The sequence below is a fragment of the Notamacropus eugenii genome, chromosome 3 (assembly GCF_028372415.1).
Source record: "Notamacropus eugenii isolate mMacEug1 chromosome 3, mMacEug1.pri_v2, whole genome shotgun sequence".
Lineage (NCBI taxonomy): Eukaryota > Metazoa > Chordata > Mammalia > Diprotodontia > Macropodidae > Notamacropus > Notamacropus eugenii.
Window position 1 is genome coordinate 369,509,901 of NC_092874.1, and position 61,105 is coordinate 369,571,005.

The 61,105-nt window shown below is 35.7% G+C and overlaps 1 protein-coding gene across 2 annotated transcripts; it reads left to right on the forward strand.

The window, feature by feature from the left end:
- The first annotated feature begins 6,008 nt into the window (after positions 1–6,008).
- S1PR3 (sphingosine-1-phosphate receptor 3) lies at positions 6,009–46,104 on the forward strand. 2 transcript variants are annotated; one of them, XR_011964482.1, is made up of 4 exons: positions 6,009–6,276; positions 38,324–40,653; positions 43,052–43,174; positions 45,876–46,104. XR_011964482.1 is itself a non-coding variant. In XM_072597397.1 (2 exons), the coding sequence occupies exon 2, from the start codon at positions 38,482–38,484 to the stop codon at positions 39,613–39,615; it is 1,134 nt and encodes a 377-aa protein (XP_072453498.1). In that variant the 5' UTR covers positions 6,009–6,276; positions 38,324–38,481; the 3' UTR covers positions 39,616–41,714. The 2 variants fall into 2 exon arrangements, 1 of the variants encoding a protein (XP_072453498.1); XM_072597397.1 differs by lacking the exons at positions 43,052–43,174; positions 45,876–46,104 and having other exon boundaries at positions 38,324–41,714.
- The last annotated feature ends 15,001 nt before the right edge of the window (positions 46,105–61,105 follow it).

Sequence of the window (61,105 nt, forward strand, 5' to 3'; positions counted from 1 at the left end):
AGCTCTGCAAGTTCCTTTGCTGGGTTTCCTTCTGTGCAATAGTAGATTGTTGCTAGACTCTACCTCTCTCAGCCAGCTAGAAAGCTGTGTTGGTTCAGAATGGCAGAAGTGTTGACTCCTGCTTGATCTGGGATTCCTGCCTTGGTTAGTAGTCTGCAGACTGGGCTAGATACTGAATGTGGGCCCTAGTCTAGGATCTGAACCACATCATTGCCGCTACTGCTATATTTTGAACTTTCTTCTTTCTCTGAACTTAGTCCATTAAATGTCTACCTAGGGCACCACTCCCTTCTGCAGTTCCCCTTCTTAATCTTCCCTGTAACTGGAACTTAGTCTTTAAGTGTTACTGGGTAGTGAGAGATAACATGGGTAATACACACCTTCTTTACAGTATGTACCCCAGTTTAGGTATCAGGGTGCCTTGCACATTTCCTTGTTTATCCTGTTACACAGCCTTTTCCTGAGAACTGGAGTGCTCCCCATTTGGTATGCTCCTGCCCAAAAGTCATTCCCAGTGTACACAGACCTCCTTGTCTGGGTACATGGACTGAACAAATGACTCACTACGATTTTTTTTTCTGGATTTCCCCAAAAGGATTTGTATCAGTATGCTCTCCAAAATGCACAGGCGGGGCCTGCTATCACAGGTTCTTAGATCTGTATTCATAAAAGGAAAGGCAACTTTTGAGGGGTTAACAATCACTTTAATGAAGCACATGTATCATTCCTTTAACCAAGCATATGCATCATTCACCTAGTTCAGTGGGGTCATCACCCTGAATTTCAAAGAAAATACAGAGAAATGAAAAGTCAACAGACATGCTTCCAAAATGTCTGACCATTAACATACATACATCTTTACATTTAGAGGGCACGTCTAGGTTTTCAAAGCTGGGGGGCTCCTTAGCAGCTTCCAGAGTCCTCCTTTGGCCAAACAAACACTTCTAGTCATTAAGTCCCAAAGAAAAACCTCATCCTCCGAGTATTTATACACTTTTTAGAGCCATAGGTCATAACACTGACTCAGTGTCTCAATAGAAAAAACAAAAGGTACTTGAGACCCTCTTACAAACAACTCCCCTAATAAAGCTTCCCACAATGGGCAGGCCCATCAATGAGTGGGAAAGATCCTCTTCAGTCACATTCAAATAGGGGCATTATACTTCTTGATTATACTAAAACTAAAACACCAAAGATCCTATTTTATTTGCCACTACAAGATTCAGTCTGATGCACTTCATAAATCTCTTTAGAAGAGTTTGTGGACGGTAGCTCACCACAAGGCTTCCTATCATTCTGCCATCTTTTCTCTACCCCTATCCTAAATTCACCTTGTCAGCTTTTGTATATGTGTCGTACACAGCTAAGAAATATATATAATCCTTTTTATTTTCTTTCAGTAACTGCCAGAGGATTATATATAAATTTTCTAAAATTCTGTTTTGGCTGAGTGTGGTGGTACAGTCTAGCTACTGTGAAAGCTGGGGCTGGTGGATCTTTTGAGTTTCAAAGTTCTGAACTACAGGGGTATTCACACTAAGTTCAGCATTAATATGGTCTGCCTCTAGCAGTGGGCAGCCATCATGTTGTCTAAGAAGGGACAAACTGGCCCTGACTCTGAAAGGGGATAGTTCAAAAGTCTTATGCTATTCAGAGCAAGACCAGACCCTACTCACTGTATTTACAGCTTGAGCAATACAGGAAGACTTGGGCAATAGATAGATAGATAGATAGATAGATAGATAGATAGATAGATAGATAGATAGATAGACAGACAGACAGACAGATAGATATCACAAATAAGTGATAGATATTTATCACAAATAAGTGATAAATAGATGAATGAATGAGCAAATTTACATTCTGTTCCTTGATCTTTTCGTCTTTGTTTTGATTATGTTTCAATCTGAAAGGGGTACATTAAGGTCCATTACCATTGTAGGTTTGTTCTCTATTGCTCTGTGTAGCTCAAACCTTTTCTTTAATTACACAAATGTTATGTCTTTCAGAGTCATATATATTGATGTAACACCCTTTGACTCCACTCTTACATTAAATATTGGCATTGTTTAATTGTATATTTTTAAGCAAAATATAGTTTCCATATTTATCTCTCTTAATCATATCTATTTTTATTCTTGCCTTATCTGAGATCATTATTGCTACACCAGCTCTTTTGTTAATAATAATTTGGTCCCAGACACTCGTTTTAACTCTAAGGAAATTTTTGTTTCTTTTTTTTAATTCTTGGACTTTTTTTCAAGCTTTAATTATAACAGTAATAGCTAGTTAATAAGTCTTTAGACTTGAAAAATTGTTGAGAAGTCCTACATCATCACTGGCATTTCCTTTACTTTCTATTTTTTTCTTTTTGTTTATTTTTACAAGCATTTATTTTGTTTGCCTCCTACCACCATCCTCAATTAAATGATAAGAAAATAAAAATAAAACCCTCACAAGACATAACCATAATTCAGCAAAACAAATTTCTACATAATCTACGTCCAAAAATGTATTTCTCAATTCTGTTTTTAAGCCTATCACCTCACTGGCAGAAGTTGCATATCCTGTTTTATTTTCAGTCTTTTGGACTGATGATTTTTCATTACATTGGTCAGAGTTCTAAAATCTTTCAAAGCTGGTTTTTCTATATAATTTTGTTGTCATTTCATATTGTTCTTCTTATTATAATCACTTCACTCTGCATTGGTTCATCCATTACCCCAGTTTCCTTAAATACTGTCCATTTCATATGGCACAACAATTTTTCATTAAATTCACTTGCCACAATTTTTTTAGTCGTTCCCAAATTGGTGAACACATCATTAGTTTTCAGTTTGGGGCACAGAGATATTATAAGCAAATATAAAAAAGACAGAAATAGTGAACATCCTTTATAGAATATAATGTAATAAAAAAAAAAAGTATGAAGTTCAGGGAGCACAAACGAGAGACCCAAAAATAATTTATCCTACAAGACTGAATGTAATCCTGAGGGGGATGGGAATGGATCTTTAATGCAAAAGAGGACTTCTAAGCATCTTGAAGGAACAGAGCAGAGCTGAGTATAAATTGTGAAATGTAAACAAAAGAGTTAAGAGAAAGCTAGAGAGGTAAATACATTTGAATAAGTAAAGGAGGCTAAATGATGAAGTGCTTATAATCCAATAGAGAGAATAGATAGAAGTTACTATTCTAACCTAATGGCTTCAAAGGTAACGGAGGACACAGATGGAAAGCCTGAAGGTGGTTTTGTTATGTTTTGAAGGTCTTGAGAGAGGAAAAAATGATGGAAAAAATACATTAGGCAAGAAATCAATCAATCAATGGGTATTTATTAAGTGCCTCCTATCTGCAGCCACTATGCTAGAAGTTGGAGATACAAGTACAAAGGTTTTAAAATATTTACAAAGCAAGTAAATGTAAGATAGTTTAGGAGAGAGAGAATTCGTAGTTGGAGGCATCAGGGAAGACTTCTGAGCTGCATCTTAAGGGAAGAAAAGAAAATGGGAAAGAATCAATGAATCAATACGCATTTATTAAGTACTTGCTCTTTGTGAGACACTACTAAGTCCTGGAGATATACTCTCCTCCTTTCTGATGTGGGACAGCCACAAGTATGGTACCTTGTACATAATTATGAGCATTTTTCAATGTATTGATTAGTTCTATTTAGCTTTTCCCTTTTTGCCTTTAAAAAATATTGTTTGTTATATGGGTTGGGGCTCTATAAGGGAGTAGGGGGTGAAAAGAAAGAGATGCCAGGGAAAATTTTGAGGATATATTTTTAAAAGGCAACAGGAAACTATACGGCGCAGTAGATACAGCGCCAGGCCTGGAGTCAGGAAAACCTGAATTTAAGCTGATCAGGAAGACCTGAGTTCAAGTTCAGATTCAGACACTTGCAAGCTGTGTGATCCTGGATAAGTCACTTAACCCTGTTTGCCTCAGTTTCCTCATATGTAAAATAAGCTGGAGAAGCAAACAGCAAACCACTCCAGTATCTTTGCCAAGAAAACTAGAAATGAGATCATAACAAAAATGCAACAGTAAATGTTTAATATTTTTTAAAGAGAGAAAATGCAATTTCCTTTTCTTTCTGCTGATCACAAGATGTTAGGATAACTTCCTGACTTCCAGATAGGCAGTTGGGGGTGGATGACCACTTAGACAATCTTATGTATGGGATTATACTGTCTCCCATTTCTATTTTCTTTCTTTTTTTGTTAAAGGAACTTTCAAGATTTCAAAAGGTCAGAACTAGCAGAGGTTCAGTGGCTGAGTCCATAAAGGAGCCAGCCCTGAGGAGTGACCTGCTTGAGTCATCCTAGCAATGAATTGACTCAACAGATGAGATGCCATGTTTTATGTAAGGGAGAATCTTGTCCATTGGCTCTGTTGCACCAGGAAGTGAACTCAGTGGGAATAATGTTAAACTTGAGCCTTGTCCCCACAGGGATTAAGATAATAGAAGGGAGAATGAGCTTTAGTTTGGAAGATGTTTTTGTACTTTGATTCCTGCTATATCTTTTCAGTCAATATCCCTTTTTAAAAGTCATTAAAATAGTCATTGGTTAATTGATGAATGGGGGATAGAGCTGAAAGCATTAGAAAGACACCTAACCCTTTAGTCATCCTCTGTGGCCCTGACCTGACAATGTGGATGGGAGTTGAATTAAGGAGCATAAATTTATATAAATTTCAGTAGAAAGGAACCAGATCATGAAAAGCTTTATTTGCCAACAAGCGGAATTTCTTTGGTCCTGGGGGCAGTAGGGAACCTCTACAGATCTTTGACCTATACTATAAGAAAATAACTTTAGCAGCTGATTGAAGACTCAATTAAAATGGGGAGAGACTTAAGACTTAAAACGATTAAGTAGTCTTCTAAGTGGCCAACACATATCTAGCAATTAATAAATATTTGTTGTATGAATTTTGGAAAACAACTGGACCCTATTTTGTTACTGGAGAAAGTTTAGATATTGTGATAAAAGAGTCTCTGTGATTTAGATTTTCCAAGGATCAGCAAAGGAAGAGGGAGAAAGGATTGTCATTGTCCCAAGAACAAAGTATAAGCCCTCCTATATGAAAAAAATATTTTGAAAAGACTCCCACTAACAATCCATTTTAATTTTGAATAAAAGTGCTCCAGAGCCCTGTGGAAAAGCAGAATCAGCACATCTTTGTTATTTTTTCCCTCAGGGTTTTTATACATGGACCCAATCCCCATCCAGACAGAACTAGCCAATGTAAAAATAATAGTAATTAAAAGTGATCTCTGATTTGATCAATCCAAAGTGCTGCTCTCCACTTCCTCCTCCCACCCCACTGTTAATAGCCTGTGCATATGCCCAGGCACTCCTCCTAGTCACTTGAACATGTTTGGCACCTTTTTAAAACTGTAACTTGTAGCAGCTACTAGAACCAGGTTACAAAGAAAAAGCATGCAACCCAAAGTAACAACAGCAAGATCTTGAGGCAAGAAGGGAGAAAAAGTTTGGAAGTTACTGGAAGAGGACTTGGGGAGAAGCAAAATTACAGACAATAGGACAAAAGGTGGGAGGGAGGCACGGAACAAGGTTCAGGAAAGAGAAATGGATTGAGGAATCTCAAAAGGAGAAGAAAAAAGAGACAAGAGGGAGGTCAGGAAAGCAGGAGGGGGGATGGAATGGGAAAGGAGAGAGAGAGAGAGAGAGAGAGAGAGAGAGAGAGAGAGAGAGAGAGAGAGAGAGAGAGAGAGAGAGAGAGAGAGAGAGAGAGAGAGAGAGAGAAAGAGAAGAGTTTGGATTGAAAGATGACTACAGTGGGAGATGGAAATGGGAGGGAGCTTAATGAGAGAGGTAAATAAAATAGTACGAAAAATGGAAAGGAGACAAGAAGAGTCCATACCCCGGGAGAAAAGGAGGAGAAGGAGAAGGAGGAGGAGGAGGAAGAGGAGGAGAGCATGCTGTGCAGCCAGGGAGGTGCTTGAAAGAGCTTTTGTGACTCCTCCCCTGGAAAGGCTTGGCTCCCAGCCTTGCAGACGCAATCAGTCCCATTGACTCCTACTGGTTTTGAGACTGCTTCACCCACTGGACACGACTTCGAAAAGCAGGGACAAAAGCAAAGGGTTTAACTTCTCGCCCGCCTGTGTTCCGCTATTGTGGTCATTTCAGAAATTCCCGGGACTGTTCTCTACTTACCTACTACCCATTTTGAATCTTCTGACCCAGAAGAAGAACGTGGAGCCCTCTTCCCAGGATGGCTGCAGTCAAAGTGCTTCCCAAAGCAGAGGTGAGTCTGAGAGAGACAGCACAGTAAGGTGTGGGGTGCTGGTTGTGATTCCTAGTGAAAGCATGAAGCACAAGTGCTCACTTGGAGATCAGGAACTTTTCTGAACTCCAAACTGAAGAGACAAACCCCAAAGTCACAAAGAAGCGTGAACTTCCCTATAGTCATGTAATTTCCCGGGGCCTCTCCATAGCACACCATTGCTCCATCGGCTTGTACCGAGTCTCTTAATTCATTTTTAAAAAATCATTAATTAGTTGTCCATGTTCATGGATAGCTCAGCCTGAATGGAAGCGAGAGGGCATCCTCTGTCAGACCGAGAGCCTGCTCCAATAGACATTTGGTTTTGACACTTTTAAAAGTTGCTAGCCCTCTTTGAAGCACTTATTGTTACGTTGTTTTCCTAAAATCGTTATCCCTTTAATGAAATTTGCCTCAAAATCTCTTTTAACGTTTTTGTTCTGAATAAGAGGAACTGTATTCACTTGGCCGAGAAAGAGGTTTGGGGACTCACTATGAGTTAATAAGGTCCCAAAAGAAAATATGTAAGGAAGGTGATTGTGCATTTAGATTTCTTTTTTGCCCCTTATTAATTTGGCTTTCAATGGTTCTTTAAGGACCGCTGAGCTGCTTTGCATGAGTAATTACTGGTCTCTCTCTTTTTTTTTAACTTGTAGATGGAAAGGGGTCTAAACTGAATTTGAAAGTGACTTTTTTTTCAATAAGACTTTTAAAAAAATGAATGGGGTTTTTCCAGGGTTGGGTGACATTCTCATAAGTACTGCTATGGCAGTCTAACTTTAGAAGTGAATTAGCACAGTTAATCTGAATTCTTCTATGATTCTTACAGTAGAAAGTGCAAGTAGAATGTTAAAATGAATTTTTAAAAAGAAATTGCATTGCTTTTTGTGATTCTTTTATCCATAGTCAAAGATTAAAATCTTGAAGATGTGGATGAAGGATTTAATTTCTAGGAATAAATGGTATATCCTTTAGGCATGCATTTCCAATTTAGGTTAGCAGGGTTTGGTTTGGTTTTGGACTTAGTGACATTCCTGTTCTTGACATAGAAACCAACACTAGCATTAACATTTGAATTTGTGACATAGAAGAACTATAAATTATGATTTTCCCCCTTGTTCTTGGTTTTTAATGTTCATTTTTTTCTTTTTTAAAAACAGAATACAAAATTTAGATGAACCCACTTAAGATCTGAAGAATAGATAAAATGTTTCTTTGAGATGGTTTTATTGCATGTACACATTACTTTGTCTTCATATAGTTTGGTAAAAAAAAATATGTCTTAAAATTTCACAAACTGAATACTTTATTTCCATAACATAATAAGCACATCTTAATGTAGGAGGAGACTCAAGTATGGGGCTATGGTCTGGATTTTATTTTTATTTTTTTGTAACTCAGTGTAGTGATTCTCAATCTTTTATAGGATGTGCCATCCTCTTACTTTATTTAGTAACATTTGTCATTTAGGTGGGATACATTTATCATTAGTAGTATTTTTCATTTAATTAAAATGAATTTTGTTGAGAATATTTGAAAAGATGTAGGATGCCTTCTGATATGGCTGAAGATACTGGAGTTGCCTCACATAAGGAATTGGATTCATCATCTTTGGTGACACCTTTAATCCTCTAGGTAAAACTGGAATTTTGGAAACTAATGCAAATATTAGGCTGAAATGGTACAAGTATCAGGTAACCAGTCTGCTTTCTGCATTACTGGGAAATGTGTAATTTCCATTTCCTCTCATGACATCTGAACTTTCCTTACATTTGATCTTATCAATTCAGAAACCAGTCATCCATCAGCCAAAAAATATTGTTTTCAGGGCTATTTCATCTGGTTTTGGAGTCCCCGAGATGTTGTCCCAATAAAAAGTCATGTAGGATGAAGTTATAATATAATGTGATTAGACTTCTATGCATTGATAAGTAATACATTTTTCTACATTATTGACCATCACTACCCTGTACATAATTTTTTTTCAGCATGATACAAGGGGGAAAACTCATAACATAGAATCAAAAGAACTGGGTCAAAATCCTCAGTTCTCACTTTTATTTGACTTTAGGCAAACCCTTTATACCTCTGAGCCTCAGTTTCTTTATTAGTAAAAAAAAATCATGCTTCTACTACCTCTCTTAGATGCTTGCTATGAGTCTAAAATGAGGTCGTGTACAATTTTTAATTGGAGGATAGACTGAACTTGTGATTTCATTGATTTATATACTTCCTGTTGTGGAAATTCCCTCTGCTGATATAGTCCAGCAACCAGCCTGCAATTTATAGTCTTGGAGAATTATCTGGGGCCACTGAAAGGTTATGATTTGTCTATGGTCACATAGTTAATATGTGTCAGAACCCAAGTCTTCCTTACTCTAAGGCTAGACCTCTGTGTACTAAATCACACTGTAATGATTGGCGCTTTAAAACTGTAATGCACTGTGAAAATGTAAGCTATTATTTTCCTGTTTCAAAAGAAGATGCGTAGAGATTAAAGCTCTTATGACACCAAAGTAAATTTGGAGGGAGAGGTACAGGAAAAGGCCAATGATAATCATTATGTCTGGTATTTATATAGTGTTTTAAGGTTTATGGAGTCTTTTATATACATTAATTTATACTTTTTTTCTTTTTTTATTATGGATTTAACAAGTATGAATAAAAGTGACCATTTCAATGTAAATGGGAAAAAGAAAACTGTAGTAAAAAGCTGAATTTTTATTGCATGACTTTTAAGCATGCATTAAATGCAGCATAATGGTAGCAAATCTGTCATATATATTTGTCTTCTTCTGAACTTCCTAGTGTCGTTTCTGTGCATTTTAATATTTCATTTATACTCTTTTCTTTCTTTTTTCTTCTTCTTTCTTTTTTCCCATAACTATTGTTCCTCAACCCTGCTAGTGTCCTCCTGAAAATAAAAGCATACCCTTGTAACAGATAAATATAGTCATGTGCAGCCTGGATGGGCCTAGCATGGGCCTTACTCCTGATCTGAGGGCTGCTCATTCACCCAAACTTGAACTCAACCTGACAAGTCTGGATAGGGTACAACACAGAACGAAAACATACAATTCTCTCTAAGGGTATTAGGAGTGATCTTGATAGGGGGGAAGGGATAGATACCATTCCACTACTCACCTCTGAAGCTCCTGAACCTCTACTGGTATGCTTCCCATTTATGTGAAATCAGTCACCATGACATCATTAATTCTTAATCACTTTCAAAAAAAGACAAAAGCACAAAAAAACACCCGTAACTTTTGCTCAATAGAAGGCCAAATCGAAATTAATCCAAATGTGACACAACAGAAAGCAAATACAAAAATCATGAAAACACAACATTCCACCCATAAACCTGGATAGTATTCTCTCATCCAGTGTACATAGTGCTTCTGGGAGGAATTGGAGACAGTATTATAGAAACTTATAGAGGAGGCATATGCATGGGGAAACTTGTGTCTGTGGCAATCCACAATGCTCGACTACTGTCTTTAATGTCCTTTATTTATTCTTTGCTTGGGAACAAACTGCACTAGAGAATGCCGTGACTGCCAATTTGTCTCCTTCAAGTCCTCACTATTCTCAGGAAGCAGTGATAAGCCCTTTTCATTCACAGCCCCCAACTACATGCTGGGGGGAAAAAATGCTCTGCTCTTTCAGTGATATCAGGTGATATCAAAATCCTTGATCTTACCACTACTCACAAACTCTGAAATCCCCTCATATGATCACAATCTGTTGTCATTCTACCTTTCCCTCACTCTTTCAACCCCCAAACCCTGTTCTTCATCCTCACAGTAATCTCTGATACCTTAACCCTTGGTTCTTTCAATCCCAGAGTAGGGGTTATTCAAGTCATAACCTCTGCAGTGGCTACACTCTTCTTCCTTCGCCATCTTGATCTCTTAGTGAAGTAGTCCAGCTCTATTCTGTCCTCTTCTCTTGAACTGCTTTCTTTATTGTCATGTCACTGATCTTGCCCAACCAAGCTTCAGCCTTGGATTACTACTACCATCATGTGGGGAAAAAAATCATGAAACCATGCTGGCTTGATTCCCTACAAATTTATGTTAAATAATTTTATTTGCCCTTAACAAGGCAATTATTTTATACTTCCATAATCAATTCACTATCCTACCCACCATTTTATCTCTTCTAGACCTTCTCCTCCTTTCTCAAGTCTCCCAGGCCTTTCTGTTTTCCCACTGTCTCAACTAAGAATCTTGCCTTTCACTGAAAAAAAAAAAAAACCTGCATATATTCACCAAGAGCTCCCTCTTCTTCCATCTTTCTCATCTCATATCAACCAGATACCACCATTTTCTCATTTGCCCTTCTCATGTGACAAGATGGCCCTTTCCCTTGACAAACCCAACTCCTCTAATGTACGAGTCATCCCATACCTTTCTGTCTTCTCCAATGGACTATTCCCTCTATCATCCCTACTCTCACAAATATCTCCAATCTCCTCCATATCTACTGGCAACTTCCCTTTTGCTTACAAATATACCAGGTCTCCTCAATCCTCACAAATAATCTCACTTGATTTGTCCATCCCTGGTAGCTATTGTCTCATATATCTCCTAGGGCTAAATATCTAAAGAAGGCCATCTGTAAGAAGTGCCTCCATTTCCTCTTCACTCACTCTCTTTTTAACCCTCCAAAATCTGGCTTCCAACCTCACTTCCATAAAATTGGCCTCTCCAAAGCTACCAGTAATCATCTAATTGCCAAAGCCAATGATCTTTTCTCAATTCTTGTTCTTGACTTCTCTGCACTCTTTGTCACTGTTGATCACCCACTCTTCCTTGATACTCTCTTCTCTCTAGGTTTTGGGAACACCACTTTCTCTGTTGGTTGTCCTCTGACCAATCAGACTGCTCTTTCTCAGTATCCTTTGCAGGATTCTCCTCCAGGTTATGCCCCTTAATAGTAGGTGTCCAACAGATCCTATCTGGGTTTCTCTTCTCTTTTCCCTCTGCTATTTCAGTTAGTGATCTTACCAACCTATCTATCAACTCTCATGGAGCTGATCCCAATCTCTGTACTGTTGATTCTTGGCTATATTGTCTTAACCTCTCTCCTAACTACTAGATTCACATCTCCAACAGCCTATTGGATAGCTCTAACTGGATCAACTATTGACGATTTAAATTCAACATTACCAAAACTGAACTAATTCTCTTTCCCCAAAATCCTTTCTTCTGCTGAATTTTCTCATTATTATTTTAAAATTTTATTTATTTTTTCAAAACTTGATAAACAAAACAAGCATTGCCATAATAGTATAACAAAAAAAAAAGATGATTGTAACTGAAACTGCAATCTATTATGTACGATTTGCTATTCCTTTTAAATATGTAATGAAGTTATCATGTAATTTTTTCCCCTTTCTTTATTAGCTCCTCCCACTCTGCCCAAGAGATGGTGTATATATATATATATATATATATGTGTGTGTATATATATATATATATATACATATATATGTGTGTGTATGTGTGTGTATGTAATGTATATGTATATACACATACATGTAAAACCATTCTATACATACTTCTATCAGTTAAAGAACAGTTAAAGATACAGAGAGTGTCTTCCTTCATGTGTACTCTGTAGCTAATTTAGGTATTTTTGATGGTCAAAATTACTTAGTTGTTCAGAGTTGTTCTTAAAACAATATTGCTGTTACTGTATATAATGTTCTCTTGATTCTGCTCATTTCACTTCATTATTTCATGCAAGTCTTTCCATGTTTTTTCTACAATCATTGAGCTTATCATTTCTTATAGCATAGTAGTATTCCATCATGATCATATATCACAACTTGTTCGGTCATTTTCCAATTGATGGTCATCCCCACAATTTCTAGTTCCTTCCTGCCACAAAGAGGGTTGCTATGACTATTTTAGAACATATAGATTCTTTTCCTTTTTCCTTAATCACCTTGGAAAACAGAACTAGGAATGATATTGCTGGGTCAAAAGGCATAGGCAGTTTAATAACATTTTGTGCATAATTCCAGATCTTTCTCCAAAATGATCGAATCAACTCATAGTTCCACCAATAATGAATCAGTGTCCTAATTTTTCCACATCCTCTCCAACATTTGTTACTTTCCCCTTCTATCATTTTAGCCAATCTGATAGGTGTAAAATGATATCTCAAGGTTGTTTTGATTTGCATTTTGTTGAGGCTCTCCACTTGCCACCAATGTTTAGTCTTTTCCCCTATTCCTAATTTGGTGCTAATTGCTGTTGATGTTACCTCAACATCTCTCATATATACTCCTCTCCTTTGACAATGCTACTACCCTGGTACATTATCATCTCATTTCTACATTATATATCACTATGTGTTCATCTCCTTGTCTATAGCTTCTCCCCATTCCCTTCTATCCTCTATTTTGTTATCAAATTAAACTTTTTAGAGCACTGTTCTGACCACATCACCTACCTATTCAATAAATTTCAGTGGTTCTCCTTCACCTCCAGAATCAAATATAAAATCACTTCTATGACATTCAAAGCCCTTCATAACTTGGCCCCCTCCTGCCTTTTCAGTGTTCTTACACCTTACCCACATACTCTGCATTCCATTAACACTGGCTTTCTTGCAATTCCTTGAATAAGACATTCCATCCAACTCCAGCATTTTCATTGGCTGGCTCTCATGCCTGGAATCAGTGCTCTTCTTCCTCAACCCAGCCAACTGACTTCCCTGGCTTTCTTTAAGACTCAGCTAAAATTCCCCTCTTATAGGAAGTCATTACAGTTTTAGATAGATGTTACTTATTGGGAAAGCTTCACTGATTCCTATGCTCTCTAGTGTTTTTAATAGGAATCGGTGTTGTATTTTGTCAAAAGGCTTTTCTGCATCTATTGAAGTAATCACATGATTTCTATAAATTTTGTAATTGATGTGGTTAATTATGTTGTTGGTTCTCCTAATCTTGAACCATCCCTATATTCCTGGTATAAATCCCACCTGGTCATAGTGTATTAATCTCATGATAAATTGCTGTAATCTCTTTGCAAATGTTTTATTTAAAATTTTTGCATCTATATTCAATTAGGGAAGTTGGTCTATAAGTTTCTTTCTCTGTTTTGGCTCTTCCTAATTTGGGTATCAGCACCATATTTGTATCCTAAAAAGAATTTTGTAGGGCTCTTTCTTTGCCTATTTTTCCAAATGGTTTATATAGTGTTGGAATTAATTGTTCTTTAAATGTTTGACAGAATTCACTTGTAAATTTATCTGGCCCTGGAGATTTTTTTTCTTAGGGAGTTCTTTGATTGCTTGTTCAATTTCTTTTTCTGAAAGGGGGTTATTTAAATATTTTATTTCCTCTTCTGTTAACCTGGGCGATTTATATTTTTTTGTAAATATTCATCCATTTCACTTAAATTGTCAAATGAATTGGCACATGGTAGGGCAAAATAGTTCCCAATTGTTAGGAGCTGTTTTAATTTCCTCTTCACTGGTAATTCACTCTCTTTATTTTTGATGCTGGTAATTTGGTTTTCTTCTTTCTTTTTTTAAACCAAATTAACCAAATGTTTATCTATTTTATTTTTTTATAAAACCAGTTCTTAGCTTTATTCATTCGTTCAATAAGTGTCTCCTTTGATTTTCAGAATTTCTAATTTGCCATTTAATTGAGGGGTTTTAATTTGTTCTTTTTCTAGCTTTTTTAGTTGCATGCCCAATTCACTAATCTATCTTTTTTTGTTCATGTACACATTTTCCTAAGAACCACATTTGCTGCATCATGTAAATTTGGTATGTTGTCTTATTATTGTCATTCTCTTAGATGAAGTTATTAATTGTTTCTATGATTTGTTGTTTGACCCACTCATTCTTTAGAATTAGATTATTTGGTCTCCAATTAAATTTTAATCTGTCATTCTGTGGTCCTTTATTACATGGAATTTTTATTGCATCATGATTTGAAAAGGATACATTAAATATTTCTGCCTTTTTGCATTGGATTGTGAGGTTTTTATGAATGTACATGATCAATTTTTGTGTAGGTGTCATGTACCACTGAGTATATTCATTTCTATCCCCATTCAATTTTCTTCAGAGATCTACCATATCTAACTTTTCTAAAATTCTATTCTCCTCCTTAACTTCTCCCTTGTTTATTTTGTGATTAGATTTATTTAGTTCTGAGAGGGGGAGGTTGAGGGACCCCACTAGTATAGTTTTGTAGTCTGTTTGTTATAGGAAGTCATTCTGTACGCCTCTTAATTCTAGTCCATTTCCTCTGGTAATTATTTCCTATCTGTCCTATAGATAGCTTGCTTTGTATGTTTTTATTTTCATGTTGCCTCTCCCATTAGATTGTAAATTCCTTGAAGGCAGATATCATTTTTGCCTCTTTGTCTCCTCTATAATGTTTATTGATTTATTATACATTTGTTTGCATGTTTCCTGCCCCATGAGACTAGAAGTTTTTTCAGAGCAGACACTGTCTTTTTTCTTTCCCTTTTTTTCTATCAACAGCACTTAACAAAGTGACTAGAACATAACAAGTGCTTAATAAATGTTTGTTGACTGACTGGACTGGGGAACTACTAAATTTCTGAGATCTGCTAATAGAAGGGCACTCTACTTTATCCAATCAACTCCAGTTCTTTTCTCCCAGCAAAGCATAGCTTTTCTGTTACTCCCTCTCAAACCATAGAAAACAATGGAATACAACCAGAGACCCCCTTTCTAAGACTATAGCTGACTCTAGAGAATAGTAAACTAAGGAGCTTTACACATAGTAACAAATTACAGCTTCTAACAACAGGTTATAGCTTCTATCTGAAATATATGTACATATATATATATGTGTGTGTATACTATACATATACATATATGTATTCCAAAGGAGGAGAATGTATGTGCATATATATCCCATCAATCAATAAATGTTTATTAAGCACCTACTATGTGCTAGGCACTATTCTATGAGCTGGGGATACAAAAAAAAGGCAAAAAATCTTTCTCTGGAAGAGTTTACAACCTAATGGGGGAGAGAAAATGGAAAAAAATTTATACAAAGCAAACTATATACAGGATAAATATGAAATAATTAAAAGATGGAGAGCATGGGGATTATGAGGAGTTGGGGAAGGCTTCCAATAAAAGGAAAGATTTTAGTTGAGATGTAAAGGAAGCCAGGGAGGTCAGTAGTCTGATCAGAAGAGCAAGAATGTTTCAGGCGTAGGGGACAACCACAGAAAATGCCCGGAAATGAAGTGTCTTGTTTGTGGAACAACCAGAAGCTCATTGTTATGATCAAAAAGCATATGTTGGAGAGTAAGGCATAACAATACTAGAAAAGTAGGAGGGGATAGGTTATGAAAAGCTTCACGTCAAAGTCTACTGGCAGTTAATGACTCATAGTCATTTACCTATGCCATAAAATGTAAAATATTCTCCTTTCTTTCAGACATGAACTCAATAGTCCTTATATAATCTTAGTGCTCAAACAGATATATGATTTATAATATTCTCAGTTATAAACTTTATAACTCTAAAAATTAATCACATCCAAATGAGCTGTTGGGCCATAAATCTTTGATGCCATTTTAACATGTCCTGTTAGTGCATTTATCTTAAGGGAAATTATCTATCTGGTCCTCAAAACAATCTGTATCTCTCCTCAAAATTTTTCACATTTATTTTTATGAGTTTTATCTTATACAAATGTTATTCATTGTACCTTTCAGTAATCAAATTATATATACATATATATATATATATATATATGAAAGGGGAAGTGAAACACAGCCCAGAACAAAACAGAGGACAAACCTGTCTTTGACCCTCTATTTGTCCCTCTCAAATCATAAAGAACAAAAGAAAAGAAGTTCACACATTGACAGAGTCTGAAAACATCCTTCATTGTGTACCTACAGTCTATCAACTCTGTACCAAAGTGGGGGAAGCATGTATAATGGAGGCTTGGTGAATGTCCAGACCACTAAAGATGGAGACGTCCACTTGAGATGTGCTTAGAAACTGCTCCTGGGACACAGTAGGAGTGTCACGGGCATGAACCTTCTGGGTTGGCTTACCACATGATTAGGAAAGACTCCGTCCTTTGGCTGCAGTTGCCTTTGTCTTTAAAGACTGGGGCATAGTCTCTCTCTGTTTCCAGCATGTCCAGTTGTGAATGACTCTTTCACTCATAGTAGGGAGGAAGATTTAAGGGCCTTCCTCTAGACCAAGTGGACTTATGAAATGGTTTAGGTGAAGGGAATAGAATTCCTAACTGGAGTCATGGCTGCTGGTTGCAACACATGGCCAGAATCCTAAGCCCAAGATTCCCATGTCTAAAGTATAAATGTTTGAAGAGACGTAGCTTCTAGGTAAGTAATCATTTAATCATGCCAACATTTAATTAATAAAACAGGTTGGTGACACTCTTGAATGTCAAAGACTCCTCATGGAACCCACTCAGTGTTCATATAGCCTTCAAAGAACAGCTGTTCTGGAGGGTGGTAATCACTCTGCATCAGTCTTCCCAGCTTTTTTAAAATCCATGCCTTTTTTCATGTCTTACATTTCAATAATATTCTTTTATATTTGAATTATAAAAGTTGCTCAAACATTCCCAAATTTGTTGAGCATTCACTATGTTTCCAGCTCTTTCCTACAATAAAAAGTACAAATTATCATTCAGTCATTATTATTAATTGTTTAAGTACTTATTCAAAGTAATTATTACTATTATCATTTTCCATTTTTATCTTCTTTACCTATATGATGGGTGTGAGGTGAAGCCCTGAGTTGTTTTAATTTGTGTTTATCTTTTTATTAATAATTTGTAGCACTTTTAATATGGCTGTTGATATTTTACTTTTGTACTTTTGCCCATTTACCTGTTGGGGAATAGCTCTTATTTTTATCAAACCCTCTTTGTGCATCTATTGATATAAGCATGTAATTTTTATTGTTCCCATTATCAATAGGGCCTGTCATGGTTATAGTTTTCCACATATTAAACCAACCACAAACTCTTGGTCTAAATCAAACCTGATCAAACTGAATGATATTAAGATATTGCCTTTTGCTAATGTTATTCAACAGTCATATAGCAATATGCATCAGAAATATTGATTTACACATTTATTTCTCTACTTTATAGATGTTTATCTATCTATCTATTTACTTATAGATATATTTATCTATCTTATTTAAGCCATGCGAGGACTTTTGTAGCATGTCTTCATTCTTGTTTTGCAACAAAAACAAAAAGTTATGTTAGAGTTTCCTTTTTCTTGAAATTTTTGATATAATGAAAATTGATTTATATTGATTATATGTTGAATTTTTTCAAATGTTTATTTCATTTCTGCTATTAGTTTTGGTAGCTTATATATTATTAGCCGAAATTATTTCAGATAATTCCTTTATCTTTATCTGTTATGAATTCTCATATTTCATTTTTATGCATGGTAATTTGGCTTCCTGTTGATTTTTCTTCTAATTAGCTAATACTTTAAAAATTGTTTCATCCTTAAATACCCTTTGCTCTCTTTCTGGACATTCTGCCAAGGTTAACACAGTTGGTCCTCAGAAAACAAATTTAATCTGTTACTAGCAGGGATGTGCTGATAAATGTTTTACAGATGGGGATTCATCATTGTCCAATGACAATAAGAAATACTTTCACAAGGGGTAGTTGGTCATCCCATATTGCAGAATTAATTACAAGTATTTTCAAAATGACAACAATGAAGATAATTACAGTTTATTTGTCAACAATGGTTGCTGAAAGATAAAATGATAGAAAAATTCCATGATGAACTTTATGTCTGTCCAAATCAAAACAACCTACATTCTGATAATTGTTGACTTCAGTTCAAAGTGGGGAGAAGGTAAGAGTAGAAAAGCATAATTCAGGAAGAAGTTATGTGAAAGACTAATGACTTGTAGATTACACAGAAGCCTCATGTTCCTATATTAACATATACATTGTTTAAGAAAATAATTGTTAGCCACTGGAAAAATCAACCACCAAACAACAATAGGAATAATGAAATAGACTATATTTTGACAGGAAAAGGTTCTTATTGATATGAAGGTTATCCCTGATTTAGCTTTCTGTGGACAGTCAGACTATCAGGATTAATTTCAGAATTACTTTATAAAAAGAAAGAAAAGATGTAACTGGGAAAAATAAAATACTAAATAAAAGCTTAACATGAAAGAAAAAATAATAAAAATATGTGATGCATAATTGAAATTCTCTTTGATAAAATCCACTGTTTCTCTGATCAGTTACATTACTCAAATATTGTTGAGAGCACAGTTGTCAATCATGCAACTGGGCCACATGTGGCCCCTAATACTCTTGAGTGCGGTCTGAACAAGATTAAAATGCAATTGAAAAATGTATTTAAAAATAAAGTAAAACATAGATAAGGTCAATATGTGCTCTTCTACATCAATATGTCCCTTTAGGGATACTTAAGTACAGTTTAGTGGCCCCCATTTCTATTTGAGGTTCACACCACTGGCCTGATGCTATTTTGCGTGCATTTAAATTTGAAAGCTATTTATTGATTATATTTTTATTATATTGTGATCAGTTAAGAAGGCATTTAATATTATTTTTCACATTTTTATGAGGTTTTGTGCTTTTAGTTCATGACTATTTTTGTAATGGGGCCACTGGGTGGCATAGTAGGTAGAGCACCAGGCTTGGAGTCATGAAGACTGAAGTTCAAATTCAAACTTAGATACTTAGTAGCTGTGTGATCCTGGACAATTCACTTAACCCTGCTTACCTCAGTTCTTTATCTCTAAATTGAATTGAAGAAGGAAATGGCAAACTACTACAGTATCTTTGCCAAGAAACCCCCAAATGGGATCACAAAAAATATGATTGAATAACAGCAATTTTTGTAAAGTTTCATTTTCTGCTGATGAATATGTATACTCCTTTTTAATTCTTATTCAGAATTAGCAGAAATCTAGCATATCCAACTTTTTAAAATTCTTTAGCTCCTTCCTGAGGTTTTTTGTTGTCGTTAGATTTTGCTAGCCTTGAAAGAGACAAATTGAGTTCCCTATTACAATTGTCTACGTCTTCCCATAGCAATGTTAGCTTTTAAGTATTTAGATATTGTTAGATTTTTATTTTCCAATCTATTCTGTTATGTTTCTCTTTTATGGGTGAATTCATAGTATTAATGTTCATTAATTGTGGGGGTTTTTCTTTTACCATTTCCTCTTATAATTTTTCCTCTCTTTGTTCTCCTTACTCCCTCTTTAAAACGGAAGGTAAAGAAAGAAAAAGAGTAGATTGGACAGGGTGGGGGACCTGTGGTGTTGAGGCCACATGTGGCTCTCTAGGTCCTCAAGTGCAGCCCTTTGACTGAATCCAAACCTCATAGAACATGTGAGGGTCTCACTTGAGGACCTAGAGGGCCACATATATCCACAAGACAACAGATTGCCCATCCCTGAGTTAGACACTTCCTCTCTTTATCTGGCACAATCCCCAATCAGTAATTCTTATGTAGCTTTTTCTCTTCTTTTAATTCCCCAATTATGATACGTACTCCATAGCTGAAATTTGTTTTGTTTGTGCCTGTTCCTTCCCCAGTCTTAGCTTCCTTCATGCCCCACTCCACTTTTCCTCGCCTCTAGAGGCAGTTGGTGACCCAATGGATAGAGCACAGGGTCTGGAGTTAGGAAGACACAAGTTCAAATACAACCTCAGAGATGTACCAACTACGTGAACCTGGGCAAGTCACATAACCTCTGTCTCAGTTTCCTTGGCTGTCAAATGTACATAATAATCATATTTACCTTCCAGGATTGTTGTGTGGACAAAATGAGATATTTGTAAAGCACTTAGCACATTGCTAAGTACCATATAAATGTTTATTCCCTCTACCTGTTTCCTTATTGAATTTAATGTATTTATATAGCAGGCTTGTGTGTATGAGAGAGAGACAGAGACGGAGAGGGGGTTTTCATTTGTGACCCTGGAGGATTGATGAAGCATCTCTGTACTAGACAGATAGAAAGGAGGTAAGGATAAAGTTCTTCCTTGACAGAATCAGTTCAACTGTGGTGTTATAAAGATTTATACAGAGTTCTATCAAAAGTCTGTGAGGAACAGGCAAGTGCAGTGTATTTTGGAAAGATTGTTTCCTGTGAGTACTGAACAGAAAAAATAAGATTAAAAGCATTAAACTTGAGGAGGAATGTTAGGAGAATTCTTAAAATATTTTTATTTTAATTTTAAGATTTTATTCTGGGGTGAGACAACTGAAAGGACTCAATTACTCAATTATTGAGGTTTTTAAAGTTGTTTGGACACTCTCAACTGGGTGAGGGCCCACTCTGATTTATTAGTAAGATAGATTTTATTGATAGAGTTTATTAATCTCAGGTCTCCCAGAGGCCTGCCTAAGGGCTGCCACCCATGAGAGCTGGCACAATCTTCTTCTGTGGCACTGCAGAAATAGGGTGACATTGCTTGGAATGCTCCCAGCATGCACACACTGGTCAGCCCTGATTACATTCTTAGTGACCTGAGGGAGGCTGACTCTGTCGTCTACACAACCCAGGTTTTGGAGATCATTCTCATCTCAGATCTCCTGGAGTGACTCCAAACACTCACACTGTTTTGAAACTCTATTAGCCCTTCCTCCTGCTACGGCTGTAACAAGCACTCTTTCTTCTGTACTCTTGGAGGGCCCTAGGGCACTTTTGCAACTAGGCAATACCTTCCTATGAAGTAGCCTTCTGTTGGCTCCATCCTCCCCTATAGCTGTATTAAGGAACTTCGTAGTAGTCTCCTTTTGCTTTTTTGATCGTTTCCTCTGGTGCCTTTTTAAACGTTTCTGAGGTATTAGGGGTGGGGTGAAGTGGCATGGACAGGTAGAAAGCTGGACTAACTAGGACCTTTCATCTATCTTACTATCTTAAGATCACTATCTCATCCAGAAATATCTCATGTCTTGACAGCAAGTCAACAAGTCAGTCCTGTGCCTCTGTTCCGCTGTGTGTGTGTTTCCCATGTCACACAATCAATTCCAAAGTTCTTGAGAGAGACCTTGAGAGTGTCCATGTGTCACTTCTTCTGACCACCATGTGATCACCTGCCCCATGTGAGTTCTCCATAAAATAATCTTTTTGGCAAACATACGTTTTGTACTCAAACAACATGGCCAGCTCATCAGAGTTGCACTCTCTGAAGCATAGTTTGAATGTCTGGCAATTTAGTTCAAGTAAGGACCTCAGTGTCTGGTACCTTATCCTGCCAGGTGATCTTCAGAATCTTCCTAAGACAGTTCAAATGGAAGCAATTCAGTTTCCTGGCATGGCGCTGGTAGACTGTCCATGCTTCACAGGCATACAACAATGAGGTCAATACAATGGCTCTGTAAACCTTCAGTTTGGTAGTCTGTCTAATACCTCTTCTCTCCCATACTTTTCTTCAGAGCCTCCCAAACACTAAGCTAGCTCTGGCAATGTGTGCGTCAACCTCATTGTCAATGTGTACATCCCTGGGAAGTACACTTCCAAGGTAAGTGAACTTATCCACAGCATTCAAAACCTCTCCATTTGTTGTAACTGATGGTTCCATGTATGGATGGTGTGGTGGAGACTGATGGAGCACCTGTGTTTTCTTGGTGTTAATTATTAGGCCAAAATTAGCATAGGCAGCAGAGAATTAGTCCATACTTTGTTACATCTCAGTTTCAGAGGCTACATTGAGTGCACAATCATCTGCAACCAGAAACTCATGCACCAATACTCCTTCCATTTTGGTCTTGGCTTGTAGTCTTTTCAAACTGAAGAATGTACCATAAGTACAGTAGCTGACCTTGATGCTGTAGTCATCCTCACTGAAAGCATTTGACAACATGCCTGGAAATATCATGATAAAAAACATGGGAGCAAGCAGGTGACTGGGAAGGCATGAGAGCATTGTTCACTATTCAGAACCAGGACAAACATGCCATCATGAAATTGTTCTCTTTCGCCCATTCCACCAGGGGAAGTCTTCACATGCTTGGGGTAGACACCCCCCTAACTCACCAATGGGTTTGAGACCCCTTGGTTACCCTCAGCCTGGTTTGGCCCATCTGCTGAAATGGGGTATGGCTGCTGTGCATGCTGCAGCTTCTTTGAGCCACAAGTGAGAGTTGGGTGGAATAGGTTGACACCGAAGGTGGAAAGCAGCCCTGAAAGGGCTTGGACATCCATCACATCAAAGGTATTAGTCTCTCTGAACACACCCTATACCCCATATATATAGACAGACAGACAGAGAGTAAGTGGGAGGTGTTGATTTTTTGAGAAAGTAGGGAGCAATCCTATGGAGGAGATGGGATAAAATGAGATCACATGTGGAGATATGAAGGTTAGTCTTTTGAAGAAAAGGGACCAGTTCTTCCTGTGAAATGGGGTGAAGGAAGAGATGATGGATGAAAACATCCAAATGACATGAGGTCAAGAGTTAGGAAGAACATTTCTCTTGAAGCAAATGGCCTCAGTTTTTTCAGTGAAGTATGAGACTATGTTCTCAGCTGAGAAAGGAGAAGAGGTGGGGTATCACAGGAGTTTTGAGGAAGAAGGAAAAGGTTTAGAAAAGCTGCTGTGATGAATGGGATAGTGAATCAATTGGGGAGGTATAAGAGTACCCTTCTGAAATGAAGGTCCAGTTGAGATTATGTCAGAAGGTTCTAGTGAATCCAATTTTCTTTATGTTCTTTCGACAGGTTACGAAGTGGTTACTAGAGGTGCTAGCACTTCTCTTTTACAAATGAGGAAAATAAGACTCAGAGAAGTTAAATAAGTTGCCTATCACTGCAGATAAACAGATTATCTAATTAAATTAAATAATTAAATAATTCAATTAAAATTTTGTTTTATGCTGATGCAGCCATGAGAAGCAAGCAAAATCACTCCATGTATCAGTAAGTGAATTCCAAACTTAGCCTTAAGGACACCATTCTATTACTCAAGTCATGAAATTTATTAATAATAGCCAAAGCAGAATAAGTCATCTTAATATTCTTTAGTTAGAATAATGTCAGAAGGAGCAGCCTATTTCTGCACAAGAGCTAAAGCACCTACCACTCTTTCAGGATGAGGATTTATAGAAAGGGTCTGCATATTTAGAAACTTGAATCAGAGAATCCTTAGGGATCATGTAGTGCAATCACTTACTAGATGTGTAACCTTAAGCAAGGCATTTCCTGAGCCTCAGTTTTCTCATCTGTAAAATAGAGACATGTGCCCCCTTGTAGCTCTGCCATTGTGTAAATATAAGCTTTTATCATTATTAAATATAATTGACATCAATGTTCAAATTCCACTTAACCACCTAAGTAGAGTCACCTTAGAATTCTCTATAGTTCCTGTTTAGGAACAGGAAACGATGAGATAGAGTACATATGGGGCATTAAAGAACAGAAGAAGAAAATTCTATGTGCTCATTTTCATTGAATTATAATTATCATGTCAAAGACCAAAGTTTAGCTCATTAAAATGTTATTTTGAAGATCAAAGTTTTACAAGAATTTGACATTTATGCATGTTATTCTTTTTTGAAAAAGTAGGGAGCAATCTTGTTAATCTTGTTCATAAAAGCTGTTGTGTCTTCCAAGAAAGAAACCAGAAACCACGGGAAATAGCCATCTTGAAAAAGTTATGTACCAATACAAACTCTTCATTCCTTTTCAAAATTATGTGAATTAAATGAAACAAAAATTGTTTATTCTAGCTTTCTAGGATATATTACTTGGGAGCAGTTATTGATATCTGAACAGTCTGGATGAGCTGTTTAACTTCAGATAAAGAATGAGGCCCTCATATTCTTAGGTTCTTGTCATTTTCTAAGTTATAACACCATATATCAGCCAAAGAATATTTTCTCATCATTTCATAAACCTTTTCATTTTTCTAAGGAGTTGGACAAATTTTAAATAGAAATATTTATCTTTCCCTCCTTTTTTGGTTTGCTTACTGCTTTAAGTTGCCCCATGTAGAGAAAATGAATCATTAATACATAATGGAACATGGACATCTGGAATTGATTCTGGGTAAAACTATTCTCCTCTGCCTTTTCTTTTCTCAGGATTTTAATTTTAATTTTTGCTTTTCTGAATATGACAGATTCAACAAACATGAATATACATATGTAGAAAGGAGAACAGTGAGAAAAGATTGTATATGAAACTGCATTATATACAACTATATATACAACTTAATTTTTAAAGTGTAAAAGAAGGTCAACATTCTTGTACCAAAGTTATGTTTTCTGTCTCCCCCTGAATTTTCTTTTATTCCTTTCTGTGCATTTTAAAAGAAATATTCCACTGATATTCTTTTCTTCTCTACTTTTTGATGATACTTTCACTTTTTGCCTCTTTCTCAATTCTCTGCCCCATCTCTTACCCTCCCTTTCTGCCCCAAAAGAACTACCCTTGTAACAAATAAATTTGGTCAAGCAAAATATATTGGTCTGAAAATGTGTGTTTCATTCTGAACTTCAATGAATGGGAAGCACGCTTTATCATCAATCCTCTGGAGTGGTACTATAGCATTAATCAACATTGCATTCATTTAAGCTCTGAAGTCTTTCAAACTACTTGCCTTACTTAGAGCCACTTACTTGACAAGTTTAGCCACATTGACTTTTCAATTAAAGGCTTCAGACCAGCATCCCCCAGCCAATTAAGTAGCTAGCGTTTGTAAATTGCTCTGTTTGCGAAGTTCTTTACGTATATCATCTTGATGAATCATCACAAGTCAGTGTTACTAAAATTCCTATTTTACAGAGGAGAAAACCGAGGCTGAGAAAATTTAAGTGAATTGCCTAGGGTCACCAAACTAGTATGGTTTGACACAGGATGAAACTTGACTCCTCCTAACTTAAAATCTAATTCTTTATCTACATAACCATATCACCCTCCTGTCCACTCCAAGTAGTTTTGTATTGTATTGTCATAACTTCTTTTCCCGATGCTTTGCAGTTCCAGGTAACATGGCTTTGGCCATACTTTCATATGATCATAGGTTTGCTGTAGGCCCTTGCTGTTGAATCAGTGTGACCAGTGAAGGTTTCCTCCTTTCCTTCGGGGAGCCCTCCATAAAAATTGTACTTGAAGCTGCATTTTCCTCAGTGTCACCCCTTTTTCCACAACCAAACCAGTCATCAAGGTTTTCTAGTTTTATTAGCAGCTGCTTACAATTAAGTTGTTTATGGACTTCTGTAATGCTTAACAAGTGTGTTGCCAAGGCCTTGTGTCCTTGCAGACCTTTGCCCACATCTGACCTTGTCAACTTCTGCAGTTGTACCACACCTCCTACGATAAGTCACACCTAAGTCACAAATTTAGCAGACTTCTGTGCTACTTGGTTGCAGTTGAGACAAATGAAAAACCCAAGAAAGAGTTTCTGGGTAATTAGGCCAGCTGATAATAAATTGATAGTCAATGGTTTCTCTTGGTAACCAAAAATATCTAATGGAGACACCAATGCCTTAAATATCTTTTGAAAAGGAATGCTCCTGACAGAAGAAATCAACCCTGACTGGTGAACAGTTCATGAGGGGGTAGACTTTTAAAGGAAGAGGTGGGTTGAAAGCCTTCAACTCCTCCTACTGAGAACATGGCTTGATTATATGACTCCTCCACCTCCAGCATTTATTATTCTTGTGGAAGATGTATACAGAGAAATACAGATATATTTATATGTATATATGTGCTTCTGTACAAAAACATTCAATTCAGCAAACTTTTATTAGGTTTCCACTATATGCCAGGCAGTGTGGTGAGTATACAAAAAGGGAACAAATATAAATCCTGCCTTCAAGGAGCTTACAATCACGTGTGTGTGTGTGTGTGTGTGTGTATGTGTGTGTGAAATATATAAATAAATACACACACACACACACACACACACAAGGGGAATTTGGGGGAAAAGTAGACCTTTGACTGGAAACTTCTGGCCAAGTTCTTTGCTCCAAGATGTATAGAGAGATCTGGATCTTTCCTTTTTCTACCATGCCTCAGTCCTCCCTTTCTCTCCCTCTCTCTATCCCATCTCTCTCCATTTTTCTAAACCTTGACTTATTGAATTTCAAGTAGGGCTGAAGACTATCACTTTGCTTAGATCATGCAGTCCCAGCTCCCTTCCTTCAGTTCATTCTCTCATAATCTGCTTACATCTTTGTAAAAATTCATTGTTAGTCCATCATCTGACTCAAAGATCATGATGGTCCAAATTGCTTTCAGGACTGAGAGGGAATGGTTGTTCCTCTGAACTATAAACCCCAGAATGACAATCAGCTGTACATGAGCCTCTGGAATCAGCAAGGTTGTGACTGTCCTCAGTAAATCTCTTCTATTGTATCAAAAAATGAGGTAAAAAAATCTAGTGAGGAGGAAGGAGAAATATTCACCAGTCAATATTCTGGGTGCGTGATTTAAGAGCTGATCAAACAAAAAGAAGGAGGCATAATGGAAGCTAGAGAAGCAGATTAGAGATGGGAAGTGGTCTGTGGGTTGGTTTTTGAGAACTAGACTCTACTGTTGCCACAGCAACCTTTACCTCAAACGCAGTCTAAGACCAATGCTGAACTTCCTCTAACAGAGGACAGTAGATAGTAGACAAACTGAGACCTTGGAAGGACTTAACTTAAAAAGGCCAAGGCCTCGCACCACATCCAAGTCATTGTCAGTTGTCCTGACCAGGACCTGGTTAGACCTGTCCTGACCTGGTCAGATGTCTTGAGACATCTCTGAAGACTCTGATGACTTTGTCCAGCTGTGCCTCACTTAAATCCAATTCATGCGCAACTCAAGATATTGCTCTCCTGATGGCATTGGTCCTCCGAGAATGGAGAACAAATGAGACAACATGCTGATGGTAAAGTGCCTTTCTATTTTTGTCAGTGATGGTAGATGCTAAATTCGTGTTAAATGATGTACTTTTAAGTCTATGTGCACATTCCATTTTAATTAAAACCACCGCCAGATTCAATGAAGATTTGTTATCAGTCACAACTGTCTGATCTCTGCTTCACTGTTGTGTAGGGAAAGCTGGGAAAAAGATGCTGTGATCGCTAGGTATACAGATGCAGTGAAAGGGACAGAAAGCTACCCTGGGCATAATCCAGATAAAACAGTGACCTTCGAGGAAAGAGCCTTGGAAAACAAAAGAATGCTTCAGGCGAGTTCACTTTCCATCCTGGCCTTCTATACTGCCTCCATCTTACTTACATATTTGGAGAACTTCAGAAATAGAAAAGGATCTTAGAGGTTATAGATAAGGGAATGAACCCAGAAAGATTCCTTACAATATAACAAACATTAAGACCCTACTATATTCAGAACCCTCTGCTAAGAGCTGGATGACATACAAAGCTTTTGATAAGGCATGAGTCCTGGCTTTAAAGATTGTTATGATCTGATTATTAATTATTAATGATTATTAATACAGTCTTATCTATTCCTTCACACTGCTTCAGAATGCCACAATAGGCCTACTGAAGTTCTACTGTTGTCTGAACTTGCAGGAAAAGCAGTTAAGAGGCAATGAAACTTTTGGAATTCAGAAATCCTGTGACCTTACATTCTGACTGATAACGAGCACATAAACACCAGAAAGGCCAGTTTGATGACAAATTTGGAAGTAAACTAGAACAAAGTGTCCACTATATATCTCAGAATGACTTCAACATAGTTTTGGAAATCCTGGTAGAGTTCAAAAGACAGTTAAAACCTGTTGGGTTTTTCCTTTCCCTGTAATGCCCTCAAGCCTGAATCAAAATATAAGACTCCTACTTCTTTCAAGGGGAGCTAATCAATAAAGTCATGTTGTTGGCAAGCAGTGAAGTGCCCTATACCTCTCTATAGTGATAACAATCTCAGTGGATGAAACCTCCAAGTCTGACATATTTCAAAAAAGCAGGCCCCAGCAAGGATAGAGGAGTCATCCTTGTGACCCTGACTCAAATTCAAGGTCTCAGTTTGTACAGGCAAGAGTTCAATTGAAACTAGTAATTAACTTAATTCAACACAGTACACAGTAGACTGTTTAAGAGTAGCTTCCTTTTGTTTTAATTCAATTTCTTAATACATAAATGAAATTAATTTAAAATTTTAAAATTAAAAAATTTAAAATTTAAAAATATTTCCTTTTTGATGGATGTACTATGGTCAATAGTACTATATTTGTTGTTCCTCACACAAATTCTATGAAAAAATGCATTATTATGCCCACTCAATAGGGGATACAAAAGGGGATAAGGTTGTGGAGTGCCTTACTCAGAGTCATAAAACAAATCTGTTGTAGAATCAGAATTGTAATGAGTCCCTGTACTTGTTCAGAGACTACCATACTAGTGGGCTTCCTTCTCATATTTTAAAAACAAATGTGAAGGTAACTTTTTTCAGATTAAATACTCCTTTTTTGCTTTATAGTGCTTAAACTGAAATTTAAGTCATTTTACTTAAGACTTTGGCATCTACGTGACCTTGAAAAATACCCTTGCTGTTCCTAGGTATGATATGTAAATTGAATAGTTTAACTAAAGAATCTTCCAGCTTTAAATGATGTGATCTTGTACTCTATGGCAAATTTACCTTTTTTGCCCCTTTCGTCTTAATTGGAAATTTATAAATTTCATTTTAATTTTTATTATTTTTCTCTACACTGTTTTTGGGCTAATTCTTACGAGTATTACCAGCAATCAAGAAAACAGACAATATAAAGTGTGCTTTGAGTTTATGCCTTTTTCTCATTAAGTTATCTAATCAGCTAGAAAAACAAAAAATGCCATATTAACTCCAATGCACAACCCATCCACCCATCTACAATGTTCCATCCTCAGGAATGGTTTTAGACAAAATGCTATATTAGATGGGAAGAACCTCCAGAGTACATTATAGCATTTTTCATCCTTGTACCTCAGCACCTACAACATAGTAGATGCTTCATAAATGTTCAGTGAATTTTCCTGTCCAGTAGATATATAGTAGTATAGTAGATTTCCCCCATTATGTCACCTTAAAAGTTTAGGGATCTATGGCAATGATGCATTGTTACTACTGATTCTTTGAAGTGAAGCACTGAGAACAGTGTACATGGAATTAGTTCCTATTCTAACCATTTCTTTGATATGAGAAAATTTTAATTTCTTTCTTCATGAAATGGAGATGATAATTCTTGCCAGTTACGGGGGGCAGGGTGGGAGGGGGGGAATATTCTGAGGATTAATTAGGTAGCATTTGTAAGCTTTGAGATCCCCAGATGAAAAGCTTTCTTTAAGTATGAAAGCCATTATATGATTAAATGGGCTTGGCCCTCATACAGTCAATTTCCCAATCCAGAGCAACTCTAGATGGCAATAGTAAATTATGCTTCATGGCATCCTTTAATTACCTATAAGCTTGATGTGTGCATATAAAACAACTTTATTGATATCTTTTGTTTATACAATACCTTTGTTACAAATGTGTTACTCTCTGCTACCCATACCCAGAAAGCTACACCATTATAACCAAGAGTTAAGAGAGAGGGAAAATAGCAGTTTGACAAAACCAACACATCAATCAAATCTAACTTTAGAAATTGTATTCTATGCAGAATGAAGCAGATTATTTTCTCTTTTGTTATGTTTGGCTTTGTTTAGTTTTTTTTTCATGCTTTCTCCCATTCATTTTAATTCTTCTATGGAACATGACTAATGTGAAAATGTGTTTAATAAGAATGTATGTGTAGAACTCATATAAGATTGGACGCCATCTTAGGAAGGGAAAAAAGAGGAAGGGGGAGAAAATTGAAAACTTATGGAAGTGATTGTTGAAAATTGAAGAAAAAAATAAATTTGGAAGAAAAAAATGAAATTGTGTTCTACCTCCATATTTTGCCACCTCTGCAAAGGAGAGAGAGAAACGTTCTCATTTTTCTTCTTCAGGGATCAAGTGTAACTATTATAAACAGATATTATTTAATTTTGGAGTTTGTTGTTGTTCTTTCCATTTACATTGTTGTAGTCATAGTGTATATAATGTTTTCTTGGTTCTCCTTGTTTTGCTCTGGATTCTTTCACATTATTATTTTTAAGTCTCCCTGTATGCTTCTAATTAACAATTTCTTAAAGTTCAATAATATTCCATTAAATTCATGAACCCTAATTGGCTTAGTCATTCCTCTGCCAATAAGTATTCACTTTGTTTCCAGTTTTTTGCTTCCACAAAATTATAATGCTATAAAATTTTGATGTATATAGGGGTCTTTATTTTTGTCATTGACAACTTATATTCCTAGCAGTGGAATCTCTGGGTTAAAGGGTAAGAAACATTTTGATAATTGAGTAATTTCAAATTTCTTTCCAAAATGGTTGGATTGAATGCATCCAATAGTATATCTGTGTGCTTGTCCTCCTAAAAGTTCTATAGCATTCACTATTCCCATCTTTTGTCATATTTGTTTATTTTGGAGATTTGAGGTAAAACCTCAGAAGAGTTGTTTTAGTTTCTATTTCTTTTACTACTATAATTTGTAGCAGTCTTACATATAGTTGTAAGTCTTTTTCAATTCTTTTTTGAGAATTGTTTGCTAATTTACTTTAGCCGCTAATTATTCCTTGGCCACTTATTGACCATTCTGGAAAGGCTTTGAATATTATATATTTGTGTTAATTCCCAAAATGTATATGGATAGTAGATACATATCGAAGATAAAGGATGAAACTTTTTTCAGTCTCCTTACTTCACTTCTTAATCTAGATGGATTCACTCTATTAGTGGAAAAGCAATTCAATTTCATATAATTAGAATCATCTTTTATCCATTGATAGATTACTTGTTTACTTAGCAATTCTCCTCCTAAGTGAATTCTTAACCAAATAAGAGTAAGAAGTAATCAAAAGCCATTCTCCAATGTATAGAGAGTCAAAGAATATGAATAATTCTCAAAAAATTACAAAATACCAAGTCATATGGATGCTCCAAATTATTGGTAATTAGAAAAATCCAAATCAAAACAGCCCCTAGGTTTCACTTCACATCTCTAAGTTGGAAAAGATGAGACTTGTAGAAAGTAATGCATTTTTGGTATATCTGCAAACTTGTCCAGTCATTCTGGAAAGCAATTTGGAGTACAAAAAGACAATGTTTAAAATATCTATACTCTTCAACTCAATGGTTTTGCTGTTAAGCATATTAATAAATCCACAAATATTCATTGAGTGTTCATGCCTGTGTTAGGCACTAGGGATACAAATTCAATGAATGAAATAATTCTTTCCCTTGGGAAATTTATATCCTATTGTGGGAGACAAGAAAACAACATATGTCTATGTAGAAATACTCTCTTTATGTTTTATTCTGTTTACATGTATATTCACAGATTAAACACATAGAAAACAAACATTAAAAAGTACAAGGTAGTTTAAGAGGAAGGACACCAGTAGTTGGGAAGTTCAGGGAAAGTTTTGTGTAGCAGGTATGGTCTTTGGACTTTGTTCTAAAGACAGGGCATTTTGTAGGGTGAATGTGAGGAGTATAAGTGCACTTGAAGCATGAGGAGGAGCCATTACAAAGGTGCAGACACAGGAGACAGAATATTATATGTGAAAAACAAAAAGAAGGCCATTTTAAATGAGGAGCTCGAACTTCAGTGTATTTCAGAAAAGGCACCAGAAGACCTATGCTTTTGGTAACACAGAAATTAGTAACTGACAGGTAACACTAAATGAGAGGTATTTACTCAATCTGCCTCAGTTTCCTCCATTTGGTGATTAAGCTCTAAGGATGGTACTGAGTGCAAATCCAACCAAGCCTCCAAGGAACCCATCACCACAGTACATCTTGAGAGTCATAGAGCAACTGCTCTCAAGAGCATCATTTTCATCTGAGATTCACATCCTCATAGGAACCAAAGGAAGATTTTCATTTAGAAAATCCAGACAGCCTAGACCACAGAGCAGAAGTTCCAAAGGTCAGAGGGCTAAGTGCCCCCAACGAAAGTGGTGGCCTGGTGCAGCAGCAGAGAGATGACTGGAAAGAATATAAGTCAGTGTGGAAAAACCTCATTCAGGTCATATTCCAATTTTCTCTATAGAAAGTATAACACTGAGTTGGGGGCAGAAGAATGTTTGCATTATTTTTACCATCAGTGTCTCTTTTTCTCCAACAAAATTTCTTACTTCCCCCACATCTACCATATACCAGAAAGAGGTCAATGTCAAAAAGAAAGGAAACATATCTACCAAAATATTTACATTTTTGTGATATCAAAGAAATGGGGGGGGGGGAAGTTGCCTTTTAATTGGGTATGGGCTAAACCAGTGTTGCATGAATGTAATGGAATATTACTGTACCTTAAGAAATTATGAATAAAATGAATATGAAAAGGCTTGGAAAGCATTATATGAACTAATGCAAACAAACAAAACCAAGAAAATATTATACACAATGATTACAACATTTTAAATGGAAGCTACAACATCTCCAACATGAAACTTAATACAGTGAAATTTTCATAACATTTTTGGATCCAGTGGAAATATATGAGAAGATTCATTTCCCTTTTTCTTTTTAGGGTTAGGGAAGCTACAAGTGTGAAACATTTAGACTCTTGTTAGACTTATTTGGTTCATTGGCTAGTTTGGCTGAATTTTTTGCAATTATTTTAACTAATTAAAAGTAATTTTAAAGTTATGACTTAATAACAAGATTTTCTTAGATAATCTAGAGGGAGGAGATATAGTAGAAAATATGGGTGACATAAATAGAATTATGCTTTCAAGCCATAACTGTGAAAGATGCTTAATCAGGTTATCTTCTATTTTTTTATGGTGTTATCCTTAATACTCAGGTCACATATACATTTTCAGATTATGGTATATAATGTGTATGGTTTGCCTAAACCTTGTTTCTACCAAACTTTTTCTATTTATTCTACCAGTTCTTGTAAAATAGAGAGTTCTTACTCAAGTACTTTTATCTTTTTCTCTTCCTCAGTTTATTGAATACTTTTTGTCAGTCAAATCAGTCAGAAAACATTTGTTAAACTCCTGCTTTGTATCAGGCATTGGTGATACAAAGAAAGGCAAAAGACAGTCAATCCCAACCCTCAAAGAGTTCACATTTTAATGAGGGAGACAATATACGATATAAAATATACAATATGCAAGCAACAATGTACAAACAAACTACATATAGCATAAATGGGAAATAATCAACAAAAGGAAAGCACTAGAATTAAGAAGGATTGGGAAAGACTTCTGGAGGAAAATGAGATTTTAGCTGGGACTTGAAAGAAGCCAAGAGGTAGAGATCCAGAGGGAGAGTATTCTATGGATGGGGTACAGTCAGTGAAAATGCCAGTCAGGAGATAGTCTTGGTCAAGAAACAGAAAGCTGGTGTCACTGGATGGAAGAGTATATTGGAGGGGTGGAGGTAGTGTAAACTATAAGAAAACTGGAAATGTAGGGAGGATGGGATTGGCTATAAAGGGCTTTGAACGCGAAACAGGATTTTATATTTGTTCCTGGAAGTAATACTAAACCAGTAGTGTTTATTGAGTAGGAAGGTGGCATGATAAGACCTGTGTTTCATGAAAATCATTTTGGCAGCTGAGCAGAGGATGAACTGAAATAGGAAGAGACTCACGGCAGACAGAGATGCCACACATGCTATTGCGATAGTCCAGGCATAAGGAGATGAGGGACTGCACCAGGGTGGTGTCTGTATTTGCAATAGAAAAATTGCCAGACCTTGGCAATAAATTGGGTGTGGAAAATGAAGAGTTGAAGATGACACTGAGGTTGTGAGCCTGGGGAACTAGAAAGACAGTGGGACCCTCAACACTAATAGTGAAGTTTGGAAACTGAGGTTTTGAATTGAAAGACTGGGAGCTCAGTTTTAGACATGTTGAGTATAAGATGTCTAATAAGCAATTGACTATATGAGACTGGAGGTAAGCATAGAGATTAAGGCTGGATAAGTAGATTTATGAATCGTCATCAAAGATATGATGATAATTGAATCCATGGAAACTGAGGAGATCACTAAGTCATATAGCATAGAAGGAGAAGAAAACCCTGTGGGACAGCCATGATTAGCAGGTGTGACAGAGAAAGATCCAAAAAAAAAAAACTGAGATGCATTAGATAGGTAGAAGGAGAACCAGTAGAGAGAATTGTTCCAAAAACTTAGAGATAAAAGAGAATCAAGAAGATCAAGAGTGCCAAAAGTTGCAATTATCTCAGAGGATGAGGATTATCAGTTCAGTGTTAAGTCATGTTGAGTTTTAAATGTTTAATATACATCCATTTCAATATGTCTAACAATTTGATTCTTGAGTTTCTAATCTATCTCAATCTAGTAGACCATTCCATGGGTCTACTTTTCTGTTTTTAAATCAACTCCAAGAAGATTTGATGACTACTTTTTTTCACACACTTTGACATGTACAGGAAGGAAGACATTGTTCCTCTTTTGCTCCTACATTTTTCTTTATTTCTCTTGAAATTCTAGCCCTTTTTTGACTCCAAATGAATTGTTTAGAGTAACTTTATAAATTATCTCAGTGTTAGTTTAAATAATATATCACTAAATCTGGAAGAATGGTAATTTTTTAACATAATGATGTGGTACAACAATTAGCAATGAATATCCTTCCAGTTATTTAAGCCATTCTTAAATTCTTTAAAAATACTTATCATATCTATTCTATTCTCAAGTTAAGACTTGGTAGATTGATTCATATATTTTATGCATTTTATATTTATTTTGCATATTAATTCTCTTTCTATATTTCCTTGTGGATTTTGTTATTGGTAAATAGAAATGCTACTGATTTTTTCATGTTTATTTTGCTACCTATCACTTTGCTGAAGATATTAAATTTCTGAATTGGTCTTTTGGATGATTCATTGGATTTTGTTTTGTTGGGTTTCGTTTTTTAGTAATGTAAACCATCATTGGAATTATGTCATTGGAAAATAGAGGTAATTTTTCTTTTTGTCTTTACCTATATTTATTTCTTTAATTTCCTTTCTCATGTTCTTGTGTTGCAAACATATCTAGGAACATGTCAAATGAAAACAAAGAAAGATTTTCTTTTTAGATACATAATTTTATCATATTAACAAATTATTCTGTATCTATGCTGTGTGGAAGTTTTATCATAAGTACAAATTTTTCTTTATCAGAGGTCTTTTTTTCCTTCTATTGATATAATCATGTGACTTTAGATCCTTTTTATATGATGAACATTTCCCTAATTCTATCTGTGGTTATGCCATCTTTCCATATCTGGTATAAATTTAACTTTAGAACAATGAATAACTTTTTTAAAATCTTGCTATTTTCTTTTGTCAAGATTTCAAAATTATCATTAAGAGTACTTATATAGCACTTTAAGATTTGATACCTCATTTGAAATTTACAACAACCCTGTGAGATAGGTGGTATTATTATCCTCATTTTACATTTTAGAAAACTGAGAATGAGAGAGGTTAAGCGACATGCCCAGAGTGAGGCAGCTAATAATGTCTGAAGAAGGATTCAAGCTCAGTCAAGTCTTCATAACTACAAGTACTTATGCTCTATTCATTGTACCACCTTTTAAAATTGATTCATTAATGATATTGATCTACAGATTTATTCTTTGCTTTATCCTGGACTAATTTAAATATTAAGATTGCATTTATCTGATAATGTGTGCTTAATAAAGTGTTTCTTGTTTTTGAGGATAGCTTGTATAGTATATTGTTTTTTATTTTTAATTATTTTATTTTAATTAATAAGATGAAGCATTTCCATAACATAGTAGAATAATAAAAAGATGATTGCACATAAAACTGCAAAGCTATTAAGTGTAACTTGCTATTCTTTGTAAATATATAATAAATTTATCTTGTAAACGTTTTTCCTCCCTCCCTCCCCACCTTACCCTAGAGATGGTTACCTTTAGACATAAAAATGAACATATATAATTTCACTTGTAAATACACCTGGATCGAAGGTGACAGTTTCACTACTAGTTCTTTTATTTTCTGCAAGTGGATTGTTTAAAATCAATATACATTTAATGCTCTGTTAACCAGGTCATTTTATATTTTTGTAGGTACTCCTACGTTTAGAAATATTTTTAATTTTGTTGACATATAATTGAATAAAGTAGGTTCTGGTAATTCATCTTTTTCTCTATGTTATTTCACTGTGTTCTTTTTTGTATGATGTAAATTTATTCCTCTTCTTTTAATTAATTTAACTATTTTAATCAATTTAACCATAGACTTGATTTTTTTACTACAGTTTAATTTTTAATTTATTTCTCTGATAATTAAAAACATTTTATTCTTAATTTGAATTTACTTGTTGATTTTTAAAATTTCAGTTCATTAATCCTCCCTTTTCTATATTTTAATGAGTGTTCTCAAAAATATGATTTTATCCCTAAAGACTGCTTTAGTTGCATCCAGAAATTTTAGAACATAGTCTCATCATTATCATTCTCTCTCAAATAGTTATTAATTGTTTCTATATTTTGTACTTTGACCCACTCATTATTCAGCTTTCATTTAGTTATTCTTTTGTATGTGTTTCTAATATTAATTACTATATTATTTCATTGTGGTCTATAAAGTATCTGTTTCTTTTATATTTATAATCTCTCCGTGCTTTAAAACATTGTTTATTTTTATAAAGGTACCATGCCATACTGAAAAACATGATATATTACTTGTCTTTTAAGTTTAAATTCTCCAAGAGTTTGTTTAGCTCAATACTTTCCTTTTTGTTTGTCTTTCTGTTACATTTGTCTAGCTTTGAGAAAAGACTAAAGATTCCTACAATTATTTGTATATCTTTTTTTCATTCATTTAACTCGTCTTTTACAAATTTATTGTCAGTTAATACATGTAAGTAAGCTTAGTATTGATATTGATTCATTGTCTATGGTTCCTTGAACTATGGCATAGCTTCTCTATTTATCTCATGTTACAATGGGGACTTTAATTTTTTGTTGTGTCTGATAGCATGCTTGTAACTTCTGCCTTTTGTTTTATTCTTAGTCATAGTAAATTTTGTTCCAGCTTCTCATTTGCATTCTACATGTGTATATTTGTTTTTACATGTATTTTTTGTATATAAAACATTGTTGGACCTTCTAAGTCATTCAATTACACTTTTTTTTTATGGTGCCAATTCAATTACACTTTTTCATAGGTTGTTTAAACCATTCACATCTAAAGTTATTACTATTGTTTTTATTGTACATTTATTTCTTTTGTATTTTGTCCTTGCAATTAATTTTGCTTATACTACTCAGAGATGCATCTTTAACACTCTCTTCCTCCCTTGCTTCCATTTGTTTATCCTATTCAAAACTCTTTGAATTTATCTAAGTTATAGGTTTCTCTTTATTTTGTTTATATATTTCTTCCCCTTTCCTCATCAAGCTAAGTGACTAGTCCAAAATGTTCTCTACTCTTCCAACCTCTTTCTTGTTTTTAATTACTTCTTTTACTACACTCTTTTAAAAGATGTGTTCCATTGCTTTGTGCTCATTGCTTCTCTTCCCTTCAAGTATAATTCTGAATTTATTTTCTGATTCATAAGCTATACCTTTATGTGTTCCCTTTTTATTCTCTTGGTGTTCCTCAGTGGGATTAAAACTTTGAAATATTAAACAAAATCCCTCTTTATCTAATTTCTGTTAGTGTCTTTGTGAATTTTGCCTCAATCTCCATTTTTCCCCTGCGTGCTTCACTCTAAGAATAATTAGTTCGTAAGGAGAGCAATTTCAGATGAAAGCAATACTACCTAAGCCTTTACCTTGCCTTCCCTCACACAGTTTTCATCCCCAAAGCTATATAATTCTCCCAGATTGGTATATGTGTTTTTAGAAACCTTTAAATGACCGATAAATTTCCATTTTTCTAAACTTGAGTACCCACATGTACAACTTGCGGTTCCTTAGTGACATGTGTTTTTTAAAATTTCATTTGTAGTTTTCTCCTTTTTTATAGGGTCCTGGTTTTACCGGCACTGCTGAAATTTGAGCCACAACAATTACTGAAGCTAGAGCTACTATTGATTTGGTTTGAAGAAAGTGTACATCTTGGGGAATGTTACATAAGCTCCCTACTGTGTGTATAGTCTCTAAAAAAGTACTTGAATCAAAGCAATGGCAAATGCCCCTCCTCCACTCAATAATTCCTTCCATGAAAATGGGACTGTGTCGCTTCATTACAACTATGTAGGAAAACTGCAAGAGAGATTAAAAGATAATGAAGGTAATGAGCTGACAGATGCTATTTTCCTAGTCATCTGTAGTTTCATTGTCCTGGAGAACTTCATGGTTTTGATTGCCATTTGGAAAAACAACAAATTTCACAACCGCATGTACTTTTTCATTGGTAACCTTGCTCTCTGTGACTTGTTGGCTGGCATAGCTTACAAAGTGAACATCCTCATGTCTGGAAAGAAAACCTTGAGCTTGTCATTAACAGTCTGGTTTCTGCGGGAAGGCAGCATGTTTATTGCACTCAGTGCTTCCACTTGTAGCTTATTAGCCATAGCCATTGAAAGACACCTGACTATGATTAAAATGAGGCCTTATGATGCCAATAAGAAGTACCGAGTATTTCTCCTCATTGGCATGTGCTGGCTGATTTCCTTTTCCCTCGGTGCCTTACCCATCCTGGGTTGGAACTGTCTTGACAACCTCCCTGACTGCTCTACAATTTTGCCCCTCTATTCCAAGAAATATATTGCGTTTTGCATTAGTATCTTCATAACCATTCTTGTGACAATTGTGATTCTTTACGCACGCATTTACATCTTGGTGAAGTCCAGCAGCCGCAGGGTCACCAATCACAACAACTCAGAAAGGTCCATGGCACTGCTTCGGACAGTGGTGATTGTGGTCAGCATTTTTATTGCCTGTTGGTCTCCACTATTTATCCTCTTCCTTATTGATGTTTCCTGCAAAGTTAAAGAGTGTGCCATTCTCTATAAGGCACCATGGTTCGTTGCCTTAGCTGTTCTCAACTCTGCCATGAATCCTGTCATCTACACCCTGGCCAGCAAAGAAATGCGGCAAACTTTCTTTAACCTTGTTTGCAACTGCCTGGTGAGAAACAAAGTGGCTCGGTCTTTGCCCATCCCACCAGGTCTGGATCAAAGTCGAAGTAAATCGTGCAGCAGTAACAGTGCTAACAACATAGCAAAGCCAAGGGAAGACTTCCCACAAATCAATGCCTCCTCGAGCATCATCAAAAAGACTGAATCTCTATACAATGGGATTTTTTGCCAGTGAAGCACCTGCTTTGAGAAAAGAGCAAAGAGAAACCTTCTCCAATTTCTGCAGACTTAAATTAAAGAGGGAAACACTATCCAGCTATTTGATTAAGTTTCTATTTATTGCATGAATCTCTTCAATTTCATTTCTTTGAAAGTTATGACTCAGGAAGATTTGCTTTACTATACCCAAAGTCTATAAGCTATGGGTGTATGTATGTTAAGGAGTAGATTATCTACTATTGACAGTCTAGTCAGATTTAGTCAATGTCAGCATTGGCATCAACCTCAAGGTTCTTCCAACTTTAATAAGCACTGCAGACAACAGTGGAAACCATACTGTATATGCCACACTGCACTGTTTATTATCATCCGGGGACAACCTCGTTGAATCACATAATATATGGTGTGTTTCTTGGTTTGCCTCTGGCTATTGTTTGGATAACATCATACTACACTTATTTCATAAAGTATAACTGCTTATATTTGTACATTAATATGTTAAATAGCAATTACATTACAAAAGTCTACATTATGATACATATAATATGGTAGCACATAGTGTTTGTTATCTAGCAGGCCATACAAGAATATTGCCAGTTTAAATAATATGCATGACTATATAGGAAGAAACAATTGTAAACTTCGTTGGCAAGTCCCAGCTAATAAAGTGCCAGCAATTAGTATTTATCAAATAAAGGATCTGTTTGCCTGGTCTCTCAGACCCCATGTGGAGGATGGGCGGCACAGGAAATAGAGCTCTGGATCTAGAGTCAGGATCAACTGTTCAAATTCAGCCTCAGATACTAGCTGTGTGACCCTGGGAACATCGCAATCTCTACGTGACTCAATTTCCTCATCTGTAAAATGGGGATAATAATGGCACCTACCTCCCAAGGTTGTTGTGAGGATCCAATGAGATGACATTTGTAAAGCTCTTTGTAACCTTGTATTGCTATGTAAATAATAGCTTATCTCCTACTTTGGTCAAGCCTAAGCCTGGAATGGAACTGGTCATATTGTCTTTGTCAGGAACCCCTGACCCCCCTGCTGGAAGGTACGTGAAGAACATTATATGGTTCTGTGATTATTTTAGGGCATAATGTCCTCTCTAGGGCAAACCTAGAGATCCAGGTAAATCCACAATTCACAAAGGCTGCCTAGGAACACATCCAAACTCCAATCTAAGAGTTCTGAAATCAGGATAGAGACAGGTATAAACCAGTCTGTATACTTCCCATGCCCCTTTGCCAGATCATCTTAGAATAGAATGGAGCTAGATGCTAAGAACATGAGGGCAGACAATTCCATATCTGAAAACCACTAAGACAATATGATATCTCAGCACTCACTATTATCAAGGTAGATAAAATTTAATATGTATGACTGATCAAACTTCCATAGCAAAGTATAATAGCCACAAATAACTGTTGTCTAATCTAATGTCAGGTTTAAAAATGTGACTTGACAGTTTCTACATGTATTAAAGGTGTGTGTTTTACCAAGAGGTAATTGTTATTTTTGATATGTTGAACCATATGTCTGTTTGCCTTATAAAGGAATTCTTTTTTAAAATGTTTTCATTACTTCTCAGTGATTTTCCATGTAAAAAGAAAAATAAAATACTGAATATACATTCAGTAGGTCATAATAGTATACAGTTAGAGTTAATGTCTTACAGGGATTTGGGGGGGGGGGGGGTTGGGGAAGAAGACATGGTTGGCATACTGTGATTTGTGGTTCCAGTGTGGAAATACTCTCCATGTAAGAACAGCAACTCACCTGTCTTAGAGACGTGGCTGGGAGGGAGGATAAGATTCTAAGTGAGAAGCCTGGGGTTACACAGCCATGTCATGGTCTTATGTGTCTTAACTTAAACTTGTTATCTTTGATACAAAGCCAGCATTTCATATCCATTAAGTTGCATTTTCTCCCCATCAAACTTCAGAATTTTTTAAAGTGGTAACTCTTGCTTATTCTATTAACTCTTCAAAGTTAACTATAAGTGAAAAAATTCCATATTCATGGTTTATAAGGTATTTATTAGCAAAATGTTTCCTAAGTGCAACTGATTTTTAAAATTTTACTTAGAAAATAAAGACCTGTTTGTAAAGGGGGTACCAGTGGCATTTTCACATTTATTTTCTAAACCATAAAATATAGGGGGTTTTTTCAATGACAAAACATTCCCACTAAATAAAGGATTTGCTGAAATTAAATATTCCATGATGTATATTTTCAGTATTGAATATCTAGCAGAAAAGAAGCATGAATACATGTAATGAGAGTGAAAAAGTTCACTGATCTATTTTCAGTTGATTAATGAGATGGCTGTGAGTCTTTATTGAGATAACAATCTACATTCAAACCAAGGGTCTCTCTTGTGCAGTCTGGTAGGAGTTCATAACAAATTGATGTCTTCAGCAGATTTATAAATATTTTGGGATCCCTTCCTCTGACATTTTAGGCAATCTTCCATGACCACAATCAGAAAATAGCTTTCTAGTTTACAGATGAGTAAACTATCTTTACTTACAGCTGGTTGGTTCAGTACTCCCAACTTTCAATGCAATTTGCTTTTGTTTTAGTCACACAAGAGTTCTGAAAATTGTAAATGTTGTTCCTAAATCTCAAGCAGGTTCTATGGGCAAAAGACTGAAAAATCAGAGCTTGGTCTTTGATACTTTTTTCATTAGTGCCCAATTGTTATTTTAAAAGTAAAGAAACTTGTGAAGATCCTTTGCCTCCATGAAATAGGTCTATATTAATTTGCAACCCCATTTCCCAACCCTTGAAAATTGTTCTTAGTCTTTATGCTGAGTAGGAACATAGGCTATTGAGAATGCCCTCATCAAACAGCCTGGATCCTTTTCTTGTTTTTTCACCTGAAGGGACAGCACTGAGTTTGCTCTGAGAGCCAAACTCCAGAAACCTGAGCTCTAATTAAATCAACTCTGTGACAGGCACCATGCTAAGCACTGGAGACACAAATACCAGCAAGAAGAGACAGTTCTTACCCTCAAGGAATTTATCATCTAATGGAGAAAAATGGTACACAAAAGGGAGCTGAAAAGCAGAGGAAATGATGCTAGGGAAGGGTAAAGCAGAGTAATAAAATCTCAAGAATGAAAGATGGCCACTGTGAGTTCCTCAAAATGGAGGTGGCAGGAGGAATTAACTGGTGGAAGAAGGCCGCAGGGTCAGAGAGAGAGAGAGAGATGACTCCCCTCCTCCGCATTTTGACCTTACAGTTTCTAGCATTGTATCTCATTTGGAAGCAATCATTTTAGTTCTCTGGACCTCGGGTTTTTTAACTACAAAACTTGGGAGATAGAGTAAAGTTCATAATCTGATGAATCCTTTAAGTTTTGTCACAGAATCACAAATTCTGAAAATTAGAAAGGACATCAGAAGCTGTCTAGTCCAACTATTAACTTTAATGGTAATTTTTTAAGATTTCAGAGGATAATTTATTTTGAGTTGGAAGGAGCCCTAGAAGTCATTGAGCTCAATCCCCTCATTTTACAAAGGAGGAAACTAAGGCCAAGACAAATGACCTGCTTAAGGTCACATAGTTGGTAAGTAGCAAAGCTGGGATTTGAACCCTGGTTGTCTGACTAAATTTAGCTCTCTTTTCCCTGTATTGTGGTACATACCGTAATTATTTTTCCTTATTATTCATTTTTAAATATTTATTTATTGAGAGATATACAATATAGCAATCACACGGTAGTCTGTAACAGTCAGTAAACACCACAGCTTTTCTTTCTCTATTGCATGCAGTTTGTATCTTTTAATTTATATAATTAATTCAAGATCTTAGTGTTGAAGTTGTACTACCCTCTCTGAATATCCTTCTGTTCTCTTATACATTTTAAGTGCTTTAATAACTCTCTCTTTTTCTAGCTTCACTCTCACTAGCTCTCCCTTCCTTCAAATTCCCCTCCAGTTCTCATCTGCTCTTAAAATGAGTCAACTCAAAATAAACTTACACATTAACTGAGTCAGTCCGAAAACATATGTCTCTTTCTGCACTTTTAATTGATCACCTTTCTTTCCAGAGGTGGGCAGCATAATTCATTATCAATCCTCAGGAATCATGTCTTATATGTCTTTTTAAAGTATATCAATGTTTAGCTACTTATTATGGGGAAAAAAATGAGAGAATGAAGTCAAGTATAATCATGACCGCATGGGTATGAGTGAATTTGACTGAATCATTTAAATGTTGGATGTGCCCTAGCTGATTTGTAAGACTGTGCCACGGAGAAGAAAACTAGAAATATCAGTTTTTCTGTTATTAAGGTCCCCATGCAAATTACACAAATCAAATATATTGTTCTTGTTCTGATTTGCATAGTGTTATGCAGACCTAAGTGACTTCACCATGAGGCAACTGGCTGAAATTGTTCTAAGGTTGCATTAATTGACCAATGCGTAGTCCATCTTTTACAGACATAGATACATTGCCACCCAGCACAAGGAGAAGGCCAAAAATCACACTGTAAGAAAAAAATACATCAGATCTTGGCTACACAGCTTTTAAGAGGAAATATAAAAGTAGCCATTTGAAAGAAAGGTTTCACTAGTTATTCACTTTATTGCCGATGGTCATACAGTAAATTCACCTACATATTCAAACATTTCAGGAAGCATTTTTTTAATATCAGTGGTTTTGAGCCATTGTTGTTATGAACACTGAGTAGACTTCCAAAGAAATTTAACAAGGCTTCACATTTTATGCAAAGCTTAGCGTTGAATTATCAGTACCATATTTTAGGTCTCTATTGACAGTTGTAAAATTCAAACACTCAGATGTTTCATGGTTAAAGGTGAATAACTAAAGGCTTGCTACACAATCAGAAATACCACTATCCTACTAAAGATGTATTTTCTAAGAGTAAATTGTAATTAGAAGTGAAACATTCTCTAAAAATTTGTCAGTATCAACAATTTTGTTATATAAATGGTATGTTTAAAATGGCATACTATAAATTCCACTCTACCATCATGACATAAAAACTGTAATGTGTAAAGTCATTAAGAATTAGACCAAGGACATTCTGATCAAGTATTCAGTGAAACTGTTGTAGTAAGTAAGAATTTGTTTCATCAATGAATCCCTCTTTTTTTCTGTAACCTCAGGTCATCAAAATAATTGTTAAATAATCATCAAGTGTATCATTCCTCATAAAGCAAATACAATTTGGGAGCCCACAAATAAGCTTTATACTTTATACTTTTACTATGCTCATGGATTTTCTAAAAAGCCAATTCTGCTTCAAGATCAAAGTAGAAGAATAAAAAGTGACAGAAGCTAAAGAATTAAAGAATTTCACAATAATTATTTTTATTCATAACATTTAAAGAGAAAACAATAAACTACTTCCACATAGCATTCATGTATCAACATAAACAATTTGCCATCTAAAATGCTTTGGCAAATGTCTTCATGTCAAATTTTCCTTTCAAATGTAAATTTAAAACATTAAATATTAATACCATATTTATTTCTAAAACCATTTACTAAGACATTTGCTGAACAAATTATATCTCAAATCCAAGGTTATAAGAGCATTTTACTCACAACAAATAGGTGTCATGGATATTCCTTTCCATAAGGCAACAAATTATTTGTCCAATAACCTTGTTATTTTTCACCGTTTTTGAAGAACAAAAACTAATTGCATTCCTAGATAATTCTCAGTCACCTAATTGCCCTGCAGGAACAAAAGACTATAAAATTTCTAAGTACATATGTTCCATCTCAAGCATGTCAGGGAGGAAAAAAGAAATGCAAATAGAAATCTAGTATTTCTAAAGTAGAAAAGCTTATGAATTTCAAATTACAATGCCTTATACACTAGTAGACATGCTGTTACTAGAGAACTAAGGGATTGGGCTACCTGAAAAAGAAGAGTTAGGAGTACTAAGAAGAAAGGAGTAAAGTAAGAAATTTGGCTGTGAAAGAATGAACACAAGGTAAAATTAAATTTGACTGAGATGATTGGAGTAGAAAGGAGAATGTTACAAGAGTAAGAATTTAATTTAAGCAGTTGCCCCAAAAAGATGTAAACACATGCACATACTTTCACATATAAGCTGCTATTGATAGCCAAGGTTTACACTTTGTCCTGGGGATCATAGAGTACAGACTCTTCTTTTTTACACATTAAAAGTATGTGCAACTACATAAACTGAGATGTGTACATATTGGGGTTGGGGGGAAGATACTGAATTCCCCTCCCTTATACCTGATACCTTGTGATTATGTTCCAGGTTGTCTGTGATTCCAGTCATTGAGAGGAAATGGAAGTTCCAAATGTTTGCTTAGTGCCACATGATGTTCGTTGCACGTTAGTACAGAAATCCTCTAATTTGCTCCTCTTCAATCCAAAAGCAACCTTTGAATGTTAAATTTCTACCATTTCGGTTTTGTCCTTCAGCTGCTTTTTTCTGATCAAGTCAAGCTCATTTAGAAAATAAAGCACAAAATATTAATTGCTTATTTTCATTTTCCTAGTTCTGATTATCCATGGTATAAATCTCTATAAGTATGGACCTCCTGAGTCACCCTTCCTCACCTGTCTTATACCTTTCAACTACATTTTCATTATGTACAATATCAGTTAATCTGTACTACTAATTATATATGGAGATATGTATGGTATACCTAAATACTTATATTTATTTAGCTTCCAATGCACAAATGTAGATCAGCCCTCAATTAAAACCAGTGCATGATAGTTTGGACCTTCTCTTTGTTCATCAAATTTCAATCCAACTGAGAAATACACAATGTAATACTATACACCACCACTCCATATTCCTTCTCCTTTTCCCTTTTCTTTTTCTATCTTCCATTCTCTGTATATCCTTGCTTTTTCCTGAAACTATAACTATCATGGGATGAACAAGGCTTTGCACCAGGATGTTGGCATCCATTTAAGCATGCTTCATCCAGGGAGAGAGCAGAGGTCCTTCTTTCATTTTCAAATAGCACCACTGTACCTTACTTTATGGTCTACTACTTGCCTTGCTATGTGACACAAAAGTTCCTGAGACACCACTCACAATGTCACAGCATCTTGATATCTCTTTCCATCATCCTGCTTTCACACTCACAACCCCAACTACAATATGGATTCTACAGACCCTCTTTCAACTTGAATTTGCCAAATATCATACTGTACTCTATAAAGGCTGAAACCCAGGCACCACTCTTCAAGTGAATTTACACTGCAATAGAGCCAAGATAGGAGAGTAACAAGAAGAAAAAATTTTCTCCCCATTCCAACAACTCTTCCAAACAGATCTAGAAAATGTACCAGATCAAATACTGGTCAGGAAATTCAAGAAAAAAAAGCAATCACATTGAGTTACTTTTTCAGCCTAGGTCTGCATAGAGAGAAAGACAGAGTGATCTGTAGACACTGAAGACAGGGTCTGATCAAAAGAATGCTATGAAGAAAGCACAGAGAGAGGCTTGCACACAAGGTAAGAAGAAGGCCCATATTCAGCACTGAAATGCCTACACTTGTATAAGTTCAGAAATAGGTACCATCTGGCAGCCCTCTCACACTGCTCAATCAGTTCCTAATCCTAGATCCATAGTAGACAGAAGAGAGAGCCTGAATTTGGGTGTAGCATTTCATACTTAACAAAGAACAAATTCAGAAGCTAGGAGTAGCTCGGTGCCTCAGACTCCAAGAGTAGACAGAGGTCTCAGTAAGAGCCTTTTTTACCATTCTGAAACAGCAGAACTTTCCAGCTGTGTCCAGTAGCTCCTAGTGAAACTCCAAAGGAGGCAAGCCCATGGGTCTATTGTTAAGTGACAAACCCAGATGTGGAACTTGCAGAACTTAGTCTAGTATAGTAGCAATCAGACTTTTCCCTAAATTAGACCATTTTGGGAGTACTGATAACTTACAGGTCCCCAGTCTCATCTGTCAATGAAATCCTAGAGTAATGCAACCTTCAAAACTCCCCCAAAAGTAGCAGCAGGAATAGCTAGATATTTCCTCCAGAATTGTGCAGATTCTAGATCTAACATGAAGTCCAAAGTCAAGAAGTAGGCTGAAAAAATTATTTGGGGGAAAAAGAATCCTATCATGAAAAGTCATTATGGTGACAAGGACAAAAAACCAGAAGTGACTCCAAAACATCTATGAGCAAGGTCTCAAAGGAAAACACAGCTTAGGGAAAAATTCAATTAGAATTTCTGGAAAAAATTAACAAGAGGTTTTTTTTTAAGAGTTGAATACTTTTTGACCAATGAAATGCGAGTGCCACAGGAAAAATGGGGCTTGGGAAAAGGGAATCTGAGAGTTATGAAAGAAATCCTTGAAAAGAGAGTTGAAAGCCTGGCACAAGAGATACAAAATATTATCCAACTAACAAACTCCTTGAAAATTATAATGATCACATAGAAGCTAAGGACTCCATGAGGCAATAATAAATATTAAGGAAAAGTCTGAAACAAATAGAAGAGCATGTAAACTATCCATCTCATAGCAAAACACAACTGACCTGGAAAACAGGTGAAAGAATTATTAGAGTACCTGAAAGCCATGACAAAAAAAAAAAAAAAAACAGAGCCTAGAAATCATGTTTCAAGAAATAAAAGAAAACTGTTCAAATCTCTTAGAACCAGAGCACAAAGTAGAAAGGGAGGTGGTGGGCTTAGTTACCTCATGAAAGAAAACCTAAAATGGAACATTATAGCCAAAATCAAGAGCTTCCAGATCTAATTAAAAATACTGAAATCAGTCAGAAAGAAAGAAGTCAAGTATCAAAGTGTCATTTGGGATCACACACAATTTAGCAGCCACCACTATAAAGGAAAAGAAATCGTGGAATACCATATTCCAGAAAGCAAAGGAAAAACACTTATAGCCAAGATTAATTTACCCAGAAAAACTAAGTATAATCCTACAATGATTATAGATTTTTAGTGAAATGTGGTGAAATAAGGGAAGAAAACATACTTAGTTGAGTACAAAATATACTTTATTCAACAAGGAAATAAGAAGTAGAGAAGAGAAAGAGGGAATAAGAGGAAGGGTAGACTAAGAGAGGGATTAGTTTTATGTAAAATGGATTGTAAAGATATTCAAAAAAATCCAGAGATCATTTTGCAGTAGCAAAGAACTGGAAACTGGTGGGGTTAGGGAGACCCATAAATTAGGGAATCGATGAGCAAAATACCATATATAAATGGGATGAATTACTTTTTACATAAGAAATTATGATGATGATTTCAGAAAAAACTGGGAAGATTTGTGTTAACTAATGCAGAGAGCAATTAGCAGAAAAAGAAAAGTTTGTAAAAAATAAACAATTTTGAAGGACTTAAGAATGCTGATAAATGTGATGGTTAATCATGATTCCAGAGGACTCCTGATGAAACATAGAACCCTTCTCCTGATAGAGAGGCAAAGGACTCAGAATGTAAAATGACACTTTTTAAAAACATGACCAGTGTAGAAATTTGTTTTCCTTGACTATACATTTGAAATGGGCGTTTTGGTTTTTTTCCTTCCTCAAATGTGAAAGGGGAAAAAAGTGATTGCAGATTGAAAAAAAAATTTTTTTAAATTAATGAAGTTATCCTTTATGCAAGAATGATTTGTTATAGTAGTCTTCTTCCCTCCATTTTCCTTCCCACCCCATGTCTTCTACCTTCGTTTGCCTTCCCTCTATCCCTTTCCTTTTTCCCTTTTTCACCTCCTTCTACTCTACCTCTTAAACTGCTCCCTCTCTTTCCCATTCTTTGTTTTCCTCTCTCTTTTCTTAATCCTAGCCTCCCCTCCACCCTCACCATTTCTCTCTCATCCCTAATATAAGCTCCATATCTTCTCTTCCTTATCTTCCAAATGACACCATGAAAAGAGTCTTGAACTCTTTCAGGTCAATGGATGCCAGTCTGAATACCAGTTGTATTACTTATTAGCTGCATCACCTTGGGTAAGTCATTTAACTTCTCAGTTTCCTCAGCTGCAAAAAAAGGATTTTGGAACAAGATGAACTTTTATGTCCCTTCTAACAGTAAATTTATAATCCTGTTATCCTAATCTTATTCTCCACTCTAGTTCTTCTACTGTCTACAAACTACTCTTCACCCTCCATTTAAAATTTTAAGTGCCCTGTAAGAGCAGGTCTATTTTTTTACACTCTTGAAACTACTGGAATCTATATCTTTCTCTTTATAGTTGTTCCTATCATCTAGTAGCATAACTAAAAATGACGTTATGACATTGAAATAGCAAAGCTCCAAACATTGTATGTAGAGTAATTATATAAACATGTATATGCATATATGCATATATTTATTTATACATGAGTTTATATATATAAAGTACATAAATAGCTATCTCTATCTTTTGCTAATATGAGTGAGTGCATGCATAATTAAAATTCACAAATCCTAGTATAATGTTGAAAATTTCCTGGCAGCTAAAAAATATACTATTTTAAAATTGGGCAGTTCTTACTTGCTAACTTTAAAATATGCATAAATATCATTACAAATAAATTGTGATTGACAGATGAAATTTTATCTGCTTGTAATAATAGCATCAAGTCATACACACTTATTAATATTCCAATTTTCAATTCTTAGCATTGCAACTTCAGTGCATGATATCAGGGCTTATGAAAGCATAACTATAAAGTAGAAAACAAATATCTGTAAGGCATAAGAAGCAGATAAGGTTTGGCAGCCTCCATCTGTCAGAGTCTCTTTTAGCATCCTTTCTAGCCACTTTATATTTCTACTGCTTTAGCTAACTTCATTTGTACCAAATTTTCTGGCACTTCAAAAATGCCCTTTCTTGGACTCAAGTTTTTAGAAACTGTTTGTTTCATATTCAAACCTTTTTGAAATTGGGTGGGAACTCTGAGTCCAAATTGTACTGTATCTGATCATTCATTCGAATGGGTACAGCTCAAAAAGCAAATGTTGGCTCAGATATGTTGTTAGCTCTTAACACTGCTCCTGGAGGGAAGAGAGGGGAAGCATGACACTAGTCTATTTAAAGTGTCTTTCTTAAAATACTGACTTTCCATAGCAAAATCAGCACAAAGTATACATTAAAATAGTGTATAATGAATTGAGGATTTTTAGGGTAGACATATTCAATGTTTAGGTAAGCTAAATGCTCTCCATCAAAAGTAAGAGTCAAATTCCAAAAATAAGTCAACAAGTTAAAACACTGGACCAAATTGTATAAGATAAAATATTGTTTTAAAATAAAGTGTAAAGTTTTATTCTTATCCCTACTTTATTTCATCTTTTAATATTTTAAAAAACATTAGGTATCCCTATCTTGCCTATGGATAATTCCACTTGTGGGAGCGTTGAGTAGCTCCATTTCTGACTTGGCCCAGGTCTCTCCTCCTTAGGCAATGTGGCAAACTTCCCCACTCCTAGTCCCAGGGCTTTAGCATTTATTTGTGCTACACTTAATGCAGACACCCAACTGACCTAGCCCATTTTGGCTCAGAACTACCAAGCTTAAGCAACAGAGACTATAAAAGTGCACCACTACATCAGTCATCTTATTAAATTTATTAAAATTCCACATGTACAAGATGGAGATGTGGCTAGACAACTCTTCCTATAAAAAATGTTTGGGGGTTTTAAAGGACTATAAACTTAATATAAGTCAACAGTGTGATATGATAGCCAAAAACGCTAAGAGGCATAGTGTCCAGAATGAGGAAGTAACACAGCCCCACCCCCACCTTGGCATTTTGCACTCCTCAAACCACATCTGAAGAATTGTATTCAATGCAATTTTAAAAACCCACTGATGAGCTGAAAAGCATTTCAACAAGGGTGACCAGGAAGGTGAAAATGCTCTATATGATGCCATGTGAAGAACAGTTGAAAAAACTGGGAATGCTTAGAGAGGAACAGAGGAAGACTTAAGGGAGATACCCATTTTCAGATTTTTAAAAGGTTCTCATGTGGGAAAAGAATTAGAAGTATATATTCTATTTGATCACTGAGAGTATAACTAGGAGCAAAGGATAGAAGTTTGAAAAGGGCAAATTTTGGTTCAGTATAAAGAAAAACGTTCCTACAATTAGAACTATCCAAAAGTGAAATTAACCACCTTAGGAAGTAGTGACTACTTTCTTAATGAGATATGCAAACACAGACTAGGTGACAACCTGTCAGGATTGTTGTAGCAGGGATTTTTTGCTCAGGTACAGGTTAAACTAAACAGTCTCTGAGACCTCTTCCCAGTTTGAGACTTATTTTATATATTTTGAGATGTCTCCTAAAAACATCATAAATCCAAACCATGATGAGAAATAAGGACTTAGCATCATATAATACAGATTTAGAGTAAGAAGAAAATTCAGAGACCATCTAATCAAGCCTCTCTTTTTTCACAGATGAGAAAACTGAGGTCCAGAGAGATTACATGACAGTAAGGAGCAGTTAGAATTTAAACTCTTCACCACAAATCCAGTTTTCTTTACATTGTGCCATTCTATTAGGAATAAAAGATTGGCATACATACATATATGTGTGTGCCAATAGATACATATGTAGTATATTATTTATTAAAGCTAGAATTGTAGCTTCTTCATCATGTTATCATAGTAATATCATATAGCAGCATGATTACAGCAAACATGTCATAGCATGAAATACGCTATCATAATGCAGGAGCTGATTTGCCATAAGCCTCCTCTTCTGTGTCTGGTGTGAAGTCTTTGTTTCTACTTCGATGGGTGCACCTATTGAAGCTGGCACTGGCATAGAGATGTGATATTCTCTGGTCCCTATAGTAAATATTCAATTTTGAAAATCCATGGGAACCCAAGGAAACACATTAGTGTCAGTCTTCTCCTATGTGCCACTTCAAAATATTCTAGATGGTTCCATCATGGCCCATGACTTCCCTACGAAATTGACTGAAATTACTACCAGAGAGACAATTCCACACTAGATTTCTTTTCAGAAAGAACCTAGAAGTGATGTGTCCAAGGGCCAGATCATTCTCCTGCCCTAAACCTCCCAAGGGTTCAAGATATAATCAGAATGCTGACTTGCAAAATTCAATCAAGCATGCCCTCCAACCCTCATCTTCTTTCTTTGCTTAACACATCTTCTCCTTAACCATATGCACATAAAAATAAATGCTCTCTTTAAAATGATCATCCCTGTCACTTTCCTCAAAGAATCAATAAGACAAACTGTACCAAATTTCAGTTCCAAATGAACAATGGCATGCAATTTACTTTTTGAGATATAACCACTTTTTTCATCTTCCCTTATGTTCCTCACCCTTGAAGAGCCCCCAAAACCTTATTAAAATCAAACTAATTTCTGTCTCAGATCTTCCTATAATTCCTTTCCATTCAATAAACTGAGGCTTCATATTCCACATACCTTCACTTTAGTGAGGCTCTTTATAATAGTATTTGATAGACTGTATAAATATGAAATTGTTGCTATTCTTATCACTCTTGTCCCAATATCTTTTTGATAGGGTTCATATAGACATGGTTTTAGGAATGATAACTGTCCTATTATTCTTCCATATTTAATATTTTCCATATTGTCATGTAGTTGAAAAGATGTGTCTGTTGAGGTTTGAAATTAAATAAAATTTTTGACATGTAAATGCATCTTGTCAGACACTCACTGAAAGCATCTCAGAACAACTCCAGTGGCAGAGATGACATGTACCTTGCCCTGTTCCTACATGGTTTTAATTTCGTCAAGTAGGTTTCTACATTTTGAAAACTTTTCATTTGATATGGTGAGGTCTATTGAAAATTCTGCTCCTAAATTTTTATGAATTGATCTTATGTCTGTATGGTTGCAAATAACAGTTCTGCATGTAATGATGCTCTGGTTTCTATACAGTATATTTGTTGAGTACCGAAGCATATTTTAGAGTAATGTTTGAGATATAGGGATAATTTTAAAGACTTAGTCCTGTATTTCTTGACATTTGGTAGATGCTAAATTTTTCCATCCTACAGTTACATTTTGCACAATTTCATCATCAGCAATTCTAGCTCCTTAAGTATAACTCATCTATACTTTCTGTTGGCAATTGCTTGGTCCCAAATTACTATGATAAATTCCTCCCTTTCTTTGAATGATTTGTTCACTGGTTCTTTGTTGGCATGTTATTGATTGAGTTCACATTTCCATTTTTAGATCTTAGCCATTTAATGAGCTCCATACTTTTGGGTTATGGGCAGCTAGGTGGCAGAGTGGATAGTGCATTAATGCTGGAGTCAGGCAGACTCATATTCCTGAGTTCAAAACTGGCCTTAGTCACTTATTAGCTGTGTGACTCTGTGCAAATAATTTAACCTTGCTTGCCTAAGTTTTCTCATCTGTAAAATGAAATGGAGAAGGAAACGGCAAACCACTCCACTATCTTTGCTGAGAAAACCCTAAACGCAGTCATGAAGAGTTGGACAGAATCAGTGGCAGTTTTTACTGTTGCTTTGCAAATTGAGATTTTGTTTGACTCCAAAAATATTTCTGTAAATTTTTACCTCATTAAACATGTGCTCTGAGAAGATATCAATTCTCATCAAGAAGTATTAATATTTCTGTATCTGCTTTGATGAGCTCTCTTTTTCTCTAATGTGTAAGTTTTTGTTTAGGCATCTTCTAGAGTCATCATCATTTATTTTAATGTGCCAACAATACACATCAAGGCAGGGACTGCTTTGCTATTAGTTGCTCTACTTGTATTCTCATTGAACCTTGACTTCAAGGTACCAGTCCATACAGACTGCTTTCTGCTTAGGAGTTTTATTTTTGATGTGTCTTGTCTTACATAAAGAACATAAACTCATAATTGACCTATATTTGGAGAGACCATTGGTTTTCTAATCTGTTGGTAATGACTATATGATTGTTTCTGTTAAGAAAGATAAGATTAGGCTTATAGCACAGCGGAAGCTGTTAAAATGCCTTACTGGCAACACCTTTAAAACTATAATATTTTGCAGTCAATAATTATGATCTTATCTTGCCTTGCTGTTTTTTAGTTTACAAAGATGCTCCTTTCCAAAACCACCACCTCCTATGACCCAACCATTCTATCATTCAGTTTCTAAATGGTACACAAGCTTTCTGTTTCACATTTGAACCTATTTGTACTTTCATCGTGTTGGACTTCTTTCTATCCATCAGAGGACCAGAAATTTTCCACGCTTTCTACCTCTTTCAATTTCTTTACTTTGTAAGGATTCTTATACCAAGACCACCCCTCTCTTTTTCTTATTAAGATTATTATTATTATTATATTATAATTATAAGATTATTATTTTTACTGTTTTCCAGAGCTAAAGTCCAGCAAGCAAACTGTGCTTTGAGCCTGGCATCACAACAATTCTTTGTGCTCACCCTCTGGATGAACTCTGCTATACCTAAATCACAGAATTGGCTCAAAACAGCCCCAGGTAGTCTCTGAGCTCAGACAGGCACCTGTAGCAACCATGTTCAGGTCATGAAGTCTTACTATGAATAGACTGTTTCTGACTAGGCAAGCTTATCTCATTGCTGCTATTACTTCCTCATTGAAATGGCTGCTTAAATCTTAGAGGAGACCTTGTACATGTGTTATTTCCCTCCTCCAATGGAATAAAGAAGACTTTTGTCTATAATCTCTGAGTTCTTTGGTTTTGAATTGTATTATTTGCAGAATTAACAGTTGGTGTATAACTTCTGTGGCTCTTTGGTCATTTATTTTCAGAATTTGACAACTTCTAAAGCTTCTATAGCATAATTTTTAAATAACTTTAAATTATTTTATAGCATAATTTTAAATTGTTCCTATGTTGCTTTGACTCCTAATTCCTCTTTAATTTTTTTACTTTTATTTTTACAGGTTGATTTAAAGTATAAGACAAAAGCATAAAGTATCATAGCCATTTCCATACTCCTGTACCACTATCACTACTATTCTTTCTTCTTTGGAGTTCATCCAATCTATAACTACCACCCAAGCAAAACTCTTATAGCTGTTATCAACCTCCACGATATTTTTTCCTCCGTGAGTTCAGTGCTTGGCTCATAGTTTTTCACTCCTACTAACTCCTGCTCTAGGACTAGAAAATTTCAAAATACATAATGATACTCCCTCAAACACTTCTGCTTTCAAGATCCTCAACTTATTTATTTCCCATTACCTACTCCTCTACCCTATCTCAATTGTCAACACTCCCATTGACTACACTCTCTTCTCATCCCCTTCTGAACACCTTAGTGAATCAGTTCAACTTTGCTCTGTTCTCTTCTTTTGGATCCCTTATTCTATTGCTGACCTTGCTCTCCCAAACCTCAACTGTAGATTATTCCCACTTTCCATACCTTCGCTCCCACTCACATGCTGCCAAACAAAACTAGAAAAAATCCTGCTGACTGGGTCTTCCATAAATTTATGTTTTATTCTCTCAACTGAACCTTCACTGCAACAAGACAATCCTCTTTACACCTCTCTAATTGACCCATTATCCCACTTACTATAGTGAATTTTCGAACATCTTTCATCCCTCTTCAAACATCTCATGACTCCCCTTCTTAATTCCGAAGCTTGTCTCAGATTTCACTGGAAAAAATAATTGAGGCCCTTCACCTAATGTCTAACGTCTCTCTGCAGGTCTTCCCAAAAAGTTTTAGCCATAGTGGCATCTGAAACTGTCCATAGAAGTATTACTAGATAATTACATTTCTCCTTTGATCTTTAATGTAGCAACAACTAAAGCATATTCTGTTGTGTGAGTCATGAACTATTTTTTCCCACTCTATGAAGTACTATGGGAAAATGAATTAATTCATGACACTTAAAATTACTGTCTTGGTACAGTAAAATTGGCCTATTAATTAGATTAATAAATTAGATTTGTGCCATCAAATACAAAGGAGCTTTCCAAAATTCCATTCTAAGTATGCTCATCTCTAATCATTCTAAATCATTCTAAATACTGGCATTATTTTTGCCATCTGTTCCATTATTAGGTAGAAGTTCTAGAGCTGTGTTAGGTGTAAATTTTCAAAAATTTCAGTTTCTTTAACTCTTTCATATTTACATAACTTTTTAATCGCAATTCTTTTTGCCTAGGTTCAAGGATGAAGCTAATTCTTCTCATCATTATCTGTTGATATGTCAACCTCCATTGCTTTATCATTTGAAGCTGATGATATCATGGGAAAAAAGCAATATGAAGCCCTTGACTATGACTAGCAAATTCTAGCTACAATTTTGTTATGAAGAAGTATTGTGCATAATAAAAGCATTAATATGTTCAGTTCATTTCATGCACACACAAGTCTTGTCTGATTTAGGGTACTGTCATCTGCACCAAAGCATTTTTCTAGCCTGTGGGATATTGATATTTCTGATATGTTCCAATATATCTCACTTTCTTGTGATAATGGAACATGAAAGAAAGCTAGGCATTCTGCTATCCCCTCCATCAAGCTGGTCATCATGACACTCTACAATGGCCAGAATATTAATATGATCAGAGATACCACCAGAGGCCAATTGATCAGTGTTTCTGGATTCCTGTCATAGTAACTGCTGCAGTCTCAAGGTTCATAAAGTCACTGTTGCTCTGCTTGGTATTCCCTACTTTGTCATCTCCTTTCCTGACGTATGACATGAATAATGGGTTGGAATTTTAGGAAATCATTCTGATTACTTAATTAATATATAGGCAGAGAAATTTAGCTGACACTGTTTTATACATCTGCCTTTAAAAGTTAACGTTTTTTGCTTGTGGTCAGGACACTTTAGTTCAAATCTTCATTCTAGACATTCATTAACAGTGTGACCACTAAACTTCAATGTTCTCATTTGAACAATAAGGATAATACATTGCTATCTGTTTCATAGGTTGTGAGGAAAGCAACATATAGAAATAATGATGATAATAATAAAAATTCAAAAGTTAACATTTTTTAATCCCTCAATGAACTGAAAAAAATAAAGGAAAAAAAAGCTTGTCATCAATGTAAAACTTTTATGTGTGCCTTAAAAAATGCAACATTCTCTATATTCTGTACTCTAAAACCTGTAGTCTCCATAATGAATCCTCTTTAGAATTCTTAAGTCCCCTTTTTCTAGGGAAAAGAATATTAGGTATATCCTCAGGGTTCTGTGTCATACCAGAAGGTTCTACAACAGAGGTATCAAACTCTCCTGCAAAACTCCCAAGTATCACCCAAACTATATTAAAATGTAATTTTAAATGTTTAACAAAATAAATAAAATACAATACAACATAGAAAATGTTCTTTGTGATTTTCTAAGTCAATATGCAGCCCACATTTCTATTTGATTTGAGACTACTATCACAGGATTCTTTCCAAGTCATACTCCACATTTTCATACCATTTCTTTATGGTTCTGATTGAACCACTCTGTTTGAGAGGGGACTAGACTTGTGTAGTCCAATAAAACTCAAGTTACCATGCTCCCTGAACTTATAGACTGAGTTATTCTTAGAAGAACTGATGAGAGGCAGCTAGATGGCACAGTGGATAGAGCACTGGACCTAGAGGCAAGAGGATCTGAGTTCAAATCTGGCTTCAGACACTTACTGGCTGCATGACTCTGGGCAAGTCACTTAATTGCCTCCCCCCAAAAAATTAACTTCTGGAAGCCAAGATGGTGGAGTAAGCAGTACTGTGACTGTCCCATATTCACATCCAAACAACCATAAAATAGTGCCCCAAGGCAAATCCTGGAATAGCAGAACCAGGAAAAAGACAGGGCTAAATAATCTTTTAGCCCAAGAAACTTGATATCAGCAAAAAAGGTCTGTCTCACGAGGGTAAAAGAGGAGTGTGGTCCAGGACAATGAGCATCACAGCAAGTCCCACCTCAGCAAACCAGTGAAAGATGCTGAGCTCCAGTGTGATGAAACAAGCAAACACCAACACCAGGAACCCTCTCACATACACACATGTCTCAGCATAGCCAAGGGAACAGTGGCTTCTAGTGGCCAAATCTTCACATGCTTTAATGTAGCCCTGAGGAAATGCAGAAATATCCATTCTCCTCAGCACATGCTAGACACCAACACTAGGACCCCAACTCAGTGCCAGGCAAGCTGTCAGATCCCTACATCCTCCAACAGTGCCAGCCACACCCCATGCAACTCTCTCAGCACAGCGCCAGACACAAAGATCCCCCATGGGTCTCAGAGTAACATCAGTACAACACCCCTGGCACAAGAAGCCTGAAACACTGCCCTTTCCAACCTGGGAACAAAGATCAAATTTAAAAGAAAGGAAAAAAAGCCAAAAAAAAAGATGTGCAAAGAACAACAAAAAATATCTGACCATAGAAAATTATTATTGTGACAGGGAAGATCAATACACAAACTCAGAGAACAAAAATGTCAAAAAAACACTTATGGGCAAAGCCCTAAAGAAAAATGAGGAGTGGTTGCAAGCCCAGAAATAACTCATGAAAGAACTCAAAAAGGAGTTTAAGAATCGCATAAAAGATGTAGAAGAAAAATTGGGAAAAGAAATGAGAATGATGCGTGAGAAATTATGAAAAAAAGAATCAACAGCTTGGAAAACAAAACAACTCCCTAAAAAGTACAATTGGCCAAATACGATACAATACAAATACAAAAATTAACTGAGGAAAACAACTCATTAATAGAACTGGACAAGTGGAAGCTCACAAGTCATTGGTCAAGAATCAATCAAACAAACTCAAAAGAATTTTAAAAATGGAAGAAAATGTAAAATACCTCATGGGAAAAACAACCTATCTGGAAAATGGTTCCAGGAGAGACAATATCAGAATCATTGGACTACTTGAAAACCATAAACAAAAGGAGAACCTGGACAGCATCTTTCAAGAAATTATCAAGGAAAACTACCTTAATGTCTTGGAACCAGAGGGCAAAATAGGCTTTGAAAGAATACAATAATCACTTCAGGAAAGAGATCCCCAAGTAAAAACCCCAAGGAACATTATAGCCAAGGAAACTAGTGAGTCAAGGAAAAAGCAATTCATGTGGCCAGAAAGAAACAATTCAAATATTGGGTGACCACAATCAGGATTACACAGGATTTAGCAGCTACAACATTAAAGGATTGGAGGTCATAGAACATGATACTCCAGAAGATAAAGGAGCTAAGATTACAACCAAAAATCCCCTACCTGGCAAAATTAAGCATAATACATCAAGGTAAAAAAAAATTGTTGTTCAATGAAGTAGAAGAATTTCAAGCTTTCATAGGAAGTCCAGAATTGAACAAAAATTTTGATCTCTAATATCAATGCCCAAGAGAAACTAAAAAGGTAACAAAGGAAAAGAAAACATGAGGGATTCAATGGACTGAACTGTTTGCATCCCTATATGGGAAGAAGATACTTGTAATTCTTAAAAATTGTATCACTAATAGTACAGATAGAAGGAATACACATAGAAAGAATGGATACAAGGTGAATTTAAGGGAATGACATAAAAATAATTAAGGAATGAGAAAGAGGAGTACACTGGGTACAGAAGGAAGGGAGATGTAGAATAGGGTTAATTATTTCTCATGAAGAGGTATGAAAAATCTATTAAGATGGAGGGAAAGATGGGGAGGTGGAGTGATGGGCATGGCTTTTACCTTATGCTCATCAGTATTGGCTCAACGGGGGAATAATATACATAACCAGTTGAATATAGAAATCTATCTTACTTGACAGAAAAATGGGAGGAGAGGAGATTAAGTAAAGGGGAGGGGCAGCTGACAAAAGAGAGAGCAGACTGGGGGAGGCAGTAGACAGAACCAAAACACTGTAGAAGAAGGAAAGGGTGAAAGGAGAGGACAAATAGGAGGAAAAACAGCTTGGAGGGAAATACACAGTAATCATAACTATGTATGGGAATGGAATGAACTCTTCCATAAAACAGAATTGGATGGCAGAGTGGATCAAATACCAGAATCCTGCAATATGTTGCTTACAAGAAACATATTTGAAGCAGAAAGATACACAGAGAGTAAAAGTAAAGGGCTGGAGTAGAATCTATTATGCTTCAGCTGAAGTAAAAAAAAAAAAAAAAAAGAGCAGGGGTCACAATCCTGATCTTAGATAAAGCAAAAACAAAAACAGACCTAATTAAAAGAGACAAGGAAACTACATCTTGTTAAATGGTACCATAGACAACGAAGTAATACCAATACTAGACATATATATGCACCAAGTGGTATAGCATCTAAATTCTTAAAGGAGAAGTTAAGTGAGTTATAGGTTCATTGCCAAGTGCAATATAGAGAGCATTATGAAATGTAAAATAGTTAATTTGGATTATATTAAATTAAAAGGTTTTTGCACAAACAAAACTAATGCAATCAAGATTAGAAGGAAAGTGGAAAGCTAGGAAATAATCTTTATAGCACATGTCTTTGATAAAGGTCTTTTTTCTCAAATATATAGAGAACTGAGTCAAATTTATAAGAATATAAGCCATATCTCAATTGATAAATGGTCAAAGGCTAT

What these genes read in the sequence shown, in the direction of transcription:
- S1PR3 (XM_072597397.1), top strand. Translation starts at nt 38,482, where the DNA reads ATGGCAAATGCCCCTCCTCCACTCAATAATTCCTTCCATGAAAATGGG.